This window comes from Ambystoma mexicanum, chromosome 11, assembly GCF_040938575.1.
Source record: "Ambystoma mexicanum isolate Mex_15411 chromosome 11, UKY_AmexF1_1, whole genome shotgun sequence".
NCBI lineage: Eukaryota > Metazoa > Chordata > Amphibia > Caudata > Ambystomatidae > Ambystoma > Ambystoma mexicanum.
Window position 1 is genome coordinate 1,304,452,319 of NC_090934.1, and position 72,089 is coordinate 1,304,524,407.

The window sequence follows — 72,089 nt, forward strand, 5'->3', positions numbered from 1 at the left end:
AATAACATTAGAGTAAAGCATGCCAGGCCACATCTAGACATACCTAGGCTGGTTGTACCAAAATGCCAGTCAAAGCAATATTACTCATCAAGAAGAGAGCACACATTAAAGCCTGTGTCTCCACAGCCTCTACCAACACGGCCAAACTCTTTAAAATCTGCAATAGAACTGGTCAATCCTGTTACGGTCTCTACATCTCCTGTTGCCTCCAAGGCCCTCTGTGTGGCTCTGGCCTTTCACTTCTCTGCTAAATCTCGGGACATCCTGTCCTCTATCTACTCTTCCTCTCCCTCTTCCTCTCTCGGCCCCCTTTGGCCATCTCTACCTCTCCTCCTCCTATTTCCTCTTTCTCTCTGACACCTGACAAGGTTTCTAGACAAGACTAATCTATGACAGCATTGTCCAAACAGGTGCTCCCCTGCTCCTCCAGAACCATCAAGGACTATATCGACACCCTTGCTCCAGCCTTGGACGATTTTTGTAATCACTCTTTAGACACTGGAACGTTCCCCTCTCCCCTTAAGCACTTCCTTGTGCACCCACTCCTCAAGAAGTCGTCTGCTGATCCGACCTGCCAGGCAAAATTTTGCCCAATCTCCATCACCCCTTTCTTGGGCAAACTCTTGGAAAAGCTTGCCATCTCCCAGCTTACTCTCCACACTGAATCTGTTGGTTGTCTCCATGACCATCAGTCTGGCTTCAGAGATGCCAGAGGCATGGAAACTGCTCTCCTGAACACCCATGAAGATCTGCTCTCTAACCTTGATTCCAACATTCCTTCTGTCCTCACCCTCCTTCTTTCCTCTGCTTTCGACACAGTCAACAACGCCATCCTGATCAATCGACTCTGTGAGAACCAGGGCATCAAGGATCAGGTCCCGGAGTGACTTACCTCCTTCCTCTTGGACCGCCACCCCTCATCCCCCTCCCAGGTCCAACCTGGTCCCAATCTCTCTGCCACCTGTCTACCTGTGGCGTTCCCCAGGGCTCTTTTCTCCCACCCTGATTTCTCAACCTCTACTTGGCCCCTTTGGCCCACCTGATCTCTACCTTTTCCTCTAACTTTCAGTGTTATGCGGATGACTCAGCTTTCCTTCAGGCTCCCCTCAGCCTCTTCTCCTCTCTCGCTCATTCCTGACTGTCTATCCGCGATTCAGGATTGGTGCGACTGCAATGATCTCTGCCTTAATGCCAGTAAGACAGAGATCCTTCTCATTGGGAGAAATAAAAGGGGGATAGCGAGGCACACACTCCAGTTCCCAGTCAAATTAGACCTGATTCAAAAAGTAACTGGGTTAGACCCCAAAAACAATTTAATAAGCATTAACACGGTTGAATCCCAAAACAGTGAAGAAGTATTAACAGGGTTGGATCCCATCTGCTGTTCAGTTGCTCTGTTTTTGTTCTCCTTCTAGCGCTTTCCTGTCACAAACAATCATCACAGAGACTATGCTGGTATGCAGGTGATTCCAATAAGTAGCTCTTACAGTCTCTAGGGATTCTGGTAGCTGTAGTTTTCACATGTTACCAATCAGGTGACCAGGAACTGACACCCCTCCTAGTGCACAAGTCTTTCCCAAATTTGTGGGAGGGGAGAAAACCATCAGTGTGGTTCTCTAAAGTGGGGCACAGTAACCCCGGTGCTGCTGTCTCTGGAGCCCGGGACTCAAACATTGTAAGAAACAATGAGAAACACCTTCTCATTGTGACCCTGGCACCAGCTTTCCCTCTCTCACTCTGGCTGTCTGCCAAGGGCCCTCTTCCTTCACCTTCCTGCGAGGCAAAAAACCTTGGTGTCATCTTCTATGCCACTCTCTCTTTCTCTCCTCACATCTCGGATGTCACCAAGAAGTTCCACTACCAGCTGCTCATCCTCAAAGGGACTCTTCCCGTTCTCACTTTTCACCAGATGCTCACTGTCTCCAGAGGCCTGGTTCTCTCTAGGCTGGACTACTGCAACAGCCTCTTTCTCATTCTGCCTTCCTCTACTCTTCGTCATCTGCAACTAATCCATAACAGGACTTCAAGACTTATCCTTGGCCTCAAGCCCATGGATCATATCTCTCCAGCCTTGAAATCTCTCCATTGGCTCCCAGTGGCTAAAAGGATCAAGTTCAAGACCCTTTGCATTGTCCACAAGGCTTTCTGGGGCCGGGGCCCGCACTACATCCAATGCTCTCTTCCAAAATACCTTCCCTCTCGAGCCCTTCGGTCAGCTACCTCCAACTCTCTAAGGGTGAGACGCTTTTCCAGGCAGAGAGTGGGGGGTAGATCTCTCTCCTCAGCTGGTGATTACCTCTGGAATGGCTTCCCTGCCCATTCAAACTTGAGCCGGACCATCTGAAGTTTCGGAAGCAGGTCAAAACTTTCCTTTTCTCCTCTGCTTTCTCTCTCTTCCTCCCCTGCTGACCTACCTGTCTACTGTACCGACCGGTTGCTTGGATACCCTCATAGTCTCTCTGAGTCCAGGCACTTTCTTGATCGGTCATCCTTGCACTGTCTCTGTGCCTACCATGCACTTAAGGGCTGCAACTGTAACCCTGCAGCCCCTTGTTCACCTTGCACTACCCATAGCCGCTCTTCCCTGGCTGCACTTACTCAGAGCATTGTAGCCCTGTTTTCCCCTCCCCTCTCCCTTTCACTTCCCCCCTCCCTTTCCTCTTGCACCTCTCGTTCTCACAATGACACAAGGCCTAGTGAGATCATTTGTCTTGTCCTCCCTCTATCCTCCCTCGCTTGTCTTGTCGCGCATAGAAACACTTGTGTACAGGCGCGTTATAAATGACATATCATTTTATCAGAGATGCCTAAAAAAGTATACAATGCCGCAGTAAGAAATGGCTAGACTGGCAGCACCCAAATGCCAATCTAGCCAGGTAATTACACTTAGCAGGACTGCTTTATCAGAAATTCCCAGTTAAAAGAAAGTCATACCAAACTGAGGAATGACTAGACTGGCTGCACCAAAATGCTTCTCTACCCACTAATACCACATATCATGCCTGCTTAGCCTGGACATAGACAACCATTATGATTTAATGCACAATCCCACCCCCCACACATCCCCTCTCCCTCCCACCCCCTTCCCTACCTCCAAAACCAGCTCCTTGGCCAAAAATTACCTCCACATCCCTCTTCCTTGTCGCAGAGCTTACGTATGAGGCTCCTTGCATCATAGGTAAGCACTGGGATAAGGAAGAGTGGGACTAGGAGTAATGAAGATTACAGGTAGCTAAGTCAGGCATTAGCTCCATGTACCTCTACCTTATCCCAGTACTTGTGTATGAGGCAGAGTACGTAAGTACTGCCTCATGCATAAGTACTGGCACGAGGAAGAATAGGTCCAGGAGTAATCAAGGCATTAAACACAAGTAGTGGCGCAACACCTTTGATTTGACTGGGCTTCAGCACTCCCCCCCACTGACATTTTGAGCTATGTTGACTCAACCTGGCTGACCTTCAGAGCAGTTGCCGGACAGAACAGGACACAGATGTTAAACAGCACCTGGATTTTGCTGTTAATAAGGGCCCAGCAATTACCAACGTTAAGCATTTCACTGCTAGTACCTGCATTGAAATGCCACATTTTTTAGGGAATTGAAATTGCGATGTGGGTCTAGTACTTGCATGACAGGGGAGTGATTGGAAGGGCAGAGCGGGAATACGAGACTTAAAGGAGAGAGTTAACTGCTTGTAATATTGAAGCTGCACTAGAATAGTCTCATTAAAATGCATAAAGAAGTTAGATGCCCCCACACAAATAAGTGTGCCCCTCCCCACCACCTGTGAAGTTAGCGCCTCTCCCAACATTTGAAGGGTTAGCCCCCCGAAATGTATATTTTGTTGTGCCCCTGTACACAAGCACACACACCATTCACCATATACACACCAAGACATCCATACAGTTAAGTGTGCACCCTTTCACCATACAGGCACACTTATGCAACCACCCGTACATTTAAGTGTGCGCCCTTTCACCATACAGGCACACCCAGGCAGCCACCCATACATTTAAGTGTGCACCCTTTCACCATACAGGCACACCCAGCCAGACATGCATACTTTTAAGTTTGCACCCTTTCGCCATACAGGCACACCTAGGCAGCTACCCATACATTTTGGTGTGCACCCTTTCACCGTACACGCACACGAGCACACCCAGCGACCCATACATTTGTGTGCACCCTTTTACCATAGACTCACACAGGCACACGTCATGGGGTTGAGGGGAGCCCTATTACTTCAAAAAGAAATTGGGGCTCATTACCGGTGCCGGTAAGTGCCGGTGCTACCGGCTGGTGGCTGCCAGACCCGTAAAAAATTCCTGGCACCTGACTTCCCGGTGCCACCGGGCTCTTCCAAGTCCAGCGACCGGGAAGTACGGCGCCGGTAATTTCGGTAATCCCCATACCCGTGGAGTCCCATAGGACTCCATGGGATTGGGGACACAGAAGCACCGGCACCATTGTTAACGGTGCCGATGCTTCTGTGGCGGGTCTGCCTAGCATGGCCGCTGTGCCCGGCAGGGTCAGACCTGTCGGACACAGCGGCCCCAGCAGGTAGACCTGTAATATGTCGGTCCGGAAACAGCGGTGCCGATAAGATTACCAGCACCATTGATTCCGGGCCAGCATGGTCAGAATGAGCCCCATTATTTCTTTTTGAAGTCACTCTAACTTCATTAAGAAATTATTCAGTTAAGGACCGAACCATAACGGAAATAATTTCTTTATGAAGGCAGAGTGACTTTAAAAAAATAAACTATTTATTTTTGAAGTCATAGTTCTCCCGCCCCACCCCATGACATGGAGCCCTCCAGCCTAGGGTCTTCCATGTCATGGGTTGCCGGGAGCCCTCAGCCTTCAAAAAGAAAGTTTCTTTTTGTAGTCACTCTGCCTTCATAAAGAAATGATTTCTGTTACAGAAATAATGTCTTTATTAATGCAGAGTGAATTCAAAATGAAACTTTTTTTTGTTAAGTGGGGCCCCCTCCCAGGACATGTCCTGACGGGGCCCCCCGCACCTCTGGGGGTGCAGGGGCACTTGTCACACCAGTGCTGGGTTCCCGATTTGGGAACCTAGGGTGCTAATGCCCTTCATCCCTCATTTCAGGGACTGGAATGTGGGGATAATGGTCCAGAGACCTAATTATCCACCCTCGCTTCGCTTGGGTTGATACCTTGGGCTGCTTGGCCGGTATCCACCATTCCAGTCCCTGGAACGGAGGATGAACACCACGATATTCCCATTAGCATAACACAAAATGCAAATGAAAATGTTGGAAAATCTTATTGAGTCTATGGGCCTCATTACGACCCTGGCGCTAATGGGTTAACGGCGCCATAAAAGGCTGCAGCGCCGTTAACCCATTAGCGCCTGATTACGAGGTCCCTTTGCGGGACCCGACCTTAACGGCTGGTCTACACAACTACGGTACTGCAATTTGCGGTACCGTACTTAGCGCCTTCCCCATTCCCATAGAGCCCTATGGGGCGAAAATGGGAATGGGGAAGGGCATGGTTCAATGGGCAATTACCGCCCCACCAACCTTGGAAAGGGGTGGTAATTCCCCATTGAACCATGGCGGACCCGTTACAACACCGGCACCATCCATGGTGCTAATAGCGCCATGGTTTAGCGCCAGTGTTGTAATGAGGGCCAATGTACTTTACTGAGAAATATAAAGTAGATGGAGTCTACACATTTTTCTTTGAGTTATATTTTTTAACTGTGAAAGGTGGTTCCTAAAGGAAGATATCTTTTGTTGTTTTTGGATGTATTATTTTTGGCAGGAGAGCTGAGAACGAAAGGTGGGGAGGGAAGTGAGGGAAGAGGAACCAAACACTTAGATGGAGGGGTAGTTGGACAATGGAAAATATTGCGCGTGTGTTATTTCTAGGGTAGGGGGCAGTGTTTCTCATGCTCCTGAATTACAGCAGTGGTGGTGGCTCTTGGGGAGGAGGGATGGCATTAGCTGATGCCATTTTAAGATAAATAGCAGTTTTGCTAAAAGTATGTACTGTGTACTAGATTGTTAATGGATAATGAGAAGGAATAGGTGTTGGAGCTGTGCAAGGGAAATTTTAAGGTTGAAAGTTCCTAGATCAGTAGAAAGTGCAGTTCTGAACTGTCCGCGAAGCAGAGATCTTATCGTGAAGTGCAGAGGGTTCTCGGACACGTCATCATGCCGCGCGCCATGTAGCACTGTCCAGAAGGTCTGCTATGAAATCAGATGTTCGTAGTTGTCTACGGATGCAAAACTAGATGAATTAGTTGCAAAAAGTGTATAGAAGTGTTAAATATGATTCCAGAAGTTGGGAAATGGCATAGTTTTAAGGTGACACTTAGTAAATTGGATACAAACATTGCTAGATTGGGTAAGTATGATATTAGTAAGTTGTAGGAAAATAGCATGCACTGGTAAAAACCTTTGAAATTCACTGAAAAAACCTTGTTAAAGGGACGTTACGGTTAAGTTGGACTAATAAAAACCTCTGAAATTCAATGAAAAAACTTGGTTAAAGGGACGTTATCGTTAAGTTGCACTAATAAAAACCTATGAAATTCAATGAACAATCTTGGTTAAGGGGACGTTATGGTTAAGTTGCAGTAATAAAAACCTTTGAAATTCACTGAAAAAACTTTGTTAAAGGGACGTTATGGTTATGTTGGACTAATAAAAACCTATGAAATTCAAAGAAAAAACGTTATTAAAGGGACGTTATGGTTTCAAGTAAAATCGGAAAACTCAGAAATGTGCCAGTTAGGTAAGCTAAACAACCATAGCTCGTGCCACCACCATGCACTGCTAAGACTAACACCCAGGACATCAAATATGACATCACAAATGTCATTGATGACATTACATTTCTGGGCCACTTGTTTTTGTTTATTGACATATATAGGCGAGGTGGTTTTGTTCACTGGCAGTGAGAATAATAAAATTGAAAAAGGTGCTATATATCTCGACGTTAACCTTGTCATATGTTCTTTGAGTACTTTCCTTAGGGTTTGGTCTCAGCTCATGGTGCACATACATGGGGAAATGAGCAGGCCTCAAACACACAATTCATTTGTATACATGAAGATAAACTTAAATGTCATTAACATTTTCTGATGATGCAGTTTCTTTCTTCCTTACTTTAGTTTCCTTATATGTGCCTCTGGTTTGTATGCATTGTGGTTCTTTATATGTATTGTTTGTACCAGCACAAGTGCTGTAAGTCTTGAATTGTAAGCTAGTTATTACATATTTAACATGGCTCAAAACTCTGATACGGTAGCATTTATTATTGTACTATCCAAAATTATAAGATTATAAATAGTTTACCTTTATGGTGCATGCAACAGTCATTGCCTATGTTCATATATGATTAGGTTTCTGTATTAATGACAATACTCCAATGCAATGATATTAGATCAGTACATTCTTTAATAGATTAAGTAGTTCATGATAGGTCTCCCGATCACCCCTGACATCTTGTTACCAACAATATAAACGCAACTCCTTGTAGGGACTTTTCATCAAAATGTATTTAACATGTGATGTCATCAGTGATGTCAGCAATGACATTTGTGATGTCATCTTTGATGTCCTGGGTTTTAGTCTTAGCAGTGCATGGTGGTGGCGTGAGTTATGGTTATTTAGCTTACCATAACTGACGAATGACTGAAGTTTTTCAATTTTACTTGAAACCATAACGTCCCTTTAACAAAGTTTTTTCTTTGAATTTCATAGGTTTTTATTAGTCTAACATAACCATAACGTCCATTTAACAAAGCTTTTTCAGTGAATTTCAAAGGTTTTTATTAGTGCAACTTAACCTTTACGTCCCCTTAACAACGTTTTTTCATTGAATATATATATATATATATGTATATGTTGGCGAATGCCGAAATCTTTTCACTATAAAGCTAGCCTCAGGAATACTTTGTCTGCTTGCATTTCTTTGCAGTTGTACACGTGTAAAATATCTTGATATCTTCATTGTTTCTGCGGAATAAGCTTCTTCATCTTGATCCCAAGATGTCACTTATCTTTGATACATTCTTTTTGCCTTATAGAACATCTGCATTATCTTGTCCCTGCATCTCTTCCATGTACGTCAGCTCGGCTCTGTGTGACGTCACCATTCTTCTCTTCCATTTATTGGTCCTGCTTCTTCCGGGATTTCATTCATAGCACCATCATACTGTCTCGTATGCAAGTATGGCTTTCTCTATGGGAACCTTGCCACCAGGATTCTCTTCAATATCGGTATTTTCATTGGTACCGCACAAGTCTTACACTGTGGGTTCCCAACATATAGGGCCTCATTACGACCCTGGCGGAAATCGAAAAACGATGGCGGAAATGCAATACCGCCATCGAATAGCGCTCGGTGCGACTATGACCCGTCACCGCAAAGTACGAAGCCATTAGCGACACCGTAGTGAACGCCAACGCTAACTGCACCAAGTACGCGCGCGCGCGCCATGCCAAACCGTAAATACCACCATGGCGCAAGGGTACGCGAATTCCGACCCTAGCGGACATGTACCTAACGCCATCAAGCACGGCGGAAAGTACCATTCTGCCATGGTGAGAAGTACGGCATCGCGAATCAACCGTAAACGGCCCCACTGAGTGCCTGTACACCGCTCCCTGCCCACAAAGTACAACTCCCCGTAGGTGCAATGAAGTCACAATGCAACCAGTGAAATGTACAAGTCACCCATGCATGCCAACGAACAAAAGAATCACAAGAGGGGCCAATGGGAGCTGCAGGGCACAGATGGCACGAATACAGAAGCCATTCCAATGGACATGACCACAGTCCCCCACCAAGAAACGCACGCAAACACAGGCACCTGTGACCAGCAATATTCCGAAAATCACATCATTCCACCAGTCCACCTGGCTGACCGGCATCTGTTACACAAAACCCAATCCCCCGCCCCTGAGCATGACAACATTCAAACAGTCATATTGGCAGCCCCCATCCCTGACCTCACTGGGCTTCGTAGGCAAACGCGCCCAGCACAGTACCACGCAACTAAACTCCGAAGCTGGAACCCAATGCAGATCTCCTCACAATACATCGCTCCCCAAATAGGATTATGCCACATCACTCGCAAAGAAGAACGCTACACGGCCCATATCAGAATAGAAATTTAATGCACAACAAAATCACCAAGCCCATACAGCCATTAGGCCATGAACTCCAAAACACATTTCACCATTGTGGGCTGCATCCGCAAGAAATGACCAGCTACTACTTGTGTGACGCCCTGTTCCATCATGGTACACAGAGCCACATTCACGTACGAAAAGGCAACATGGTAGCGCACAGAACCGCAGGGCCGTCCCAATGGGGAGGCACTAGTCCAGCTGAAAGGCCGAAATGTTGCTCCGAGCCACTAGTACTGCGTAAGGGCATGTGGCCCATTGGCGATCGTCCCATAAGATCGTAATGCTGCTCCACTGATTAACACGAAGCAGCAGGTGTCGGGAGTAAAAGCCATCTGCAGGAGTGGCATACAGATGGCAGTGGCAAAAGGGGAGGAGATACCTGTCAACCAAAAGAAAAGAAAAAGAACAAAATGGCCATCAGAACTACATTCGAACAACTCACTTCAATGATCACACTAAATCCGCAGCCATATGCATGCTAGCCCACTCCAAAGGATCATCACCACCCCAAAACCACTTGCGACTCATAACCATCTATATCGAGGTGTAAACACCATCACAAACGAGTGTACCTGTGCATGCGTCTGTGAAAACAGAATCCATCAGATGGGAATGTTAACGTGCATGGACACAAGTGTCTGAAGGCGCGTCGAGACAGGGAGGGCTCAACAAGGCCAGATAGACGATGGTCCCACTATGGCAGCCCTGCATCACATAGCGCAGGGGAGGCGGACAGATTCAAAGAAGCCCTGTACATGGCAAACTCTGTATCAAATCATCTACCCATGCATCCATTCATCATTCCCTCATCCCGGCATAAATACGCCTGAATATTTACTCACATAACATTAGAAATTTCCATTGAGTCTGTGCGCTATGCAGCCTGCAAAATCCACAGTGCCCCAGCCCGTAATTCCAGTGTTGTGAAGTAACATGTATTTGGGAACGTCCGGCCTCATCGCCCACGTCGCTATTGCGCATCCCAAACTATTCATATCAATCATTGCATCCTCGCCATGGCCCCTGTCTCAAGGACATTGAACAATAGAACGTTATATTTGCAGTCAGACCTGTGGGCATCTCCTCGCCGCTAGCTGAAAACCGAAAGCGCCGCCCTTCGAATTCCTCATTTGCAACATCACGTCGAAAAGGCATCTGTGGCCGTTTGAAATCACAAATTAATCCATCTAGTGCGGCTGTGTGTGAAAATGGCAACTGCCTTCACCCACGAATGGGAAGCCCCGCCCGTCGGTGCAACTCGGTACAGTGATGCATGAGGGCCCACCGGCACTCGAGTACTACGTTCCACTGACCCTTCACAAGTCTGTTCGCGACTGCAAAGATTGTATGTGAAACAATGGGACCATAGCCGAATGTACATATCAACAAATGTTACACGGCCATCGGGTACAAATACATGATTGCAATAGCAAGATGCCATTACTCGAATTGCAGCGTTGTGTGCGGGACGTGCTCGCCCAAAGGGGAGAGCAGCTTGCACAGGTGGAATGAATCACCACAGGTGGAGGCCATACAGCCTGAAAACACATAAATTGCACACCCAGTCTCCTCCCACAACCACACCCACTCCGAAATGCTACCGGCAGGACTCGCGATGTTGGCCCTGGGGGACCTGATAGCACTGCAAGTACTCCAACTCCAGGAAGAAGACGAACACCAACTACAACCGGCCGCACGGAGGAGACGCAGGAGGAGGAGGAGGCCAAGGCAGGGCCAGCAAGGGCCGCCAGCACAGCCACTACCACCACACAGGCAGCCCGCAATCCCACGCCTCCGAGCACATCCGTTCAACCTCACTGATGAGCAGATCCACACCCTCTACCGTTTGGACCGGGACACCATAGCCGCCATTGTGGACATGACACAGGCTGACCTTGTCAGCATGATAGATAGCCCAACCGCCATCCCACCCCTACTGAAGGTGGTGTCTGTACTCCACTTCCTGGCCACAGGCACCTACCAGCACACAGTCGGACAGTTGCATGGCATTTCTCAGCCACTGTTCTCACGGACACTATTGCAAGTGCTCGATGCCCTCCTGCAGCACGCAGACGACTACATCTCTCTACCACGCTCGGAGCAGGAAATTACCAACACAAAAGTGGGATTCCATGCACTTGCCGGCATACCGGGTTGCCTTGGTGCCATCGACTGCACCCATGTGGAATTGGTCGTCCCACATGCCATGGAGGCCCAGTACCGCAACCGAAAACAATTTCATTCTCTGAATGTACAAATGGTGTGTGACTCCAACAGGATAATTACACATTGTTGTGCCCGATTCCCTGGATCAACCCATGATTCTATGGTCTTGAGGAACTCTACAATACCACGCTACATGGAGCGACACGCAGGGAACAGATCCTGGCTACTCGGTGAGTCTCATTTCATGCATGATAATGTGGGGTATGTGAATCGGCAATGACCTGGCAGGAAGGGGGGGGGGTGTGCGTACGTAGCAATGGCATTCCACATCATACGTTTATCGTCCACATACAGGTGATGCTGGATATCCACTGAAGAGATGGCTCCTCACACCAGTCCGGAACCCACGGGACCAGCATGAGGAGGACTACAACCATGCCCACTCACGTACCCGTGTAGTCATTGAACAGGCATTCGGCCTACTGAAGACTCGTTTCCGCTGCCTCAGCAGGTCTGGCGGGGCACTCCTGTACCGCCATGAGAAGGTTGCAAAGATGGTCATGGCATGTGTCATGCTCCACAACATGTGCGTACATAGAAATGGGCCCATGCCCCCTGACGCAGAACTGCAAGCACCAGAAGATGGTCATGATGAGGGTGGGGATGTGGCAGCACCTCAAGGAGTCTGCGAGGCACCGGAGGGCCGTGACATTCGTCAGCATCTCATTGATGCATGCTTCTAGCACTCACGCCTGGTGGCTGATACATGGACACGGTACTCGTGGCACTGTGTGTGTCTGGTACATGCACAATATGGACTGTACGCCTATGATGGCCTAGTACACAAAGATCATTGTCCACACATCTCATTGGTTGATCGTGCACTGTTTATGGCATATGTGATATCATGTTGAACACCCTATCGACCCGCCACCCAAGTGAGCCCAAAAAACCCCCTCCACCCTCCTACCTCCACCCCGAACACCAGTGTCCAAAGATGCTCATTGTCAGTGGGCTGTCGCTATTGCAAGCCCCCTCTGCGGGTATCAGGGGCACCCCTGCCTGTGGAGCGCAGGTTCCTCACAGATCTACGTTGGGGGCTGCCCTGGACGGAACTTGCAACGGATGATGTCTCTGCCTGCTCACGTCCATGCATGTCCCTAAGGGTTTGTGAGAGCTCAGTGAGCACACGGCGCACTGCGGCAAGTTCGGCACATACGTCTTTGGACGTCGCATGCAGTTCCCCCCTCAGGCTCTCGGTGCTTCTCTCCATTTGGGCTCTCAGGCTCTCGGTGCTACTCTCCATTTGGGCTCTCAGGCTCTCGGTGCTACTCTCCATTTGGGCTCTCAGGCTCTCGGTGCTACTCTCCATTTGGACTCTCAGGCTCTCTGTGCTACTCTCCATTTGTGCCCTTAGTGTCTCTGTACTTCTCTCCATTTCTGCCCTAAGTGTCTCAGTTGATGTTTCTATGTCTGCCTTAGTGCCCACACATTCATCGGCATGGTCCTTGAGGAGCGTGGCCAGTTGCTGCTGTTGCACGATTAACTGGTCGAGGGACTGTTGCCTCTGCTGGGCCATGGCCATTTGCGGTGGTGTCACAGAGGGGCTGGTGACCTCATGTTGCCTTGCCACAGGGCTTGTGGGGGATGGCCAGTCGTCGTCTTGTGGGTGCCCCTGCGTGGTATCCTCATGTTGTACGGGATGGGACAGACAGGGGGATTGGGACAGGTCATGGATGGATCTGACTTCGACATCCCCGTCTTCTGTGTCGGAGCATGCTGCCATCAATGGGGTCTCACCTATGGTGCTGCTGCCACCAGAGGCAGTGCCTTCTGTGGCATCCATTGGGGGGACCTGTGGTGGTGGTGTTGTGGGCATGCTGGCTGCTGGGGTGCCTGTTGATGTTCCATCCTCTGTGCTGCCACCTGATTTGTGCTGCTGCCGTGTCTTGATGCGTGCAGCTGAGGTGGAGGGTCTTTGGCCGTTGGTCTTGGCCCTCTTTGCAGGTGTGCTGGTAGGGGTGTCCTGATGCTCGTCGTTTGGATCGGACCCTGTGGTGGAGTAAAGGAGGGCGAGGGTTATTAATGGGTCTGTGGGAATTGGAATGGCAATGTATCACATGCATTGGGGTGGTACCTGAGGGTGATTTGGGTCGGGGCCTTGGAGGTGCTTTCATTTGTGTGTGGAGTGAGGGTGCAGTTGTTTGGCAGCCTGCAGTTAGGGTGTGCCTGCTGCTCGTGTAGTGGGTGTTTTAGGGGTTTTTAATTATTTATGTATTTATTGTGAGTTTTAAAGTGTGCTATCAGGCCAATGTGTGTGGACGTTCTCCTGGACATGTGTTTCTGTTGCACTATGTGGACACATGGTACTTCACATGATTGGACATTGTGGATTTGGCATTGTTTTATTTGGGCCACCTACCTGATTCTCCGGATGTCTGCACTCCTTTCTCCATCCCTCCGACTCCCTCTATGGTCTCCATTCCAATGGTGGAGGCACAGATTTCTTCCCAGGGGGTCAACTTGATGGGTGATTCCGATCCTCCCCCGGTGGCTGTGGCAATGTTGCGGTTGGCAGAAAGTATGCTACGGACGCGTATCCGCAGGTCGTCCCATCGCTTTCTGCATTGCTGTGGGTTGCGGGGTGCGGTCCCCACCGCACTTAGCCGCTGTGCCACCAGAGCCCATATGGCCTTCTTGTTCGCAAGTGCCGTCCTGGTCATTTGCGTGGAGAAGACGACGGCAGCATTCTCCTGGAGGGTCTCTGTTAGCACGGTGAGTTCCTCACGGGAGAAGTGGACCTGCCGCTTGCGGTCGCACGCTTTCTTCGCTACTTTTCCCATTTTTCTTGGTTTCGCTAGGGTGGATGACGGGTTGGGGTGTGTTTCAGGGTAGTGTTTTTAGTGGTTGTGTGGATTTTGTGGTTTTATAGGTGTACGGCGGGATGTTTCCCGTTCCGGGCCCATGTTTTTACTTCCGTTTCCGTATATTTACGGTCACCGTACTTTCCGGTTGGCGCTCACTGCGGTGTCCGCTGTGATGGGTGGCGGTATTGCACCTAGGGCGCCGTACGGCGGCGGTGAGGGCCGTTTTGGGATCATTTCCGCCATCGCGGACTTTGCACTTCCGCCATGCCGTGGTGCTCGTGCCCGATGGGTCGGAATGGGCAGCACTTTGCTCCATCGTGCAATGGCGGAAACGCTATTTACGCTGTGGCGGTCCGGTCTGTCACTTTCCGCCAGGGTCGTAATGAGGGCCATAGACAATATGGGCGAAGTGGTTGAGGTGGGGGTACTTGGCTCCTTCTCTACACTCCACCCTCTGGGAAATTCATCGACCACTCTCCCATCATCCTTCATATCTAGATATCCTTGTCTGAGGAAATGCTTCTTTGGGATCCATATCTTTATGACTCCCTTCAGGGATCCAGCTGATTTCACATGCTTATCCTTGTTCCACATCATGAGAATGCATTGTCCACTTGGACTGCAATAGATCCACTTTCCCACATATTTCTTATGATTCTTCGGATACAAGAACTTTGTTCCCTCTGGTGCATGGATACTGGCCTTCACAAAGTCTCTGATTACTTCATCTGTCAAATCTCTGTCCTTCCATCCTGATTCAACATTAATCATGATTTTCATCCCTATGGCTTTCTTTGCTGTCTTCTTGCATTATGTGATTATTATTTTGATCACACAAAATCCAAGCAACACCAACACAATCAGGGCCCCATGGAAGTTGAACATGTCTGCCATCCTTTGTGGAACCCAAGAAAAGAGTGATCCAAACCAGCTGTCATCAGCAATGTCTTCTACTTCATCTATCATCTGGATGTGTAGCTCCGTTAGCATCTCTATGGCCTCTATTAAGGTGCCATTCTCGTTTTCATGAGACGGTATGAACGTGCAACATAATTCTTCGATATTTGCATAAACACCTCCATCCATAGCTGTGATAATTTCCAATAAATATTTCTTCTGAAGAGTCATCAGTCGTATTGCTCTCATCTCTTCTCTGATAGCATTGAATCCCTTTATGGTAGTGTTGATTGTCTGTAGCAATTCCCATCTGGTAATCTGCAGCCATTTGGTATTTGCTCCAACCTGGATTCTCGGCATGAAGATCAATGTGAATACTGACAAAGTTTGGCTGAACAGTCTGTGCTAACACGGAATTGAGTCAAAAGTTTCTATTGACTTAGCTGCAAAATATTTCTCCCTCTTCATTCGATTAATCAGCTCCACAGATCTCTTCTTGCTCAGGTGAGCATCTGCTTTCGGGAAACTGTCAAGGTTCAAATCGTGTTTAAGAATCACCAATGCTGGAACATGAACATTGACTGTTGAGCATACTCCTGCCCATTCCGTGGATAACTTCATATACGCTCTAGATCCCCAAGCCCAATAGTGATCCATGATCACTGCTGTCCCAATGCTCATTCCTTGTGGCTCAAAAATTTGACTACAGTTCTGATTCTCTCCAACCTTTCTTGTGCCATTGTTTCTGAAGCACAGTTTTGCACTCTCCAAAGGCACTAACTGCGAGGGTCCCCCTCTGTCTTCGACCCAAGTCAGTAATTTAACAAGTTTCGACCATAAAGATTTACACAGCATTTGTGCATTCTCAATAGTTGCCTGGTAGTGATCCATTATTACCCCGTCTCTGCAGATCACTACACCTTCTTCCCAACCATCTGGTGATATCACTAATCCCGGATCTGTATTTGGCCTCTGTTTTTCCATTTACAAATGTCTTCTGCATATTTTCCTGGACTCTCAAGTCTTTTGTTTACCTCTGATCTGTTTCCAGCACCTTTCACTCCAGTTTTTTTGTATCTGATCACATGATTCTTAGTATGATCTCTTAGCCTTGTTTTTGTATCCTGGACATGGTCATCTTCATCTGGATCTGTCCATTCAGTTGCCCATTTGAGATAGGCTGTTCGACCCATGAATTGGCCTCTTGTACAACAGAATGCCAGGTTGATATGCAATGTGCTGTCTGTACATCTATTTCAATAGCTATGAAGATTTTAGACTACCCCATGCTATAGAGTAGGAGTGCACATATAAGCATTCCTCCTTTGAGTTCCTTCCTCCCACTTCTTTCATACGCTGATACCATTTCTTATTCCCCAAGTGTGCTGTACTATCCAGGTCATCATTCAGCACATGGTCATCCTCTCTAGTGTTTCTCTTGGGTCTTGTTCTTTTCTTATGGCCTTCTATAATTATCTCATGAAACATGTCAGCATAACTCTTTCTTATTGGACCAATCATAGGAACATCCGTCAGTGGACTTGGTATTTTTACATGTACTACCTGAGCAGGGTTATTCCTAAACAATCTCTTCTTTTGTGCCTGTTTCCGGTGCTCATGAACAATCACCTCAACACTTTTTTCAAAAAAAAAATGGCCCAGGCAATTTTCTGTACAGGAGGATACACAGGAATGCTTGCTCCATTTGGATCTAAGTAGTAAGCAGTGCATACTGTGAGTGAGAGCAGTAACACTATAAACAAAATACAAGTGTAGATTATACACAAGTAAGACCATTTTTCAACAAGAGCTTCTTGCACATCGGGGACGTCTCTCGTGATCTGCCATAAAAAGGTTGCTACTGATGCTGCCCATTTTTACTTTTTTTTAAGGAAGGAGAAATAAACTTCAATTGGGCAATGCACTATTTCTGGAAGCGGCTGGGTCGGCTCCAAAAGTTCCCTCGATCAGCTTCAGCTGGCTATACGATGATGAACAAAAGTTCCCAGTGAAGACCACAAAATCACTTTTTAACAGAAGACATGAAGATTCTTTCCTTAACCAGTAGACTTTTGGATTTTCTCCCTCAAAAGTCTCATTCATTTCTTAGTGTTCTCTCAGAGTACCAATTCACCTGCACAATGATGTCTCAAATATTTCATTAAGTGCAGCATTATTCCTCGGATCCCTCAGAAACGTTCGGACATCAGTTTGTCTACCAACGAGATGCGGGCATTCCTCAATCAAATAATAGAAAACTAAACTGACCAGTCTATGTGCATAATCTGCTGATAGGGGCATTTGCGTTTTCCCCACTGTATTCAGGAAGCTGAAGGATTTGCTCAATGATAACTGCAAGCAACCTCCTCATGATTGGACCATTTTTAGGATCTGCCAGGAACAAATCAACACTAGCATTTCTCCCCATAAGCACAGGTTATGTGCGCAAAATGAACAGAAAAACTGCAAGAATGATCTGTGAAACGTTGTCATGGGGCACCACCATGGGCACCTCCAAAAAGATATTCAGTGATAAAGGAATCGGGGAACTGTTCCCTCTTCCAGTCGTCGAAAAGGAACTCCAAATCTGGCACGTTTTCATTTATGATTAAGACTTAAACATGTCTCCATCCAATGTCAACAAAATCCTGTGGTTTTAAGAGCAATTATTTTCCCTTAACTCCTTTTTTTGTGACTGAAAAGAGTGTTCCAAAATAAGCCACAGTCCAATGTGTTCTTTATTCTTATTCAACAGTTTTGGCTTCCTTCTTCCTCGTCATAGGCCCTATTCTGCACGTTCTGTGCTTCTTCCCCGATGCATGCTTCCGACAGGGGTGGGGGTGAAGAGGGTTCTCCAGCGTAGAATTTCATGTCTCCAAGGAAAATCTAAGTATTTCTGCCTTGCACTTTGACTGCAGATGGTGTCACGTCCTCTACTATGAAGGGGCCATTAAAACGAGGCTCGAGCCACCTTCTAGTAAAGTTGCGGATTAGGACTGCATCACCGGGGAAACATTTGGGAAGACATAACTCTTCAACTCCAGTTGTTGTAGCATCTTATTCTGTGTTCTGAGCTTCCCCACACCCTTTATGCTTCAGCTGATCTGAAATGACAGAGATGACAGAGATACTTGAGGTCATGCATGTAAGATAATCACGTAACTCATTTCCTAACAATTCTGCTGTTGTCTGGGCATCACTTCTAGTTCTAGACGGAGGTATGAGAGGTATCCTCATTCACCTCCCTGTCACTATTTCCTGGGGCCTAAGATGGTGGTCGGAACCTGGTTGACTTCTCAATGCGTACAATGCCAGTGGTAGACAATGCAACCATCCTTTCTTCAGGGTAAGTTTCAATATGGCTATTCTCTCTTTAAGCACACTGTTTAGTCTCTCACAGATCCCATTAGTTTGTGGGTGATACGCTGATGAGAACTTGTGCTTTATACTAAGCAACAAGCTTATATGCTCAAATACTTCATTAACAAAATGAGGGCCATTATCTGATCTCAATACTTCACATATTCCCATCTAGGAAACACTTCTCATACTAAAGTTGTTGCTGCACCAGTGGCGTCTGCATGTGTACGCAGTCCAGCTTCAGTCCACCTCGAGAAAGGACATACCACTACAGTCATATATCTATATCCATTACATACTTGCAGCATTTCAACATAGTCGATATGCAAATTCTGAAAGGGTCCATTAGATCTTGGGAGAACTCCTCTAATTGTGCGCAATGTGTGCCCAGCAGTAACTTTTTGACATATGATACAATTGACTACATAAAATGCAACGTGTTCTACTATATTTGGAACAAAGCATTCCTCTGCAATAGTTGCGGCAAGACTCTCTCTAGTGACGTGTGCAGGGTAGTGCAGCTGTTCCAGCACCACCCTAAATAAGGCTACAGGCATCACTGGTTTACCAGTACTGTCTTGTCACCACAATGCTTCAGAGGGGTTTAAAGAACACCCTCTCCGCGTCCACAAGTCTTTCTCATCTTGAGGTGCTTCCCCTTGAATCTCTGCCAATTGAGTCCTAGACAAGTTATTATAAAATTCAGACACACTCATCATCACCACCACGCTTTCATTCACATCACTCGTAACAAATGACATGATAATTTCTGTACATGCAACTTGCTTTGCTTCCTCATCTGCTTTTTCATTACCGCGTGAGATAAAGTCTGCCCTTTTAGTGTGTGCTGCACATTTAACTACTGCGATGGCTACTGGGAGTTGGAGTGCTCTAATAAGTCTATCCAATAAGGCTGAACGTTGCACTGGAGTTCTGTCCGCTCAGAGGTAGCCCCTCCTTTTCCAACGTGCTAGCCCTGTGTGCACTGTAGACATCACATAGTCTGAGTTGCTGTGCACTGTTACTTCCTGGTCTGCATGTCTCTCAAGCGTGATAATAAGCACCACTAATTCTGCATCCTGTGCCGAAAAGTGAGACGGTAGTCGTGCACTTGTCAGTACTTCAAACTCGCCATTGACCATGTGTTTCACCACAGCGGCACCTGTATATCTTTATCCATCATCCTGATTGATTCTAGAAGAATCATCAATAAATAGAATATCCCCAGCTGCCAATGCATTTTCCTTCACCCTAGGGAGTTCATCATAGAATTCTTCATAATTCAATCATGCGCGTGCTCGTTCTCTGCCAGTGGTTCTGCTACAAACATGGAGAGCATTTTCTATTATGCATCAGACTATTTTGATCGCCGGATTTGATATGACCACCTTGTAAGCAGAAGCATTTTGAGAAGTCAATGTACCTTTAGGTTTTACTAAAATGGCAAACACTGCATGTGCAACAAATAACGTCATGGAACACCCCATTACTATGCTAGCAGCCTTCTTAAAGGCGAATGAGGCAGCAGCCTAAGACTGTTAGCACGGAAAGTAAGTGACCCCGCTTACTGGATCTAAAATCCCACTGTAATATGTAAGGGGCTTGTACCCCAAAGTGGTTCTCTGCGTAAGTACAGCTGTCATAACAGTGCCAAGAATTCCTCAGCATAACTGCAAATCCCTAAAACTGGAACTGTGCAAATTGCCTTTTTCAACTCATCAAGCCCTTCTTCCATTTCCTCAGTCCAAACAATCTTCTCCCGAGTTGCCTGTGCTTTCTTCAGAGCTTGCAACAAGGGCATTATGTATGAACTGTAATCAAAGACCCATACTCTTACATAGTTACACATCCCCAAAAATCTCTGCATGTTCTTTATCATGAGTGGCTTTACTGTTTTTAAAATAGAAAACAAGGGTGACAGACCAAAGCCCAATGCGTGTGCTAGACACAAATCTACTTGGAAGTGCAGGGGATCCAGCTGAGTATTCTGGTCATAAGCTGGGCAAGTCTGTTTGCACCCGGCATATAGTAAACGAAAAAGGGATGAATGACCAGTGCATAAGCGCGCTCTCCCTTAAGATTTCAAAGTTTCAAAGCTAGCTTGATTATTTCAAAATTGAATTAGAACCGTTGAACTGAGAATTTTTTTTGTCAATGTCCAAAATCCATTGTAAATATATGATCCAATATATTGGCGAAAACATCCATTCTTGGTTAGAAGTGTTTATTATATGAAAAACGCAGCCAACACGTGTTTCGACAATGATGTCGTTTACAATGCTGGAATAATGAACCACCAAAATAAATATGAACAGTATAGTGACAAACAATATGAAAAGGATATACAGAGAAATATCAAAGTTACAAAAGAATAGCATGATAAACAGTAAAAAAGCAAAAGAAAATCATAATGTGATATTAACATACCCAATCAGATTGGGAAAATATCTCCTCGTGCGGTTTGTACGTGTTTTCAAATCCATGAATTGTACATTCATTATACCAGCCTTGAAAACGGCATCATTGTCGAAACACGTGTGGGCTGAGTTTTACATATAATAAACACTTCTAACCAAGAATGGATGTTTTCGCCAATATATTGGATCATATATTTATGATGGATTTTGGACATTGACAAAAACATTTCTCAGTTCAACGGTTCTGATTTAAATTTGGAATAATCAATCTAGCTTTGAAACTTTGAAATCTTAAGGGAGAGCACGCTTATGCACTGGTCATTCATCCCTTTTCTGTTTTTTAAATAGCCTCATCCCTCTCAGGAGTAACTTTCTTTCCTTCATTCGAAATTAGCTGACCTATGTATAACATTTCTTTTTGACAATACTGTAATTTCTCCTTTTCTAGTTCATATCCTTTGTCTGCAGTCAAACTGAATAGCGTCTGCATTCTTCCTCTGAGGTGCTAAAGACCAATATATAATCCATGTATTGCAACACAACACTTTTAAAATCTATATTGCTTAAGTCCATCTGTAAGACTCTATTGAGAATCGATGGTGACTCACAGCACCCCTGGGGTAAACGAGTACTTTTCAGACGACTTTGTCTGAACGTAATGACGTCAGATCTTGTGAGTCTTTCTGCAATGGGTTTCAGAAAAATGCATTTTTCAAATCAATCACAGTGAAATATTGTGCTTCAACAGGGATATTACATAAGATCGTCGCAGGATTAGGTACTAAAGGGAACTGGGCCTCTACAATCTGGTTAATCAAGCGTAAATCCTGAATTGAACGCCACAACCCTGTTTTCCCTTTTTTAATCAGATAAATTGTGGTATTACACAGTGACTCTGATGTCACTAAGATGCCCTGTTCCATAATAGCAGATATCATCTTAAAAATACCTTAATCTGCCTTTCGGGACATGGGATACTGTTGTGCTTGAGGTAAACTTGCTCCTGGTTTCGATTTAATCTTCCCCTCTCCAGCCCCCTTCAATAGGCCTATATCATAGGGGCCTGTTGTCCATTATGAAACTGGCACTTTCGCAAAGGCTTCATTGAAATACTCAGGGCGTTTCTGCGCTAACAACATTTTCTGAGGAACCTCACATTTAATTGCTCTTACCCAATAAATAATGCTCATCTCAAATACTACTTCATCATCTGATGGTTGGTCTCCAAGCATATCCTCATCACTGACGTCAGTCAGTCTGTAACATTCCCCAATTGCAATCACTGTGCACCATCGTCTGCCTTCATGATCATTCCCATCAAGCAAAACGATTTCTCCTCGCACTATGGCTGCTTGTAATTCTAAAGGAAAGATTCACCCTTCCTCTTCATCCATAGGTATCTTTGCCCTTAATAAGAATTCATCAGGTATTCTCATAGTCTTGCCCACTAAACCTGGCAGCCATGTCAACAGAATGCGTTCCCCATAGTGAAAGACTTCTGGTTCTAACGGTACTCCTCGCATGGCTATTTGTCCTGCAAATGTCATAATAAATACACTCACATTTAAATAATGCATTCCTGGTGTTGAACACAGTATACCTTTATCAGTGAATCGTCATGTTCAACTTGGTCATTAATATAACAATGGCACAGGCATGTCACACTCTCCCATAGAGACGGGCAATTCTTCAGTAAAAGGAACTCTACTTGCAGCTCCCGTGAAGCCTTGAGTATTAATGGCATTTCCAGACATCGAAAATGTTCCTTGTCGTATACATGAGTATGTTGCACCCGTGTCTACTAAAAATGAAAAAGATTTGCTTCCTATATTGACGTCAACCCTTGGTTCCTCTTGAGGATTGGACATCACAGATAGTATTGAACACATCAAATCTCCCAGTGAGCTGTCCTATTGTGGATACATTCTCATTCCCATACCTATGAAAGGATTTCCTCCTTCAACAGTGACACCCCCTATTCTAGGAGTCATTAACTGACCCGTGCTTGTGCTCTGTTGTATCTGCATGGGTGACTGCTGTGACTGCCCTCTGGCGGATTCAATGTTGTCTGCTGTGTTTGAAAGTCTTGTTGCATTCTCGGTGCTTGTGCTTGCTGCACTGTCTGATTCTGAGCAAACCCATCTCCATTCTGCTGTGAATATGCAGACGGGTTTACTGTCCCCCCTCTTGAAAATTGCCCATTCTGCACAAACCCTTGACTTCTACATGTCTGAGCAAAGTTCCCTGACATACCACATGTCCAACATATAGGAGGAGGTAGTCTCCTAACTTGCCCCTCCTGTATGCCATGACTATCATTCTGCATGTTTTGAAACCCACTTTGATTATTCTGGAAGTTTCCCTGATTATTCTGGAAGCCTCTGCCTCGAAAGCTTCCCCTTCATCGTGGTGCAATTCCACTATTGTTTTGTTCTAACTGTCTTGGGTTATTCACCTGCAGCATGTTTACTTTTTGCTGTGAACCTGACCCGCCTCCACTAGTCAACATTTCTCCTTCAATGGTGTACTTGGACAGTTTTTTCTGCTCTAACTTTGCCTCTTCACCTTTCCTAGTATCGTCTTTCTTTCGATTCTTCTCTTACAAAAGTCTGCAATAATGCATGATGGTCAGTTGGATCTCTGACAATGGCTTTGCTTCGGTGCCCACTAATTTCTTGAGCTGCTTTTGTACTGCTTCTAGCAACCCTTAGCACAATATGTGATAAAATACAGTTATGGATTTCCCCCAAGCCTTGTGTGTCTCCAAAGCCCATGCCTCTTGGAAATTCTAAATGTAAATAAGAGGATCCTCCACTTCCTGCATCTTTTTTGCCATTATAGCTCTCATGTCGGACGTGCCCAGATACAGTACTCTAAGTGCTTTCCAGACTGCCGCCCTACAGTTATTGAACAGTGCTCCATCATGAGCAGTGTTTACTGTGGTAACACTAGAATACCCTGCTCTTGACCATACGTCATCAGCCCTTTCCCCAAGGATAGTGATCAGGAGACCCTTAATGTCCCCTATAGCTAACGTGTTTCCTCCTGTCAATTTCTCTAACTCATGTATCCATTTCCCAGCGCAGCGCCAGAAGTTAAACTAGGGAGTTTACACCTTAAATGTTCCTTATCCATTTGTGCCCAAGGTATATACTGTTGCATAGCTCCTCCTTTCTCTAACAAGAGAAACTGTGAAACCCCAAACTCACACCCACCTCCCATCGTCTGTCTGTTCATAGCAGGGACAATGGTTCCGCTCCACCTCCTACCTGGCCTGCGGCCTTAACCTGCTCACATAAGGTGGTGAGTCCCCCTATCACCATGGGATCTCCCTTTAGGTGGGTCTAGCTGCGTCAATGATTCTGATGCCCAAGATTTGGGTAGGTCCAGATCCGACCATCTTACGTCCTTATGTATTGAAATGCACCCTTCATGGCCGCATACATTGCCTTCTTCCTCCTCATAGAAGGTTTCCCTGTCCTCGTCTGAGATATCTTGTCCCCAACTTGTGTGACTTCCCTCCTCTTCATCTCTATTTAGAGTCAGTCTATCAAAAGACAGCTCCTTTGGCTCAAAACTGCAAGAGGCTCCTTCTTTGTCATACAACTGCGTACTCTCGAGTTGATCATGTTTACCCTTCCCCTGCCGCACTATTTTTAGTCCTCATATCATAACAGACTTTATCAATAGCGTCCCCAATGCTTCTAGAGTCAAACCCATCCTCTATTTTTGCTCTAGACGGACCTGCTATTGGCTCGTTTGCTATGTCTTCCCATGCCACAACTGGATTAGGATCTATTAATTCCACTTGCACACATCCAAGATCGCATTCTCTCTGCCTCCTCTTTCTTTCTAGTTTGTCATCAAATTCTCTTTGTTTCCTTGCTTCTTCTCTTACTCTTGTTTCCTCTTTTCTTTTCATATGTCTCCTTTCATTTCATTTTCATGAGTTCCGCTTGGTTCTGCAGGGTTCGGTTTTATGTGACTGACCCACGATTTTGCACATTTGAAATTGGCTCACAGCAGAGTAAGTGTAATTTGATGGTACTTTCGCTCTACTGTGAGTGCGGTACACAGTTCCAGCACCATTTCAGACTGTTCCATCCTACGTGATGTGGTTGTATCAGATTCTGACTAATTTTTGGTGGCTGTGACTTTGATTTTACACTATTTTCCAGACCATCTATGGGATATTTTTAATTGGTTTTCACTCTATTACAATATACATTGGGCTGGAACTTTATTGATTCAGTTTATATGCCCTATAGGTCAGCTCATTTATTGTTTCTGACCGTGCGTAGGTGAATTTCTTCTCCATTAGGTTATTGGTCCTTGCTTTCACGCCCATTGATAGAGCGCTACTTAAGCATTTACTGAATCCATTGAATTAATTGATATGTGATCAGTAATTTTCTTCTCTTTTTTAGGTGACTGGCCAAGACTGTTATATAAAGTTGTGCAACTGCCTAGTACCATTTATCACTGAAGAATTCAGACCTCATGTTAACCCTCATGAATTTCCATGCAATTTATTCAATCATGAAGATGGAAAGAAACATGTTGGTTCGTTCATTGGTCTATCTCTGTTTTGATCTTACTGCCAATTAATATGACAGATTAAGGTCCTCATTTTCTGGACACTACATTTTTGAGCACTTTAGCACTCGTTTTTGACCAGAATTGATTTATGTTGCTATAACATGTTGTGCAAGTAGTTTTGCTGATGTTTATGCACTTTCAGTGTATTTTTGAGATTACTATTGTATTTGAAACATGCACTTTAGATTTGTATGAGTTTAGTATGGATGGAGTGATTGGTGATGTGAGTGGGTCTGGTTGTGTTGCACACTGTTTTGAGTAAATGATATCTGGTATTTATGTATTAGTTTTCTTTGAATTGTAATTTATCAGTCCAAAAATTTCATATTATTTTTATACTTTGTGAGATTTTATAATCCTTGTGGTACATTTTAGCTAATTAATAAAACTATTTTCTATTATGTATAGGATGTGAATTGAATTCTTTCACCTCCCGGTTTGTAATGTGCTTCGTGTATATCTAGTGACACTAGTAATTGAGTATGTTCATACTTTATTCAGTCTTGTCCTTTCACCTATACTCGATTTTATACCCAGGCCTCTTAGTTGTTCTATATATATGTGCTCTCTCCAAGCCCGGCAGTGTGTATATATTTTCTGCTTGGAGTCCCCCATCTTGTTTTTGTGCTCCTTTCATTTGCCCTTCATATCTCCTCGTCTTTTGGTCTTTCTATTCTTTTATCCCTCCATTTCTGTTCCTCCTCTTCCTCTCTCTTTTTTTCTATTATTTCTCATTCTTTTATTGCCCTGTCTATTGTCATACTTCATCTGTTCCTCTGCTCTTTCCTGCTTTCTCATTTGCTCCTCTTGATACAACTGTTCCTGTCTTTGTCTATTATTTCCTTTTAGCTCTGTATTCTTTCAATATCCTCTCTCTTTCTTTATCCTTTTTACCTTGTTCGCCTCGATCTTCCCTTTGCCTTACATCCTCGATACTCTAATTCGTTCTGTATAAGTGCTAACTCATCAGTCTTTTCTTTTTCTGCTTTCCATCTCTTTATCCTATATCTAATTATGTACTTGGTTGTTTACTTCTCTCCTTATCGCGTCGCTCCTCGTCCCTCAGGACCTTAGTGATTGCATCTCTCTCGGGTATTTTCTCTGGGCCCTCGTCGCTGCTTTGCAGAGGTGACTCATATAACGGATTACTGTACCCCGTCTCTGCCTTAAGCTCCCTCAATGGGTACAACCCATCATCTTTCTTACTATGGCCATCTACTTCAGGCGCGGCGGGTGGAGCAGAAGGCTCCTCACCCCCCTCTTTGCAAATATTCAATATCCAATCTTCTGGAGGTGGCTCTTCTCTTTCCTCTGGTACATTTTCCAAAGCTCCAAGCTCGTTAATCGCTTAACTAACTTTTTTCCCCATATATGCAGCATGTAAATATGTAGTCATATGCTGCAACTGGCTTCGATAAAGATCCCCCTTGTGTTGCTCTGGCATGAAGATTTTGTCTGCTATCCCTTTAACCCATTCGGCACTATACTGTCTAAGATTAGGGTGCGTGTTTCGGCAACTGTTTGCAAAGGTGCATAAGTGGAGTAACATCCTCCATTCTGACTCGTCACACTTGACTATCAATACTTCACCTTTACGCTTTGCAGATAAAAAAAATATGTTTCAGAAAATCAACACCATATGAGCAGACACCAATCGTCTCAGTCTCCAAACCCTCTACATCACGTTTTTTACATTAATCTACTTTTTCACTAAATACCATCAATTCAATTTCCACTAAATGAAGAATTAATTTTAAAATCTCGTGTTTTCTTTTCACGTTTATCAATTCCTCTTGTTTTTTCACCATACACAAACACATAAATGAACAGACATATGGACATACTCGACCGGTCCCATACATCTCAATCTTCTCTTCAAGACTTATCCTATCCCTAAAAAAATACCCTGATTGCGATGTGAATCGCCCTCTTTAAACTCTTCTTTAACAGAGTTCGTAGTCTATTTTACCGGTCTATAGGGCTCTACCAACAACTCCTTCTGTTATATTCTTTAAAATGCAGGAAAACTAGGTGTACTCTTTATCTTGGCCTCTCCTTACGATACCTCTTAATTGCTTGCCCTCACCTCAAGTCAATTACTCAATAACTCAATTGCTTGGCCTCTCCTCAAGTCAATTACTTAATATTCATCGCTCATCGTTCACAAGTTACTTTATCCCAACCTCCCTCCGTTACTCATTATTCCCTTATCACTTTCTTCTCCCACTGCCCATTCACACTTTTGCCACCTCACTCAGTTTTTACTCACCATTCGTATTTTCAATTTCCGACTCTCTGGATTGACCGCCTCCTTAACAGCCATTTGAACTTTCTGTCCGTTCAGCTTCCTGTAGACGCCGGGACGGGTTTCTGCTTGAAAAAAAGGGACCCGTCTGACTTGGCTTGCAAGACTTGGTTTACACTAATATTCGCTATCTACAGGCAGCTTCACATCCTTTCAGCCGAATGGCAGAGGTTGTGCGATATTTCCGGGACCCCAAAGCCTACTAGGTCAATGGATTTTAAACCATCCTCTGAGTTACTACGTGAACTGGAGGATTCCAGCCCTTTAAGATGAGGTAGCAATACCTTTGAGATGGATGGGGATGCAGAAGTTACTAAAACATCAATAATAGCAGACGACTTAGGTAGTTGGCAAAAGGATAACTGTTTTAATATCAATGATATAAAACAGGGAGTACAACAGACATCAACGGAAGTCTCAGCGTAAAAAGCATATTTTTATAGCAAAAAATTGTCATTGATCCCGTCAACCTACGTATTACTAACGTCATCCTACGTGCAAACTATAAAAACCTATTGAAGAAAGTGATAGGGCTAGAGGGAACATCTAAGTATACAATCCACACTTGTCTAAAAGAGTGAAGAAAAGCTATAGGCTTCTTAACATCAGGCGGGACAACTAAGCCCCCCCCCCTTAAACAGGTCACTAGGAACATCACTAAATACATGACGTCCCATTGGTTACACAAACTATAGGACCCTTAATCACAGATTTCATTCAAATGGCCATCATACTGTCTTGTATGCAAGTATGGCTTTCACAATTGGAACCTTGCCTCCAGGATTCTCTTTGATATCAGTATGTTCACTGGTACCGCGCTAGTCTCACACTCTGGTTCCCAACATATAGGCAATATGGGTGAAGTGGTTGAAGTGGGGGTACTTGGCTCTTTCTCTACACTTCCCACACAGAGTCTCTGCGATCGTTGCTATCCCCTTTCATGTCTAGACTACGCTAATGCACTATACGTAGGGGCCCCCACATCACAGCGAAGAAAACTCCAATAAGTACAAAACATTGTTGCGAGGCTCCTCCAAGCCGTAGGCCATAGAGAACAAACCTCCTCTACCCTTGATCTCCTTCATTGGCATCCAATTCGATGATGATCCTCCTTCAAGGCGATGTACATTACCCGTCTATAGCATACATTCACACGCAACAGGCCTAACAGAAACCTTAGATCAGGCTCAGCACTTCTTCTCGTCATTCTCTAGTGACAAAATAAACCCATATGGGGGTTCCTCCTTCTCAGTCCAAGCATCCACCATCTGGAACTTCCTTTCACCACCTGCTGCATAGAGGACCACCTCGGCTTCAGGAAGGCACTTAAAACTTCTCTCCCCGACCCGGCACCCTCGCACACTTAGTCCTGATCTCACGCTCAACTCGAGCGCTAACAGCCACCAACCCTCCCTCGCAGGGAAATCAGGCACACAAGAGGCGTCAGTTAGGTGGATCATAGCACTCAATCCCATGCATATCCGATATGCTCTGCATGACTGAAACTAATATGCTTCAGTCCTTCTTCACAGCACCCTTGTGCACTGTGTCTCACAGAATGCATCTGAGTCCAAAAAGAAATGTGGTATAGCTGTTCACACAGCCGCCGCACAACTTTGAGGAACACAATATTTCCCTTTACCTTCCACTAAACATACATCACCCTTGACTCCATGCTCTACAACCTGTAGAATACAGCTGAGTCCCACGCAGAATTTGTCCAGCAGCTCACATAGCTTGACTCTTTCACAATTTGACACATCACCTGACTTTATGCCTTTGTAATATGGGCTGCTGTTAGAGACCCAGCTATTCTCTACCAACTTTCCAACTGGCTATAAATGTGCACATGCACTTTACCACTTATTTCATTGGTTTCATCACAGACTACAGTCTTCCGAAGGGTGTTCATCCCTACAGAGCTTCGAGGTTATACCAATGGCAGCAGGTGCTATACAAATACCACCTAACATAACATATCATAGCATATGTGTGTATAAAACATATATGCAAATATACAAGATATATATGCTTTGCCAATTCTACCTATATATATATACATTATATATATATATATATATATATATATATATATGTAAAGCGTTTTGGGTGAAACACTACATAAATGACACGTCATTATATCTATGGAATCTAGGCGATATATATTTCTTATTTGAGCATCACACGTGTGATATAAACATGATGAAATGCATGCCATGCTCATTATCTGAAATGGGATTTTGCATCGTTCGTTTCGAGGTGGACGCTCTTGCTTTCCTCGTAAAAACGTGAGCACCCATGAATAAAATAAAATAAAAAGTGGAATGCTACTCTTACATTACCTTGCAGAAAAGGAAAACATATATCTATATTAAACCATGAGCATTGCGCTACAGCATCATCACCCCCCAGTGTTACATTCGCTCAGAAATACACAGCTGGAAATGGCTGCCAACCAATAGTGTCAAATGCATAAGCATATTAAGCTGAATTTTGAGCAGACATCATTTTTACCTGGCAATTTGCACTTTAAACCCATGCTGAGACTGTGATCTTCCCATTCCCAGACAGACTGCCTGCTTTTAAACATATGCTGTCTACTTCCGGCAGTTTTTTCGAATATCAATTGTAATTTTGAGTATTCACATTTAGGGTTGGCTTTTTAAAAGTAGAGACAGTATTCATTTAGCAGCTACGTGAAATTTGCAGGCATTGTTCTGGAACGTGTGAGATATAATACCAAAGTTTCGTAATTTTTGGATTAAAAGAATGAACATTACTAATCTTTTATTTGTAACACAAATCTTTGATGGCAGCCACGAGTACTGCGGAAGCTGTTCTGTGATGGGAGACAAACAACTGTATTGTCAAGGAAAGGTGAGCAAATTAATCCATTACTTTTTTGCACTTTGAGGCAAGATGCGAGGTGGGACGCGCTTCCTCTCAAGATGAGAGCACACTTTTACATAACAACTTTCGTAGCGAAATCGCCGCACTACAGGCACTATTAGGAAAGTACAATGAGCCCGTATCTATATCTTTACAACAGACGCAAGGCTTTCACTCTACAAAAGCGATAATCAAGCCTCTATCGACATAACGGGCTGTGCAATCGCAATAATCAAGTCCCTAGTGTAACAACGGATTTAGCATTTCGCTAATGGGAACTACATAATAACCCATGACAAATCAATGGGGGTATCTAGCACCCATTGTTAACCAAGTTAATTTGTCAATTTGAAAACCTGCTAATTTGTTAACTTGTTAATTTGGGAACTCATAATACAGAAAAGCAATAGAAAGGATTTGTGGGCAAGGAATCAATGAGGACTATGAGCCCCCAGTTCAGGGAACTATTTAAGATATTTCTTGGACATAACAGTAAAAATAACAATATCCTGTCTTGACGATATCATGTTACTTGCAGGCAAACGCTGAAAGTAACACGAAGTTGTAACTAAACGGAGAAGTGGATATGAAAGTCTACCACGTATGCAGGATGAACTACCTCTCATTTATTAGGGTAAGTGTCACCTTAACTACTGTGTACTATGTGACATTGAGCAAGAGTTGTAAAACCCATGCATAGGTAATTTACAGATGGGTAATTGTATTGTAGGGTTCCATCTACACATCCGTAGATACCGAAGCTAAGCCAACACCATTCAGTCTACAAGTTCCGGGTAAGAAAAATAGGGATATTTAGAATAGTATATCCAGTAGTCATGAAAATATAAGTCCAGTCCCATGATGCACATGCATTTTGCCTTGCAGGCAACAGGATACAACAAGAACACGTCCCGACTTTGGTGAGGATGCCCACACCAGCTAAAGCAATTAGAAGACAGCAACTAAGTGAACTGTTTTGTCGAATGGGATAAATGCCCAAATGTGATTTTATAATAGGTCCTGAAGAAAGCGGCAAATAGAGAATCCGGCTGAAACCTGTCAACACTGGCTGGAAAGTTGTCATTCCAACCTACCAGACACATAACGATTTTGGATGTATCTGACATATAGGACATATAGAGATTTTTAATAATTCTAGTGGAATATTTCCACAAGACGGTGGGTGTTCCATCATATTTTAGGATAAGACACACGAAAGGCCAGCAACACTATTAAAATCAACGGTTGACTGACCCCAGTGTGCAGTCTTTGTAGCATAGGAAAGTAGTGAGCCAGGATAGGGTGAGTGCTATTTATTCTCCCCTTTTTCACTTCTTCCCCGGTTAGTCGATACACCAGCGTCAGACTAGGGAGATCACAACAGAAGGGACAATTTGTCTTCTGGATAGGGACATTAAGCTAGCAATAAGGACTCAAGAGTCAGGTTTAACAAACAAAATGATGGCCAGTGGACAAGTGCTGGTGCCATGTAGTAAAACGTGCCATCTTGGCCACCTGATCGACTGCCACCTCTCTTGTGTCTGCTAATTAGCAATATTTTCTAAATCAATAAGCAAATCCATACACACTGTGGAAAGACTAACAGGCCGATTCATGGAATCAACGTGCGCCGAAAAAACGGCGCACGCGTGCGAAAACATGCGATTCGCACTGAAATAGCGAAAATCGCAGTGCAAGTGCGATTATCGCAGTGCAAGTGCGATTATCGCACAGAAAACATCGCACATCTATTCATGGAAGTCCGTGCACGTGCAAAATGTGGGATGTGCGCTGAAAAAGTGCGCGGCGCACGCTGGCGCACAGGTCATCGAACGCTGTGCGATAAGGCCACAGCGAATTCGCACATAGCGCGGCGCACATAACAAAAGTAGGCGTAACACGGGGCGTTACACGCAGAATGGGGAACAACTCGTGAAAATGTGGGCGTCACTGGGGGAGCGTATGCGTGTATTTCAGGGGTGCGCGAGAAGTTCCACACGCGATCGGGCCTGGGGGAGCGTGTGCGTGTATTTCAGGGGTGCGCGAGAAGTTTCACATGCGATTGGCCTGGGTGCGTGTATTTCAGGGGCTCGCGGGTGTTTTCACACGCGATTGTCCTGGGCGCGTGTATTTCAGGGGTGCACGAGAAGTTCCACACGCGATCGGGCCTGGGGGAGCGTGTGCGTGTATTTGCTGATCCTATTCCAGGGACCACTGCAAAACCCAGGCTTTGCTGATCCTGCTCCAGCAAGGCCTACTCTACAATATTAAAACCCACTAACCTCCCAGTAACCAGGAGAAACGGTGGTACTTGTGGCATCCTAATCCAGCTTGGCTTGCTGCCACTCATTGCATGCTGCTGCTATCCTGCTACCCATATGACCTATAGAATCCAATAACCAGAATTGCCTGTCGAGAAGAACTATCCTTTGGTATCCAGTCTCTGCCCAGTTGATCCTGTCCCGCTGATTTTGTCCGGCTGTCCTTTGTTAGAGCAGACCTGTGTGTTGACCAGACCGCTGACTGTCCAAAATCCATACTAAAAAGTGGACTGTGAGAATCAATAGGAACCATAGGAAACCATAGTATACCTTGCCTTGCTTTGTCCTTAGTTCCACTCTCTAAGTCATCCTATCCTTATCTTGATAACTTGTATTATTGTCAAAAAATCATTCTGGAAACCCTGCCTTTGATTTCTTGTGCTAGCGCTAACATCTTGAATAATTTTGTCTTGTGAAATCCTAACCCTATAGTCCTCTTTCGAGTGATCGGACTGGTTCCGCAAGTGCGGGCGCGGAGGTGCTACGGTTGAATTTGCGAGTCAACCCAGAAGCTTACTCTGTCTCAATCTGGTAGCCTAGCCTGAATACTCTAGAATAGAGTAAAACTGTTCTTGTCAAAACTGATTTCTTTTTCGCGCCTTCATTTTCTCAACATGCACCTCACTAGATCTTGCATAACACACTCAATTTACCAGCTAGAGACCTAATTTCACTTCTATGTTGTACCTATGATCCATAGCTATACCCGAACACAATTACAATATTTCACATGTTTTTTATTAAAAACCGTTTTAGGTAAATTCAGGCGGGAATTGCATAAGCTTGCTAAATTTCCAATGTGTCATTTTGATTATAAACTGTTTTAAATCTTCCATTCAATTTCAAATTGTATGCTTTTGCTCAATCCATTGCTTGTGATTGCTAGTATCTTTCCGGTGTTGCTCCAGTAAAGAATTGTTTTTGTTTCAAGAGCTTTATACATATTCATTGTTTTACTCATCCATTTCCGAGTGTCATTTTTAGCATTGCCAGGGTTTAAAATCTGTTTTTCTCTCTTGTTTGGGGAGGGAGGGGCAGATTTCAATTCTGTTGTCTATTTGTCATTCCTGATTACCTGCTGCTTTTGTTTATCCACTTAGAATTGATAATTTGCGGATTGAGGGAACATTGCAGGAGGAAATTCTAGCTCAAGTGCTATCTTACCTAAAATCAAAAAGTGCTCCTATTCCCTGGTGTTTTGTAGTTGTGTCAAAAGAAGGTTAAACTAAGTGCATTGCTTAAATTCCTATTGTTCCTATCACCCCATTGGTGATTGCTGCCCATACTAAAAATTGCATGATTTCTTTTACATTTTAAAATAAATAAATAAATATTACATTTTATTAACCATCCTGGTTCCTGGTCCATTGTGACATGGGGTATTTGAAAATGGGGTGTGATATGAGTGGTGTACCATCTCAACATTGAATCTAACATTAAAACATATGCATTTCAATTGCACGCTGCATACTGGGCTGAGACTAAGGTGTGCGTCACCTGATTGAAATCCTTAATACCACCATTCTAAGGAAAGAGGGATGGAAGTCCAACATCAGCTGAGACAGGATTGCAAATCACCTGCCCCATGTGTGCACATAGGAACACCAAGAACTTGGGATCTCATGACTAATGAAATGAAAGGGGCATGTGTTGGCGGAGATGCCTGCAGAGAAGCCACAACTCTTTGAGAGCCTGATGCAAACTTCAGATGTGAAGCTCATTGGGGGGAGAGGAATTCACTGAGTGGGTGCTGGATGAGATGAGATGCCAGCTCCCATGTGGTTTGAATGACTTACTCCTTTATTACTCCCCCATACAGGCTTTTCGATTTTCATAGAAGTTACCAGCACTAACTCTGTCTTGCTTCTGGTTACATGTGGAGTGATAAGTGTAAGAACCGAGTAAGTCGTAATTGCTACCGATAGTTTCTTTGTGAATCAAAGAGACTCTTGATAACTTATTTGTGAACAGTCCTCGCTGATTTTTCTGGGGAGTTCTTCTTAGCTTTTCACACTTTCCGCCAGTTCCCATTCTACCTGCTTAAGTGCACAATGGAGCAACCACAAGACTGCAAGTCTATCATTGCAGCCTGTGCAGAGACAACCAACACCTGGAAGAAACAACTCAACATACACACATAAAAAAGCTACCTTAGAAAACTGCACACGCATGCACAACATATCTTTATTCTCAATGGAGAAAATAAAGCTAGACCTATTTATTTTGTCAATGTTTGTCCCTTTGGAACAAGTGTGTTCATAACCAATAAGTAGTTGAAAGCCAACAGTGTCAACTCTAGTCTTATACCCTCACAAAATGTTGCACTTTTCTGTGGATGTATCTGGATAAGATCGAGAAAACACAGGGGTAAAATATTAGGGCACTGTGAGGTGTGGCATGCTACTGCCATCCCAAAGATGGCCCTACTGAAATGTGGGCATTGCATACACACAATGCAGTGCTCATGTGACTCTGAACTGGAGCTGAACCTCCAGTGATGGCTACTAGGTGGCACTGTGGCCTGTGTGACTTGGCTAAAATGTCTTATTCTTACCCTCCCTCCACCTCCAACAAAATAGCCCAGATACATTATGGACACAGACATGACCCTATCACATCAACTCTGTTTTCAAATTCTGTTACTTACACATACACATCATCTACCGCCTTTTTGCTTACTTGACTACTTGACCTTTTAAACTGGAGGCTTACAGCCCTTTTTAAGACTAGGTAGCAATACCCTTGACATGGATGGGGATGCAGAAGTTACTCAAACTTCAAAAATCGAAATGACTCAGGTAGTTGGCAAAAGGATAACTGTTTAATATCAATTATCTAAAACAGGGAGTACAATGGACATCAACTGATGTCTCAGTGTAAGATCTCTCAATGCATCTTAATAAAAGCATTCTTTTATAGCAAGAAATCGTCATTGGTGATGTTAACCTACGTATTACTAACGTCACCCTACGTGGCAAACTACAAGAACCGAGTGGCAATTGTGATAGGCTCTTAAGGAACCTCTAAGTATTCGATCCTTTCTTGTCTAAGAGAGCAAAGAAAAGTGATAGGTTTCTTAACATCAGGTGGGGCAACTAAGCCCTCCCCTTAAACAGGTCACTATGAACATCACTAAATACACAAAGTCCCATTGGCTACACAAACTATAGGAACCTTAATCAATCAGCCCTCTACCACTGGTTCACACTCTAACCTCTGTCAGTACTTTTCCACCTATGTTAGCAGCACAAAGGCTGGTCCTCTAGGTGCTGTTGAGCTAGTCTTTAACCATAGCTTCCCACCAATTAGCATATTCATCCATCATCACCTCAGTGGTGTTCTGTCAATTAAGGCTTTGAACTTGTCTTTGGGAGTGTTCTTTTGCTCTGGAGAATTCAGAGGAGTGAAGGCATGCTCTTCCGTCATGCATTGGTGTGACCATTGTGTTTGTCCAACTTCATCCTTCCACGTGACTGAAGACCACAAAATCGAGACTTAGTGTATTTAAAATACTATTTTTTAATAGACTTCTGACATTTTCCTTGTTTTTGTCCATGTCTTCTGAACAGGAGTTTCATTCTTTAACACGATTTGTATCCAATGTCTGCTCACCCCAGCCTGATAAAATCTTGGCTTCTTGGCTCATTCAGTCTCTCCTTTCAGTGATATGCTTCTGTAATTCAACTGCTTTTTTAACTACAACACACTGGAAATGAGGCCTTTTTCTTTAGTCCAGCTCTGCTATAAAACTTAGTGGAAACATCCATTCTTTACTCACTTCTATATTACATGGCCACGGTAGTGGCCGTGTAGTTATGGTTAAGTTGCTAATCCCATAGGAAGAGTGCTTTTTGGGTGGCTTATAACTTCGCTCTCCCAGGACGAATCCTCACCAAACTTTTCAAAAAAAGTACATGGCCCACTCTGACTTGTTTTGTAAAGTTTGATGAGGTTTGGTCCAGGGGGGGCAAAGTTATAGGGGTATCAAATTATTTTTTTTCTTCCCATAGACTGAATGGGGAAAAAACTTTGCTCACGCCTGCAGCCCAAACCGCTGGACGATTCTCACCAAATTTAGGGCAGGAGCAGCAGCTTGTTGCCGAAAGCATGCTTTTGTAAATTTGGTGAAAATCCATCCAGTAGTTTTTTTTTAAAACGACCAAAAAGTAGGTCACAAAAAATTAGTGATATCTATGTCCGCTCCGCGGACAGGACACCGATTGGTTAATCGGCTTGCGTCATTTCTGCGGACATCCAATGTGTTCGCTGATTGGATGGTGAAGAGCAGGAAGTGCGTCAGATTTTTGGAAATGCCCGCCATCTTGGATTCGCGGACATCGCCGGTGTCCGCGGACATCGCGATAAAAACATATTAAAAAACACAACATTGCACTTAAACTTATCAAATAATCTCTGGGGAGCTGATGGGTGATGATGATGGGATATGGCTGCAAGAAGCAAACAAATTGGTGTTTTTTGCCACGAAAATCTGCAAACAGTTCGGATATTTGCAAACAGTCCTGAAAAGTTTGCGCACACCTCAGCATTACAGGGTTGGTGAAATGCAGTTCTTGGATGGCTTATAACTTTGGCGCCACTTAATGGAACTGCATGAAATTTTGCATGTATATTTCTGACCTGATTGTGAGTACGTATGCACAGTTTGGTGGGATTCTGTCATGAGGGGGCAAAATTAGAGGGGGTGTCCCAAAATAATGTAAAGGCTTATAAATGAGGTGCCATTTGACAAATCTAAACTTAATTTGGGAAACTGATAATATATTTAGATATGAATGTTTTTACGAAGTTTGGTTTGGTGGGATTTTGTGAAGAGGGAGCTAAATTAGAGGGGGGTCCCAAAATAATATAAAGGCTTATCAATGAGGTGCCATTTGACGAATCTACACTTCATTTGGCAAACTGATAATAGATCTAGATATACATGTTTTAGCTAAATTTGGTGGGATTCTGTCAAGAGGGAGCAAAATTAGAGGGGGGGTCCCAAAATTTTGTAAAGGCTTATAATTGTGGTGCCATTTGACAAATCTACAAAAAGGTTTGCAAAAAGATTATATATCTAGATGTCTGAATGGATTTTGCCAAGTGGGGGCTAGGTTACATGACGATTGTATGTGCATACATTTGACACTTTTGAAAAAATAAAATATGGGTGGATTTCCAGCAAACTTGCGTAAGGAGCATTGGCAAGGACCTAAAAGCATGGTTTTGCAAATGTGCCAGTGTTTTATTATTTGACAAGTGTCATAATGTAGCTACAAAAAATAGCGGTATACCCTTAGTGACTGTGGTGTAGCCTGTGGCCAACGGGCAGTGACCAGATTGTCCGGGTCATGGAATAAGGTCATGATCCGGACAATCTGGCTACTGGCCATGACCACAAGGGACAAAACATAGGATTAAAGTGACCATGTCCACTTAGGACTGGCTTTGTGGTAAAGTTTTTCGAAATTAGGATAGATCTGAAAGGGAAGAAAAATGTGCTTGTTTTACTATGGTCATAAGGTTCTCTTTTTGCCTTCTGCAGGCTGCCATGGAAAGCGAAGAGGGGCCCTGTACGGAACCCTTGCCTTCCCTTTCCATGGTGGCCATCTTGGAAAAGGATTTTCCTTCCTACACCAGGACCCCGCAGGCATCCCGGTGTAAGAAGAAAAATCCACTTTTTTAGCACCCTGGGTTCCAGTGGCGTAACACAAAATGTGGGGGCCCCCCTGCGAGCCATGCTGAGGGGGCCCCCCCCAACTCAGCAACAAATCACAGGTCACGCCACACTCTTGGACGGCCTACATTGTCAGGATTGCGCAATATACACGAACGTGCTGCTGAAGGGGTATGCCGCACAATGAACTAGGAGAAAGATATAAATATGTATTTTAATGCAATATACAGCACAGTTTCTGAGAAAAAATTAGCCACAGTGTTTGCAATTCTTTTTGTAGGGTAACACCAATCCAATACATGTAAGTCACCAACAGTGCACAGGAACATTAATGCTTTGCTATTAAAAATGCCATGCCACAATGAAAACATGTCCAACTGGCTGCACAATGTAGACCAGTGTAGACACGTAATAACATTAGAGTAAAGCATGCCAGGCCACATCTAGACATACCTAGGCTGGTTGTACCAAAATGCCAGTCAAAGCAATATTACTCATCAAGAAGAGAGCACACATTAAAGCCTGTGTCTCCACAGCCTCTACCAACACGGCCAAACTCTTTAAAATCTGCAATAGAACTGGTCAATCCTGTTACGGTCTCTACATCTCCTGTTCCCTCCAAGGCCCTCTGTGTGGCTCTGGCCTTTCACTTCTCTGCTAAATCTCGGGACATCCTGTCCTCTATCTACTCTTCCTCTCCCTCTTCCTCTCTCGGCCCCCTTTGGCCATCTCTACCTCTCCTCCTCCTATTTCCTCTTTCTCTCTGACACCTGACAAGGTTTCTAGACAAGACTAATCTATGACAGCATCGTCCAAACAGGTGCTCCCCTGCTCCTCCAGAACCATCAAGGACTATATCGACACCCTTGCTCCAGCCTTGGACGATTTTTGTAATCACTCTTTAGACACTGGAACGTTCCCCTCTCCCCTTAAGCACTTCCTTGTGCACCCACTCCTCAAGAAGTCGTCTGCTGATCCGACCTGCCAGGCAAAATTTTGCCCAATCTCCATCACCCCTTTCTTGGGCAAACTCTTGGAAAAGCTTGCCATCTCCCAGCTTACTCTCCACACTGAATCTGTTGGTTGTCTCCATGACCATCAGTCTGGCTTCAGAGATGCCAGAGGCATGGAAACTGCTCTCCTGAACACCCATGAAGATCTGCTCTCTAACCTTGATTCCAACATTCCTTCTGTCCTCACCCTCCTTCTTTCCTCTGCTTTCGACACAGTCAACAACGCCATCCTGATCAATCGACTCTGTGAGAACCAGGGCATCAAGGATCAGGTCCCGGAGTGACTGACCTCCTTCCTCTTGGACCGCCACCCCTCATCCCCCTCCCAGGTCCAACCTAGTCCCAATCTCTCTGCCACCTGTCTACCTGTGGCGTTCCCCAGGGCTCTTTTCTCCCACCCTGATTTCTCAACCTCTACTTGGCCCCTTTGGCCCACCTGATCTCTACCTTTTCCTCTAACTTTCAGTGTTATGCGGATGACTCAGCTTTCCTTCAGGCTCCCCTCAGCCTCTTCTCCTCTCTCGCTCATTCCTGACTGTCTATCCGCGATTCAGGATTGGTGCGACTGCAATGATCTCTGCCTTAATGCCAGTAAGACAGAGATCCTTCTCATTGGGAGAAATAAAAGGGGGATAGCGAGGCACACACTCCAGTTCCCAGTCAAATTAGACCTGATTCAAAAAGTAACTGGGTTAGATCCCAAAAACAATTTAATAAGCATTAACACGGTTGAATCCCAAAACAGTGAAGAAGTATTAACAGGGTTGGATCCCATCTGCTGTTCAGTTGCTCTGTTTTTGTTCTCCTTCTAGCGCTTTCCTGTCACAAACAATCATCACAGAGACTATGCTGGTATGCAGGTGATTCCAATAAGTAGCTCTTACAGTCTCTAGGGATTCTGGTAGCTGTAGTTTTCACATGTTACCAATCAGGTGACCAGGAACTGACACCCCTCCTAGTGCACAAGTCTTTCCCAAATTTGTGGGAGGGGAGAAAACCATCAGTGTGGTTCTCTAAAGTGGGGCACAGTAACCCCGGTGCTGCTGTCTCTGGAGCCCGGGACTCAAACATTGTAAGAAACAATGAGAAACACCTTCTCATTGTGACCCTGGCACCAGCTTTCCCTCTCTCACTCTGGCTGTCTGCCAAGGGCCCTCTTCCTTCACCTTCCTGCGAGGCAAAAAACCTTGGTGTCATCTTCTATGCCACTCTCTCTTTCTCTCCTCACATCTCGGATGTCACCAAGAAGTTCCACTACCAGCTGCTCATCCTCAAAGGGACTCTTCCCGTTCTCACTTTTCACCAGATGCTCACTGTCTCCAGAGGCCTGGTTCTCTCTAGGCTGGACTACTGCAACAGCCTCTTTCTCATTCTGCCTTCCTCTACTCTTCGTCATCTGCAACTAATCCATAACAGGACTTCAAGACTTATCCTTGGCCTCAAGCCCATGGATCATATCTCTCCAGCCTTGAAATCTCTCCACTGGCTCCCAGTGGCTAAAAGGATCAAGTTCAAGACCCTTTGCATTGTCCACAAGGCTTTCTGGGGCCGGGGCCCGCACTACATCCAATGCTCTCTTCCAAAATACCTTCCCTCTCGAGCCCTTCGGTCAGCTACCTCCAACTCTCTAAGGGTGAGACGCTTTTCCAGGCAGAGAGTGGGGGGTAGATCTCTCTCCTCAGCTGGTGATTACCTCTGGAATGGCTTCCCTGCCCATTCAAACTTGAGCCGGACCATCTGAAGTTTCGGAAGCAGGTCAAAACTTTCCTTTTCTCCTCTGCTTTCTCTCTCTTCCTCCCCTGCTGACCTACCTGTCTACTGTACCGACCGGTTGCTTGGATACCCTCATAGTCTCTCTGAGTCCAGGCACTTTCTTGATCGGTCATCCTTGCACTGTCTCTGTGCCTACCATGCACTTAAGGGCTGCAACTGTAACCCTGCAGCCCCTTGTTCACCTTGCACTACCCATAGCCGCTCTTCCCTGGCTGCACTTACTCAGAGCATTGTAGCCCTGTTTTCCCCTCCCCTCTCCCTTTCACTTCCCCCCTCCCTTTCCTCTTGCACCTCTCGTTCTCACAATGACACAAGGCCTAGTGAGATCATTTGTCTTGTCCTCCCTCTATCCTCCCTCGCTTGTCTTGTCGCGCATAGAAACACTTGTGTACAGGCGCGTTATAAATGACATATCATTTTATCAGAGATGCCTAAAAAAGTATACAATGCCGCAGTAAGAAATGGCTAGACTGGCAGCACCCAAATGCCAATCTAGCCAGGTAATTACACTTAGCAGGACTGCTTTATCAGAAATTCCCAGTTAAAAGAAAGTCATACCAAACTGAGGAATGACTAGACTGGCTGCACCAAAATGCTTCTCTACCCACTAATACCACATATCATGCCTGCTTAGCCTGGACATAGACAACCATTATGATTTAATGCACAATCCCACCCCCCACACATCCCCTCTCCCTCCCACCCCCTTCCCTACCTCCAAAACCAGCTCCTTGGCCAAAAATTACCTCCACATCCCTCTTCCTTGTCGCAGAGCTTACGTATGAGGCTCCTTGCATCATAGGTAAGCACTGGGATAAGGAAGAGTGGGACTAGGAGTAATGAAGATTACAGGTAGCTAAGTCAGGCATTAGCTCCATGTACCTCTACCTCATCCCAGTACTTGTGTATGAGGCAGAGTACGTAAGTACTGCCTCATGCATAAGTACTGGCACGAGGAAGAATAGGTCCAGGAGTAATCAAGGCATTAAACACAAGTAGTGGCGCAACACCTTTGATTTGACTGGGCTTCAGCACTCCCCCCCACTGACATTTTGAGCTATGTTGACTCAACCTGGCTGACCTTCAGAGCAGTTGCCGGACAGAACAGGACACAGATGTTAAACAGCACCTGGATTTTGCTGTTAATAAGGGCCCAGCAATTACCAACGTTAAGCATTTCACTGCTAGTACCTGCATTGAAATGCCACATTTTTTAGGGAATTGAAATTGCGATGTGGGTCTAGTACTTGCATGCCAGGGGAGTGATTGGAAGGGCAGAGCGGGAATACAAGACTTAAAGGAGAGAGTTAACTGCTTGTAATATTGAAGCTGCACTAGAATAGTCTCATTAAAATGCATAAAGAAGTTAGATGCCCCCACACAAATAAGTGTGCCCCTCCCCACCACCTGTGAAGTTAGCGCCTCTCCCAACATTTGAAGGGTTAGCCCCCCGAAATGTATATTTTGTTGTGCCCCTGTACACAAGCACACACACCATTCACCATATACACACCAAGACATCCATACAGTTAAGTGTGCACCCTTTCACCATACAGGCACACTTATGCAACCACCCGTACATTTAAGTGTGCGCCCTTTCACCATACAGGCACACCCAGGCAGCCACCCATACATTTAAGTGTACACCCTTTCACCATACAGGCACACCCAGCCAGACATGCATACTTTTAAGTTTGCACCCTTTCGCCATACAGGCACACCTAGGCAGCTACCCATACATTTTGGTGTGCACCCTTTCACCGTACACGCACACGAGCACACCCAGCGACCCATACATTATAGACTCACACAGGCACACGTCATGGGGTTGAGGGGAGCCCTATTACTTCAAAAAGAAATTGGGGCTCATTACCGGTGCCGGTAAGTGCCGGTGCTACCGGCTGGTGGCTGCCAGACCCGTAAAAAATTCCTGGCACCTGACTTCCCGGTGCCACCGGGCTCTTCCAAGTCCAGCGACCGGGAAGTACGGCGCCGGTAATTTCGGTAATCCCCATACCCGTGGAGTCCCATAGGACTCCATGGGATTGGGGACACAGAAGCACCGGCACCATTGTTAACGGTGCCGATGCTTCTGTGGCGGGTCTGCCTAGCATGGCCGCTGTGCCCGGCAGGGTCAGACCTGTCGGACACAGCGGCCCCAGCAGGTAGACCTGTAATATGTCGGTCCGGAAACAGCGGTGCCGATAAGATTACCAGCACCATTGATTCCGGGCCAGCATGGTCAGAATGAGCCCCATTATTTCTTTTTGAAGTCACTCTAACTTCATTAAGAAATTATTCAGTTAAGGACCGAACCATAACGGAAATAATTTCTTTATGAAGGCAGAGTGACTTTAAAAAAATAAACTATTTATTTTTGAAGTCATAGTTCTCCCGCCCCACCCCATGACATGGAGCCCTCCAGCCTAGGGTCTTCCATGTCATGGGTTGCCGGGAGCCCTCAGCCTTCAAAAAGAAAGTTTCTTTTTGTAGTCACTCTGCCTTCATAAAGAAATGATTTCTGTTACAGAAATAATGTCTTTATTAATGCAGAGTGAATTCAAAATGAAACTTTTTTTTGTAAAAAAAAAATTTTTTTTTTGTTAAGTGGGGCCCCCTCCCAGGACATGTCCTGACGGGGCCCCCCGCACCTCTGGGGGTGCTGGGGCACTTGTCACACCAGTGCTGGGTTCCCGATTTGGGAACCTAGGGTGCTAATGCCCTTCATCCCTCATTTCAGGGACTGGAATGTGGGGATAATGGTCCAGAGACCTAATTATCCACCCTCGCTTCGCTTGGGTTGATACCTTGGGCTGCTTGGCCGGTATCCACCATTCCAGTCCCTGGAACGGAGGATGAACACCACGATATTCCCATTAGCATAACACAAAATGCAAATGAAAATGTTGGAAAATCTTATTGAGTCTATGGGCCTCATTACGACCCTGGCGCTAATGGGTTAACGGCGCCATAAAAGGCTGCAGCGCCGTTAACCCATTAGCGCCTGATTACGAGGTCCCTTTGCGGGACCCGACCTTAACGGCTGGTCTACACAACTACGGTACTGCAATTTGCGGTACCGTACTTAGCGCCTTCCCCATTCCCATAGAGCCCTATGGGGCGAAAATGGGAATGGGGAAGGGCATGGTTCAATGGGCAATTACCGCCCCACCAACCTTGGAAAGGGGTGGTAATTCCCCATTGAACCATGGCGGACCCGTTACAACACCGGCACCATCCATGGTGCTAATAGCGCCATGGTTTAGCGCCAGTGTTGTAATGAGGGCCAATGTACTTTACTGAGAAATATAAAGTAGATGGAGTCTACACATTTTTCTTTGAGTTATATTTTTTAACTGTGAAAGGTGGTTCCTAAAGGAAGATATCTTTTGTTGTTTTTGGATGTATTATTTTTGGCAGGAGAGCTGAGAACGAAAGGTGGGGAGGGAAGTGAGGGAAGAGGAACCAAACACTTAGATGGAGGGGTAGTTGGACAATGGAAAATATTGCGCGTGTGTTATTTCTAGGGTAGGGGGCAGTGTTTCTCATGCTCCTGAATTACAGCAGTGGTGGTGGCTCTTGGGGAGGAGGGATGGCATTAGCTGATGCCATTTTAAGATAAATAGCAGTTTTGCTAAAAGTATGTACTGTGTACTAGATTGTTAATGGATAATGAGAAGGAATAGGTGTTGGAGCTGTGCAAGGGAAATTTTAAGGTTGAAAGTTCCTAGATCAGTAGAAAGTGCAGTTCTGAACTGTCCGCGAAGCAGAGATCTTATCGTGAAGTGCAGAGGGTTCTCGGACACGTCATCATGCCGCGCGCCATGTAGCACTGTCCAGAAGGTCTGCTATGAAATCAGATGTTCGTAGTTGTCTACGGATGCAAAACTAGATGAATTAGTTGCAAAAAGTGTATAGAAGTGTTAAATATGATTCCAGAAGTTGGGAAATGGCATAGTTTTAAGGTGACACTTAGTAAATTGGATACAAACATTGCTAGATTGGGTAAGTATGATATTAGTAAGTTGTAGGAAAATAGCATGCACTGGTAAAAACCTATGAAATTCACTGAAAAAACCTTGTTAAAGGGACGTTACGGTTAAGTTGGACTAATAAAAACCTCTGAAATTCAATGAAAAAACTTGGTTAAAGGGACGTTATCGTTAAGTTGCACTAATAAAAACCTATGAAATTCAATGAACAATCTTGGTTAAGGGGACGTTATGGTTAAGTTGCAGTAATAAAAACCTTTGAAATTCACTGAAAAAACTTTGTTAAAGGGACGTTATGGTTATGTTGGACTAATAAAAACCTATGAAATTCAAAGAAAAAACGTTATTAAAGGGACGTTATGGTTTCAAGTAAAATCGGAAAACTCAGAAATGTGCCAGTTAGGTAAGCTAAACAACCATAGCTCGTGCCACCACCATGCACTGCTAAGACTAACACCCAGGACATCAAATATGACATCACAAATGTCATTGATGACATTACATTTCTGGGCCACTTGTTTTTGTTTATTGACATATATAGGCGAGGTGGTTTTGTTCACTGGCAGTGAGAATAATAAAATTGAAAAAGGTGCTATATATCTAGACGTTAACCTTGTCATATGTTCTTTGAGTACTTTCCTTAGGGTTTGGTCTCAGCTCATGGTGCACATACATGGGGAAATGAGCAGGCCTCAAACACACAATTCATTTGTATACATGAAGATAAACTTAAATGTCATTAACATTTTCTGATGATGCAGTTTCTTTCTTCCTTACTTTAGTTTCCCTATATGTGCCTCTGGTTTGTATGCATTGTGGTTCTTTATATGTATTGTTTGTACCAGCACAAGTGCTGTAAGTCTTGAATTGTAAGCTAGTTATTACATATTTAACATGACTCAAAACTCTGATACGGTAGCATTTATTATTGTACTATCCAAAATTATAAGATTATAAATAGTTTACCTTTATGGTGCATGCAACAGTCATTGCCTATGTTCATATATGATTAGGTTTCTGTATTAATGACAATACTCCAATGCAATGATATTAGATCAGTACATTCTTTAATAGATTAAGTAGTTCATGATAGGTCTCCCGATCACCCCTGACATCTTGTTACCAACAATATAAACGCAACTCCTTGTAGGGACTTTTCATCAAAATGTATTTAACATGTGATGTCATCAGTGATGTCAGCAATGACATTTGTGATGTCATCTTTGATGTCCTGGGTTTTAGTCTTAGCAGTGCATGGTGGTGGCGTGAGTTATGGTTATTTAGCTTACCATAACTGACGAATGACTGAAGTTTTTCAATTTTACTTGAAACCATAACGTCCCTTTAACAAAGTTTTTTCTTTGAATTTCATAGGTTTTTATTAGTCTAACATAACCATAACGTCCATTTAACAAAGCTTTTTCAGTGAATTTCAAAGGTTTTTATTAGTGCAACTTAACCTTTACGTCCCCTTAACAACGTTTTTTCATTGAATATATATATATATATATGTATATGTTGGCGAATGCCGAAATCTTTTCACTATAAAGCTAGCCTCAAGAATACTTTGTCTGCTTGCATTTCTTTGCAGTTGTACACGTGTAAAATATCTTGATATCTTCATTGTTTCTGCGGAATAAGCTTCTTCATCTTGATCCCAAGATGTCACTTATCTTTGATACATTCTTTTTGCCTTATAGAACATCTGCATTATCTTGTCCCTGCATCTCTTCCATGTACGTCAGCTCGGCTCTGTGTGACGTCACCATTCTTCTCTTCCATTTATTGGTCCTGCTTCTTCCGGGATTTCATTCATAGCACCATCATACTGTCTCGTATGCAAGTATGGCTTTCTCTATGGGAACCTTGCCACCAGGATTCTCTTCAATATCGGTATTTTCATTGGTACCGCACAAGTCTTACACTGTGGGTTCCCAACATATAGGGCCTCATTACGACCCTGGCGGAAATCGAAAAACGATGGCGGAAATGCAATACCGCCATCGAATAGCGCTCGGTGCGACTATGACCCGTCACCGCAAAGTACGAAGCCATTAGCGACACCGTAGTGAACGCCAACGCTAACTGCACCAAGTACGCGCGCGCGCGCCATGCCAAACCGTAAATACCACCATGGCGCAAGGGTACGCGAATTCCGACCCTAGCGGACATGTACCTAACGCCATCAAGCACGGCGGAAAGTACCATTCCGCCATGGTGAGAAGTACGGCATCGCGAATCAACCGTAAACGGCCCCACTGAGTGCCTGTACACCGCTCCCTGCCCACAAAGTACAACTCCCCGTAGGTGCAATGAAGTCACAATGCAACCAGTGAAATGTACAAGTCACCCATGCATGCCAACGAACAAAAGAATCACAAGAGGGGCCAATGGGAGCTGCAGGGCACAGATGGCACGAATACAGAAGCCATTCCAATGGACATGACCACAGTCCCCCACCAAGAAACGCACGCAAACACAGGCACCTGTGACCAGCAATATTCCGAAAATCACATCATTCCACCAGTCCACCTGGCTGACCGGCATCTGTTACACAAAACCCAATCCCCCGCCCCTGAGCATGACAACATTCAAACAGTCATATTGGCAGCCCCCATCCCTGACCTCACTGGGCTTCGTAGGCAAATGCGCCCAGCACAGTACCACGCAACTAAACTCCGAAGCTGGAACCCAATGCAGATCTCCTCACAATACATCGCTCCCCAAATAGGATTATGCCACATCACTCGCAAAGAAGAACGCTACACGGCCCATATCAGAATAGAAATTTAATGCACAACAAAATCACCAAGCCCATACAGCCATTAGGCCATGAACTCCAAAACACATTTCACCATTGTGGGCTGCATCCGCAAGAAATGACCAGCTACTACTTGTGTGACGCCCTGTTCCATCATGGTACACAGAGCCACATTCACGTACGAAAAGGCAACATGGTAGCGCACAGAACCGCAGGGCCGTCCCAATGGGGAGGCACTAGTCCAGCTGAAAGGCCGAAATGTTGCTCCGAGCCACTAGTACTGCGTAAGGGCATGTGGCCCATTGGCGATCGTCCCATAAGATCGTAATGCTGCTCCACTGATTAACACGAAGCAGCAGGTGTCGGGAGTAAAAGCCATCTGCAGGAGTGGCATACAGATGGCAGTGGCAAAAGGGGAGGAGATACCTGTCAACCAAAAGAAAAGAAAAAGAACAAAATGGCCATCAGAACTACATTCGAACAACTCACTTCAATGATCACACTAAATCCACAGCCATATGCATGCTAGCCCACTCCAAAGGATCATCACCACCCCAAAACCACTTGCGACTCATAACCATCTATATCGAGGTGTAAACACCATCACAAACGAGTGTACCTGTGCATGCGTCTGTGAAAACAGAATCCATCAGATGGGAATGTTAACGTGCATGGACACAAGTGTCTGAAGGCGCGTCGAGACAGGGAGGGCTCAACAAGGCCAGATAGACGATGGTCCCACTATGGCAGCCCTGCATCACATAGCGCAGGGGAGGCGGACAGATTCAAAGAAGCCCTGTACATGGCAAACTCTGTATCAAATCATCTGCCCATGCATCCATTCATCATTCCCTCATCCCGGCATAAATACGCCTGAATATTTACTCACATAACATTAGAAATTTCCATTGAGTCTGTGCGCTATGCAGCCTGCAAAATCCACAGTGCCCCAGCCCGTAATTCCAGTGTTGTGAAGTAACATGTATTTGGGAACGTCCGGCCTCATCGCCCACGTCGCTATTGCGCATCCCAAACTATTCATATCAATCATTGCATCCTCGCCATGGCCCCTGTCTCAAGGACATTGAACAATAGAACGTTATATTTGCAGTCAGACCTGTGGGCATCTCCTCGCCGCTAGCTGAAAACCGAAAGCGCCGCCCTTCGAATTCCTCATTTGCAACATCACGTCGAAAAGGCATCTGTGGCCGTTTGAAATCACAAATTAATCCATCTAGTGCGGCTGTGTGTGAAAATGGCAACTGCCTTCACCCACGAATGGGACGCCCCGCCCGTCGGTGCAACTCGGTACAGTGATGCATGAGGGCCCACCGGCACTCGAGTACTACGTTCCACTGACCCTTCACAAGTCTGTTCGCGACTGCAAAGATTGTATGTGAAACAATGGGACCATAGCCGAATGTACATATCAACAAATGTTACACGGCCATCGGGTACAAATACATGATTGCAATAGCAAGATGCCATTACTCGAATTGCAGCGTTGTGTGCGGGACGTGCTCGCCCAAAGGGGAGAGCAGCTTGCACAGGTGGAATGAATCACCACAGGTGGAGGCCATACAGCCTGAAAACACATAAATTGCACACCCAGTCTCCTCCCACAACCACACCCACTCCGAAATGCTACCGGCAGGACTCGCGATGTTGGCCCTGGGGGACCTGATAGCACTGCAAGTACTCCAACTCCAGGAAGAAGACGAACACCAACTACAACCGGCCGCACAGAGGAGACGCAGGAGGAGGCCAAGGCAGGGCCAGCAAGGGCCGCCAGCACAGCCACTACCACCACACAGGCAGCCCGCAATCCCACGCCTCCGAGCACATCCGTTCAACCTCACTGATGAGCAGATCCACACCCTCTACCGTTTGGACCGGGACACCATAGCCGCCATTGTGGACATGACACAGGCTGACCTTGTCAGCATGATAGATAGCCCAACCGCCATCCCACCCCTACTGAAGGTGGTGTCTGTACTCCACTTCCTGGCCACAGGCACCTACCAGCACACAGTCGGACAGTTGCATGGCATTTCTCAGCCACTGTTCTCACGGACACTATTGCAAGTGCTCGATGCCCTCCTGCAGCACGCAGACGACTACATCTCTCTACCACGCTCGGAGCAGGAAATTACCAACACAAAAGTGGGATTCCATGCACTTGCCGGCATACCGGGTTGCCTTGGTGCCATCGACTGCACCCATGTGGAATTGGTCGTCCCACATGCCATGGAGGCCCAGTACCGCAACCGAAAACAATTTCACTCTCTGAATGTACAAATGGTGTGTGACTCCAACAGGATAATTACACATTGTTGTGCCCGATTCCCTGGATCAACCCATGATTCTATGGTCTTGAGGAACTCTACAATACCACGCTACATGGAGCGACACGCAATGAACAGATCCTGGCTACTCGGTGAGTCTCATTTCATGCATGATAATGTGGGGTATGTGAATCGGCAATGACCTGGCAGGAAGGGGGGGGGGTGTGCGTACGTAGCAATGGCATTCCACATCATACGTTTATCGTCCACATACAGGTGATGCTGGATATCCACTGAAGAGATGGCTCCTCACACCAGTCCGGAACCCACGGGACCAGCATGAGGAGGACTACAACCATGCCCACTCACGTACCCGTGTAGTCATTGAACAGGCATTCGGCCTACTGAAGACTCGTTTCCGCTGCCTCAGCAGGTCTGGCGGGGCACTCCTGTACCGCCATGAGAAGGTTGCAAAGATGGTCATGGCATGTGTCATGCTCCACAACATGTGCGTACATAGAAATGTGCCCATGCCCCCTGACGCAGAACTGCAAGCACCAGAAGATGGTCATGATGAGGGTGGGGATGTGGCAGCACCTCAAGGAGTCTGCGAGGCACCGGAGGGCCGTGACATTCGTCAGCATCTCATTGATGCATGCTTCTAGCACTCACGCCTGGTGGCTGATACATGGACACGGTACTCGTGGCACTGTGTGTGTCTGGTACATGCACAATATGGACTGTACGCCTATGATGGCCTAGTACACAAAGATCATTGTCCACACATCTCATTGGTTGATCGTGCACTGTTTATGGCATATGTGATATCATGTTGAACACCCTATCGACCCGCCACCCAAGTGAGCCCAAAAAACCCCCTCCACCCTCCTACCTCCACCCCGAACACCAGTGTCCAAAGATGCTCATTGTCAGTGGGCTGTCGCTATTGCAAGCCCCCTCTGCGGGTATCAGGGGCACCCCTGCCTGTGGAGCGCAGGTTCCTCCCAGATCTACGTTGGGGGCTGCCCTGGACGGAACTTGCAATGGATGATGTCTCTGCCTGCTCACGTCCATGCATGTCCCTAAGGGTTTGTGAGAGCTCAGTGAGCACACGGCGCACTGCGGCAAGTTCGGCACATACGTCTTTGGACGTCGCATGCAGTTCCCCCCTCAGGCTCTCGGTGCTTCTCTCCATTTGGGCTCTCAGGCTCTCGGTGCTACTCTCCATTTGGGCTCTCAGGCTCTCGGTGCTACTCTCCATTTGGGCTCTCAGGCTCTCGGTGCTACTCTCCATTTGGACTCTCAGGCTCTCTGTGCTACTCTCCATTTGTGCCCTTAGTGTCTCTGTACTTCTCTCCATTTCTGCCCTAAGTGTCTCAGTTGATGTTTCTATGTCTGCCTTAGTGCCCACACATTCATCGGCATGGTCCTTGAGGAGCGTGGCCAGTTGCTGCTGTTGCACGATTAACTGGTCGAGGGACTGTTGCCTCTGCTGGGCCATGGCCATTTGCGGTGGTGTCACAGAGGGGCTGGTGACCTCATGTTGCCTTGCCACAGGGCTTGTGGGGGATGGCCAGTCGTCGTCTTGTGGGTGCCCCTGCGTGGTATCCTCATGTTGTACGGGATGGGACAGACAGGGGGATTGGGACAGGTCATGGATGGATCTGACTTCGACATCCCCGTCTTCTGTGTCGGAGCATGCTGCCATCAATGGGGTCTCACCTATGGTGCTGCTGCCACCAGAGGCAGTGCCTTCTGTGGCATCCATTGGGGGGACCTGTGGTGGTGGTGTTGTGGGCATGCTGGCTGCTGGGGTGCCTGTTGATGTTCCATCCTCTGTGCTGCCACCTGATTTGTGCTGCTGCCGTGTCTTGATGCGTGCAGCTGAGGTGGAGGGTCTTTGGCCGTTGGTCTTGGCCCTCTTTGCAGGTGTGCTGGTAGGGGTGTCCTGATGCTCGTCGTTTGGATCGGACCCTGTGGTGGAGTAAAGGAGGGCGAGGGTTATTAATGGGTCTGTGGGAATTGGAATGGCAATGTATCACATGCATTGGGGTGGTACCTGAGGGTGATTTGGGTCGGGGCCTTGGAGGTGCTTTCATTTGTGTGTGGAGTGAGGGTGCAGTTGTTTGGCAGCCTGCAGTTAGGGTGTGCCTGCTGCTCGTGTAGTGGGTGTTTTAGGGGTTTTTAATTATTTATGTATTTATTGTGAGTTTTAAAGTGCGCTATCAGGCCAATGTGTGTGGACGTTCTCCTGGACATGTGTTTCTGTTGCACTATGTGGACACATGGTACTTCACATGATTGGACATTGTGGATTTGGCATTGTTTTATTTGGGCCACCTACCTGATTCTCCGGATGTCTGCACTCCTTTCTCCATCCCTCCGACTCCCTCTATGGTCTCCATTCCAATGGTGGAGGCACAGATTTCTTCCCAGGGGGTCAACTTGATGGGTGATTCCGATCCTCCCCCGGTGGCTGTGGCAATGTTGCGGTTGGCAGAAAGTATGCTACGGACGCGTATCCGCAGGTCGTCCCATCGCTTTCTGCATTGCTGGGGGTTGCGGGGTGCGGTCCCCACCGCACTTAGCCGCTGTGCCACCAGAGCCCATATGGCCTTCTTGTTCGCAAGTGCCGTCCTGGTCATTTGCGTGGAGAAGACGACGGCAGCATTCTCCTGGAGGGTCTCTGTTAGCACGGTGAGTTCCTCACGGGAGAAGTGGACCTGCCACTTGCGGTCGCACGCTTTCTTCGCTACTTTTCCCATTTTTCTTGGTTTCGCTAGGGTGGATGACGGGTTGGGGTGTGTTTCAGGGTAGTGTTTTTAGTGGTTGTGTGGATTTTGTGGTTTTATAGGTGTACGGCGGGATGTTTCCCGTTCCGGGCCCATGTTTTTACTTCCGTTTCCGTATATTTACGGTCACCGTACTTTCCGGTTGGCGCTCACTGCGGTGTCCGCTGTGATGGGTGGCGGTATTGCACCTAGGGCGCCGTACGGCGGCGGTGTGGGCCGTTTTGGGGTCATTTCCGCCATCGCGGACTTTGCACTTCCGCCATGCCGTGGTGCTCGTGCCCGATGGGTCGGAATGGGCAGCACTTTGCTCCATCGTGCAATGGCGGAAACGCTATTTACGCTGTGGCGGTCCGGTCTGTCACTTTCCGCCAGGGTCGTAATGAGGGCCATAGACAATATGGGCGAAGTGGTTGAGGTGGGGGTACTTGGCTCCTTCTCTACACTCCACCCTCTGGGAAATTCATCGACCACTCTCCCATCATCCTTCATATCTAGATATCCTTGTCTGAGGAAATGCTTCTTTGGGATCCATATCTTTATGACTCCCTTCAGGGATCCAGCTGATTTCACATGCTTATCCTTGTTCCACATCATGAGAATGCATTGTCCACTTGGACTGCAATAGATCCACTTTCCCACATATTTCTTATGATTCTTCGGATACAAGAACTTTGTTCCCTATGGTGCATGGATACTGGCCTTCACAAAGTCTCTGATTACTTCATCTGTCAAATCTCTGTCCTTCCATCCTGATTCAACATCAATCATGATTTTCATCCCTATGGCTTTCTTTGCTGTCTTCTTGCATTATGTGATTATTATTTTGATCACACAAAATCCAAGCAACACCAACACAATCAGGGCCCCATGGAAGTTGAACATGTCTGCCATCCTTTGTGGAACCCAAGAAAAGAGTGATCCAAACCAGCTGTCATCAGCAATGTCTTCTACTTCATCTATCATCTGGATGTGTAGCTCCGTTAGCATCTCTATGGCCTCTATTAAGGTGCCATTCTCGTTTTCATGAGACGGTATGAACGTGCAACATAATTCTTCGATATTTGCATAAACACCTCCATCCATAGCTGTGATAATTTCCAATAAATATTTCTTCTGAAGAGTCATCAGTCGTATTGCTCTCATCTCTTCTCTGATAGCATTGAATCCCTTTATGGTAGTGTTGATTGTCTGTAGCAATTCCCATCTGGTAATCTGCAGCCATTTGGTATTTGCTCCAACCTGGATTCTCGGCATGAAGATCAATGTGAATACTGACAAAGTTTGGCTGAACAGTCTGTGCTTACACGGAATTGAGTCAAAAGTTTCTATTGACTTAGCTGCAAAATATTTCTCCCTCTTCATTCGATTAATCAGCTCCACAGATCTCTTCTTGCTCAGGTGAGCATCTGCTTTCGGGAAACTGTCAAGGTTCAAATCGTGTTTAAGAATCACCAATGCTGGAACATGAACATTGACTGTTGAGCATACTCCTGCCCATTCCGTGGATAACTTCATATACGCTCTAGATCCCCAAGCCCAATAGTGATCCATGATCACTGCTGTCCCAATGCTCATTCCTTGTGGCTCAAAAATTTGACTACAGTTCTGATTCTCTCCAACCTTTCTTGTGCCATTGTTTCTGAAGCACAGTTTTGCACTCTCCAAAGGCACTAACTGCGAGGGTCCCCCTCTGTCTTCGACCCAAGTCAGTAATTTAACAAGTTTCGACCATAAAGATTTACACAGCATTTGTGCATTCTCAATAGTTGCCTGGTAGTGATCCATTATTACCCCGTCTCTGCAGATCACTACACCTTCTTCCCAACCATCTGGTGATATCACTGATCCCGGATCTGTATTTGGCCTCTGTTTTTCCATTTACAAATGTCTTCTGCATATTTTCCTGGACTCTCAAGTCTTTTGTTTACCTCTGATCTGTTTCCAGCACCTTTCACTCCAGTTTTTTTGTATCTGATCACGTGATTCTTAGTATGATCTCTTAGCCTTGTTTTTGTATCCTGGACATGGTCATCTTCATCTGGATCTGTCCATTCAGTTGCCCATTTGAGATAGGCTGTTCGACCCATGAATTGGCCTCTTGTACAACAGAATGCCAGGTTGATATGCAATGTGCTGTCTGTACATCTATTTCAATAGCTATGAAGATTTTAGACTACCCCATGCTATAGAGTAGGAGTGCACATATAAGCATTCCTCCTTTGAGTTCCTTCCTCCCACTTCTTTCATACGCTGATACCATTTCTTATTCCCCAAGTGTGCTGTACTATCCAGGTCATCATTCAGCACATGGTCATCCTCTCTAGTGTTTCTCTTGGGTCTTGTTCTTTTATTATGGCCTTCTATAATTATCTCATGAAACATGTCAGCATAACTCTTTCTTATTGGACCAATCATAGGAACATCCGTCAGTGGACTTGGTATTTTTACATGTACTACCTGAGCAGGGTTATTCCTAAACAATCTCTTCTTTTGTGCCTGTTTCCGGTGCTCATGAACAATCACCTCAACACTTTTTTCAAAAAAAAAATGGCCCAGGCAATTTTCTGTACAGGAGGATACACAGGAATGCTTGCTCCATTTGGATTTAAGTAGTAAGCAGTGCATACTGTGAGTGAGAGCAGTAACACTATAAACAAAATACAAGTGTAGATTATACACAAGTAAGACCATTTTTCAACAAGAGCTTCTTGCACATCGGGGACGTCTCTCGTGATCTGCCATAAAAAGGTTGCTACTGATGCTGCCCATTTTTACTTTTTTTTAAGGAAGGAGAAATAAACTTCAATTGGGCAATGCACTATTTCTGGAAGCGGCTGGGTCGGCTCCAAAAGTTCCCTCGATCAGCTTCAGCTGGCTATACGATGATGAACAAAAGTTCCCAGTGAAGACCACAAAATCACTTTTTAACAGAAGACATGAAGATTCTTTCCTTAACCAGTAGACTTTTGGATTTTCTCCCTCAAAAGTCTCATTCATTTCTTAGTGTTCTCTCAGAGTACCAATTCACCTGCACAATGATGTCTCAAATATTTCATTAAGTGCAGCATTATTCCTCGGATCCCTCAGAAACGTTCGGACATCAGTTTGTCTACCAACGAGATGCGGGCATTCCTCAATCAAATAATAGAAAACTAAACTGACCAGTCTATGTGCATAATCTGCTGATAGGGGCATTTGCGTTTTCCCCACTGTATTCAGGAAGCTGAAGGATTTGCTCAATGATAACTGCAAGCAACCTCCTCATGATTGGACCATTTTTAGGATCTGCCAGGAACAAATCAACACTAGCATTTCTCCCCATAAGCACAGGTTATGTGCGCAAAATGAACAGAAAAACTGCAAGAATGATCTGTGAAACGTTGTCATGGGGCACCACCATGGGCACCTCCAAAAAGATATTCAGTGATAAAGGAATCGGGGAACTGTTCCCTCTTCCAGTCGTCGAAAAGGAACTCCAAATCTGGCACGTTTTCCTTTACGATTAAGACTTAAACATGTCTCCATCCAATGTCAACAAAATCCTGTGGCTTTAAGAGCAATTATTTTCCCTTAACTCCTTTTTTTGTGACTGAAAAGAGTGTTCCAAAATAAGCCACAGTCCAATGTGTTCTTTATTCTTATTCAACAGTTTTGGCTTCCTTCTTCCTCGTCATAGGCCCTATTCTGCACGTTCTGTGCTTCTTCCCCGATGCATGCTTCCGACAGGGGTGGGGGTGAAGAGGGTTCTCCAGCGTAGAATTTCATGTCTCCAAGGAAAATCTAAGTATTTCTGCCTTGCACTTTGACTGCAGATGGTGTCACGTCCTCTACTATGAAGGGGCCATTAAAACGAGGCTCGAGCCACCTTCTAGTAAAGTTGCGGATTAGGACTGCATTACCGGGGAAACATTTGGGAAGACATAACTCTTCAACTCCAGTTGTTGTAGCATCTTATTCTGTGTTCTGAGCTTCCCCACACCCTTTATGCTTCAGCTGATCTGAAATGACAGAGATGACAGAGATACTTGAGGTCATGCATGTAAGATAATCACGTAACTCATTTCCTAACAATTCTGCTGTTGTCTGGGCATCACTTCTAGTTCTAGACGGAGGTATGAGAGGTATCCTCATTCACCTCCCTGTCACTATTTCCTGGGGCCTAAGATGGTGGTCGGAACCTGGTTGACTTCTCAATGCGTACAATGCCAGTGGTAGACAATGCAACCATCCTTTCTTCAGGGTAAGTTTCAATATGGCTATTCTCTCTTTAAGCACACTGTTTAGTCTCTCACAGACCCCATTAGTTTGTGGGTGATACGCTGATGAGAACTTGTGCTTTATACTAAGCAACAAGCTTATATGCTCAAATACTTCATTAACAAAATGAGGGCCATTATCTGATCTCAATACTTCACATATTCCCATCTAGGAAACACTTCTCATACTAAAGTTGTTGCTGCACCAGTGGCGTCTGCATGTGTACGCAGTCCAGCTTCAGTCCACCTCGAGAAAGGACATACCACTACAGTCATATATCTATATCCATTACATACTTGCAGCATTTCAACATAGTCGATATGCAAATTCTGAAAGGGTCCATTAGATCTTGGGAGAACTCCTCTAATTGTGCGCAATGTGTGCCCAGCAGTAACTTTTTGACATATGATACAATTGACTACATAAAATGCAACGTGTTCTACTATATTTGGAACAAAGCATTCCTCTGCAATAGTTGCGGCAAGACTCTCTCTAGTGACGTGTGCAGGGTAGTGCAGCTGTTCCAGCACCACCCTTAATAAGGCTACAGGCATCACTGGTTTACCAGTACTGTCTTGTCACCACAATGCTTCAGAGGGGTTTAAAGAACACCCTCTCCACGTCCACAAGTCTTTCTCATCTTGAGGTGCTTCCCCTTGAATCTCTGCCAATTGAGTCCTAGACAAGTTATTATAAAATTCAGACACACTCATCATCACCACCACGCTTTCATTCACATCACTCGTAACAAATGACATGATAATTTCTGTACATGCAACTTGCTTTGCTTCCTCATCTGCTTTTTCATTACCGCGTGAGATAAAGTCTGCCCTTTTAGTGTGTGCTGCACATTTAACTACTGCGATGGCTACTGGGAGTTGGAGTGCTCTAATAAGTCTATCCAATAAGGCTGAACGTTGCACTGGAGTTCTGTCCGCTCAGAGGTAGCCCCTCCTTTTCCAACGTGCTAGCCCTGTGTGCACTGTAGACATCACATAGTCTGAGTTGCTGTGCACTGTTACTTCCTGGTCTGCATGTCTCTCAAGCGTGATAATAAGCACCACTAATTCTGCATCCTGTGCCGAAAAGTGAGACGGTAGTCGTGCACTTGTCAGTACTTCAAACTCGCCATTGACCATGTGTTTCACCACAGCGGCACCTGTATATCTTTATCCATCATCCTGATTGATTCTAGAAGAATCATCAATAAATAGAATATCCCCAGCTGCCAATGCATTTTCCTTCACCCTAGGGAGTTCATCATAGAATTCTTCATAATTCAATCATGCGCGTGCTCGTTCTCTGCCAGTGGTTCTGCTACAAACATGGAGAGCGTTTTCTATTATGCATCAGACTATTTTGATCGCCGGATTTGATATGACCACCTTGTAAGCAGAAGCATTTTGAGAAGTCAATGTACCTTTAGGTTTTACTAAAATGGCAAACACTGCATGTGCAACAAATAACGTCATGGAACACCCCATTACTATGCTAGCAGCCTTCTTAAAGGCGAATGAGGCAGCAGCCTAAGACTGTTAGCACGGAAAGTAAGTGACCCCGCTTACTGGATCTAAAATCCCACTGTAATACGTAAGGGGCTTGTACCCCAAAGTGGTTCTCTGCGTAAGTACAGCTGTCATAACAGTGCCAAGAATTCCTCAGCATAACTGCAAATCCCTAAAACTGGAACTGTGCAAATTGCCTTTTTCAACTCATCAAGCCCTTCTTCCATTTCCTCAGTCCAAACAATCTTCTCCCGAGTTGCCTGTGCTTTCTTCAGAGCTTGCAACAAGGGCATTATGTATGAACTGTAATCAAAGACCCATACTCTTACATAGTTACACATCCCCAAAAATCTCTGCATGTTCTTTATCATGAGTGGCTTTACTGTTTTTAAAATAGAAAACAAGGGTGACAGACCAAAGCCCAATGCGTGCGCTAGACACAAATCTACTTGGAAGTGCAGGGGATCCAGCTGAGTATTCTGGTCATAAGCTGGGCAAGTCTGTTTGCACCCGGCATATAGTAAACGAAAAAGGGATGAATGACCAGTGCATAAGCGCGCTCTCCCTTAAGATTTCAAAGTTTCAAAGCTAGCTTGATTATTTCAAAATTGAATTAGAACCGTTGAACTGAGAATTTTTTTTGTCAATGTCCAAAATCCATTGTAAATATATGATCCAATATATTGGCGAAAACATCCATTCTTGGTTAGAAGTGTTTATTATATGAAAAACAATGATGTCGTTTACAATGCTGGAATAATGAACCACCAAAATAAATATGAACAGTATAGTGACAAACAATATGAAAAGGATATACAGAGAAATATCAAAGTTACAAAAGAATAGCATGATAAACAGTAAAAAAGCAAAAGAAAATCATAATGTGATATTAACATACCCAATCAGATTGGGAAAATATCTCCTCGTGCGGTTTGTACGTGTTTTCAAATCCATGAATTGTACATTCATTATACCAGTCTTGAAAATGGCATCATTGTCGAAACACGTGTGGGCTGAGTTTTACATATAATAAACACTTCTAACCAAGAATGGATGTTTTCGCCAATATATTGGATCATATATTTATGATGGATTTTGGACATTGACAAAAACATTTCTCAGTTCAACGGTTCTGATTTAAATTTGGAATAATCAATCTAGCTTTGAAACTTTGAAATCTTAAGGGAGAGCACGCTTATGCACTGGTCATTCATCCCTTTTCTGTTTTTTAAATAGCCTCATCCCTCTCAGGAGTAACTTTCTTTCCTTCATTCGAAATTAGCTGACCTATGTATAACATTTCTTTTTGACAATACTGTAATTTCTCCTTTTCTAGTTCATATCCTTTGTCTGCAGTCAAACTGAATAGCGTCTGCATTCTTCCTCTGAGGTGCTAAAGACCAATATATAATCCATGTATTGCAACACAACACTTTTAAAATCTATATTGCTTAAGTCCATCTGTAAGACTCTATTGAGAATCGATGGTGACTCACAGCACCCCTGGGGTAAACGAGTACTTTTCAGACGACTTTGTCTGAACGTAATGACGTCAGTTCTTGTGAGTCTTTCTGCAATGGGTTTCAGAAAAATGCATTTTTCAAATCAATCACAGTGAAATATTGTGCTTCAACAGGGATATTACATAAGATCGTCGCAGGATTAGGTACTAAAGGGAACTGGGCCTCTACAATCTGGTTAATCAAGCGTAAATCCTGAATTGAACGCCACAACCCTGTTTTCCCTTTTTTAATCAGATAAATTGTGGTATTACACAGTGACTCTGATGTCACTAAGATGCCCTGTTCCATAATAGCAGATATCATCTTAAAAATACCTTAATCTGCCTTTCGGGACATGGGATACTGTTGTGCTTGAGGTAAACTTGCTCCTGGTTTCGATTTAATCTTCCCCTCTCCAGCCCCCTTCAATAGGCCTATATCATAGGGGCCTGTTGTCCATTATGAAACTGGCACTTTCGCAAAGGCTTCATTGAAATACTCAGGGCGTTTCTGCGCTAACAACATTTTCTGAGGAACCTCACATTTAATTGCTCTTACCCAATAAATAATGCTCATCTCAAATACTACTTCATCATCTGATGGTTGGTCTCCAAGCATATCCTCATCACTGACGTCAGTCAGTCTGTAACATTCCCCAATTGCAATCACTGTGCACCATCGTCTGCCTTCATGATCATTCCCATCAAGCAAAACGATTTCTCCTCGCACTATGGCTGCTTGTAATTCTAAAGGAAAGATTCACCCTTCCTCTTCATCCATAGGTATCTTTGCCCTTAATAAGAATTCATCAGGTATTCTCATAGTCTTGCCCACTAAACCTGGCAACCATGTCAACAGAATGCGTTCCCCATAGTGAAAGACTTCTGGTTCTAACGGTACTCCTCGCATGGCTATTTGTCCTGCAAATGTCATAATAAATACACTCACATTTAAATAATGCATTCCTGGTGTTGAACACAGTATACCTTTATCAGTGAATCGTCATGTTCAACTTGGTCATTAATATAACAATGGCACAGGCATGTCACACTCTCCCATAGAGACGGGCAATTCTTCAGTAAAAGGAACTCTACTTGCAGCTCCCGTGAAGCCTTGAGTATTAATGGCATTTCCAGACATCGAAAATGTTCCTTGTCGTATACATGAGCATGTTGCACCCGTGTCTACTAAAAATGAAAAAGATTTGCTTCCTATATTGACGTCAACCCTTGGTTCCTCTTGAGGATTGGACATCACAGATAGTATTGAACACATCAAATCTCCCAGTGAGCTGTCCTATTGTGGATACATTCTCATTCCCATACCTATGAAAGGATTTCCTCCTTCAACAGTGACACCCCCTATTCTAGGAGTCATTAACTGACCCGTGCTTGTGCTCTGTTGTATCTGCATGGGTGACTGCTGTGACTGCCCTCTGGCGGATTCAATGTTGTCTGCTGTGTTTGAAAGTCTTGTTGCATTCTCGGTGCTTGTGCTTGCTGCACTGTCTGATTCTGAGCAAACCCATCTCCATTCTGCTGTGAATATGCAGACGGGTTTACTGTCCCCCCTCTTGAAAATTGCCCATTCTGCACAAACCCTTGACTTCTACATGTCTGAGCAAAGTTCCCTGACATACCACATGTCCGACATATAGGAGGAGGTAGTCTCCTAACTTGCCCCTCCTGTATGCCATGACTATCATTCTGCATGTTTTGAAACCCACTTTGATTATTCTGGAAGTTTCCCTGATTATTCTGGAAGCCTCTGCCTCGAAAGCTTCCCCTTCATCGTGGTGCAATTCCACTATTGTTTTGTTCTAACTGTCTTGGGTTATTCACCTGCAGCATGTTTACTTTTTGCTGTGAACCTGACCCGCCTCCACTAGTCAACATTTCTCCTTCAATGGTGTACTTGGACAGTTTTTTCTGCTCTAACTTTGCCTCTTCACCTTTCCTAGTATCGTCTTTCTTTCGATTCTTCTCTTACAAAAGTCTGCAATAATGCACGATGGTCAGTTGGATCTCTGACAATGGCTTTGCTTCGGTGCCCACTAATTTCTTGAGCTGCTTTTGTACTGCTTCTAGCAACCCTTAGCACAATATGTGATAAAATACAGTTATGGATTTCCCCCAAGCCTTGTGTGTCTCCAAAGCCCATGCCTCTTGGAAATTCTAAATGTAAATAAGAGGATCCTCCACTTCCTGCATCTTTTTTGCCATTATAGCTCTCATGTCGGACGTGCCCAGATACAGTACTCTAAGTGCTTTCCAGACTGCCGCCCTACAGTTATTGAACAGTGCTCCATCATGAGCAGTGTTTACTGTGGTAACACTAGAATACCCTGCTCTTGACCATACGTCATCAGCCCTTTCCCCAAGGATAGTGATCAGGAGACCCTTAATGTCCCCTATAGCTAACGTGTTTCCTCCTGTCAATTTCTCTAACTCATGTATCCATTTCCCAGCACAGCGCCAGAAGTTAAACTAGGGAGTTTACACCTTAAATGTTCCTTATCCATTTGTGCCCAAGGTATATACTGTTGCATAGCTCCTCCTTTCTCTAACAAGAGAAACTGTGAAACCCCAAACTCACACCCACCTCCCATCGTCTGTCTGTTCATAGCAGGGACAATGGTTCCGCTCCACCTCCTACCTGGCCTGCGGCCTTAACCTGCTCACATAAGGTGGTGAGTCCCCCTATCACCATGGGATCTCCCTTTAGGTGGGTCTAGCTGCGTCAATGATTCTGATGCCCAAGATTTGGGTAGGTCCAGATCCGACCATCTTACGTCCTTATGTATTGAAATGCACCCTTCATGGCCGCATACATTGCCTTCTTCCTCCTCATGGAAGGTTTCCCTGTCCTCGTCTGAGATATCTTGTCCCCAACTTGTGTGACTTCCCTCCTCTTCATCTCTATTTAGAGTCAGTCTATCAAAAGACAGCTCCTTTGGCTCAAAACTGCAAGAGGCTCCTTCTTTGTCATACAACTGCGTACTCTCGAGTTGATCATGTTTACCCTTCCCCTGCCGCACTATTTTTAGTCCTCATATCATAACAGACTTTATCAATAGCGTCCCCAATGCTTCTAGAGTCAAACCCATCCTCTATTTTTGCTCTAGACGGACCTGCTATTGGCTCGTTTGCTATGTCTTCCCATGCCACAACTGGATTAGGATCTATTAATTCCACTTGCACACATCCAAGATCGCATTCTCTCTGCCTCCTCTTTCTTTCTAGTTTGTCATCAAATTCTCTTTGTTTCCTTGCTTCTTCTCTTACTCTTGTTTCCTCTTTTCTTTTCATATGTCTCCTTTCATTTCATTTTCATGAGTTCCTCTTGGTTCTGCAGGGTTCGGTTTTATGTGACTGACCCACGATTTTGCACATTTGAAATTGGCTCACAGCAGAGTAAGTGTAATTTGATGGTACTTTCGCTCTACTGTGAGTGCGGTACACAGTTCCAGCACCATTTCAGACTGTTCCATCCTACGTGATGTGGTTGTATCAGATTCTGACTAATTTTTGGTGGCTGTGACTTTGATTTTACACTATTTTCCAGACCATCTATGGGATATTTTTAATTGGTTTTCACTCTATTACAATATACATTGGGCTGGAACTTTATTGATTCAGTTTATATGCCCTATAGGTCAGCTCATTTATTGTTTCTGACCGTGCGTAGGTGAATTTCTTCTCCATTAGGTTATTGGTCCTTGCTTTCACGCCCATTGATAGAGCGCTACTTAAGCATTTACTGAATCCATTGAATTAATTGATATGTGATCAGTAATTTTCTTCTCTTTTTTAGGTGACTGGCCAAGACTGTTATATAAAGTTGTGCAACTGCCTAGTACCATTTATCACTGAAGAATTCAGACCTCATGTTAACCCTCATGAATTTCCATGCAATTTATTCAATCATGAAGATGGAAAGAAACATGTTGGTTCTTTCATTGGTCTATCTCTGTTTTGATCTTACTGCCAATTAATATGACAGATTAAGGTCCTCATTTTCTAGACACTACATTTTTGAGCACTTTAGCACTCGTTTTTGACCAGAATTGATTTATGTTGCTATAACATGTTGTGCAAGTAGTTTTGCTGATGTTTATGCACTTTCAGTGTATTTTTGAGATTACTATTGTATTTGAAACATGCACTTTAGATTTGTATGAGTTTAGTATGGATGGAGTGATTGGTGATGTGAGTGGGTCTGGTTGTGTTGCACACTGTTTTGAGTAAATGATATCTGGTATTTATGTATTAGTTTTCTTTGAATTGTAATTTATCAGTCCAAAAATTTCATATTATTTTTATACTTTGTGAGATTTTATAATCCTTGTGGTACATTTTAGCTAATTAATAAAACTATTTTCTATTATGTATAGGATGTGAATTGAATTCTTTCACCTCCCGGTTTGTAATGTGCTTCGTGTATATCTAGTGACACTAGTAATTGAGTATGTTCATACTTTATTCAGTCTTGTCCTTTCACCTATACTCGATTTTATACCCAGGCCTCTTAGTTGTTCTATATATATGTGCTCTCTCCAAGCCCGGCAGTGTGTATATATTTTCTGCTTGGAGTCCCCCATCTTGTTTTTGTGCTCCTTTCATTTGCCCTTCATATCTCCTCGTCTTTTGGTCTTTCTATTCTTTTATCCCTCCATTTCTGTTCCTCCTCTTCCTCTCTCTTTTTTTCTATTATTTCTCATTCTTTTATTGCCCTGTCTATTGTCATACTTCATCTGTTCCTCTGCTCTTTCCTGCTTTCTCATTTGCTCCTCTTGATACAACTGTTCCTGTCTTTGTCTATTATTTCCTTTTAGCTCTGTATTCTTTCAATATCCTCTCTCTTTCTTTATCCTTTTTACCTTGTTCGCCTCGATCTTCCCTTTGCCTTACATCCTCGATACTCTAATTCGTTCTGTATAAGTGCTAACTCATCAGTCTTTTCTTTTTCTGCTTTCCATCTCTTTATCCGATATCTAATTATGTACTTGGTTGTTTACTTCTCTCCTTATCGCGTCGCTCCTCGTCCCTCAGGACCTTAGTGATTGCATCTCTCTCGGGTATTTTCTCTGGGCCCTCGTCGCTGCTTTGCAGAGGTGACTCATATAACGGATTACTGTACCCCGTCTCTGCCTTAAGCTCCCTCAATGGGTACAACCCATCATCTTTCTTACTATGGCCATCTACTTCAGGCGCGGCGGGTGGAGCAGAAGGCTCCTCACCCCCCTCTTTGCAAATATTCAATATCCAATCTTCTGGAGGTGGCTCTTCTCTTTCCTCTGGTACATTTTCCAAAGCTCCAAGCTCGTTAATCGCTTAACTAACTTTTTTCCCCATATATGCAGCATGTAAATATGTAGTCATATGCTGCAACTGGCTTCGATAAAGATCCCCCTTGTGTTGCTCTGGCATGAAGATTTTGTCTGCTATCCATTTAACCCATTCGGCACTATACTGTCTAAGATTAGGGTGCGTGTTTCGCAACTGTTTGCAAAGGTGCATAAGTGGAGTAACATCCTCCATTCTGACTCGTCACACTTGACTATCAATACTTCACCTTTACGCTTTGCAGATAAAAAAAATATGTTTCAGAAAATCAACACCATATGAGCAGACACCAATCGTCTCAGTCTCCAAACCCTCTACATCACGTTTTTTACATTAATCTACTTTTTCACTAAATACCATCAATTCAATTTCCACTAAATGAAGAATTAATTTTAAAATCTCGTGTTTTCTTTTCACGTTTATCAATTCCTCTTGTTTTTTCACCATACACAAACACATAAATGAACAGACATATGGACATACTCGACCGGTCCCATACATCTCAATCTTCTCTTCAAGACTTATCCTATCCCTAAAAAAATACCCTGATTGCGATGTGAATCGCCCTCTTTAAACTCTTCTTTAACAGAGTTCGTAGTCTATTTCACCGGTCTATAGGGCTCTACCAACAACTCCTTCTGTTATATTCTTTAAAATGCAGGAAAACTAGGTGTACTCTTTATCTTGGCCTCTCCTTACGATACCTCTTAATTGCTTGCCCTCACCTCAAGTCAATTACTCAATAACTCAATTGCTTGGCCTCTCCTCAAGTCAATTACTTAATATTCATCGCTCATCGTTCACAAGTTACTTTATCCCAACCTCCCTCCGTTACTCATTATTCCCTTATCACTTTCTTCTCCCACTGCCCATTCACACTTTTGCCACCTCACTCAGTTTTTACTCACCATTCGTATTTTCAATTTCCGACTCTCTGGATTGACCGCCTCCTTAACAGCCATTTGAACTTTCTGTCCGTTCAGCTTCCTGTAGACGCCGGGACGGGTTTCTGCTTGAAAAAAAGGGACCCGTCTGACTTGGCTTGCAAGACTTGGTTTACACTAATATTCGCTATCTACAGGCAGCTTCACATCCTTTCAGCCGAATGGCAGAGGTTGTGCGATATTTCCGGGACCCCAAAGCCTACTAGGTCAATGGATTTTAAACCATCCTCTGAGTTACTACGTGAACTGGAGGATTCCAGCCCTTTAAGATGAGGTAGCAATACCTTTGAGATGGATGGGGATGCAGAAGTTACTAAAACATCAATAATAGCAGACGACTTAGGTAGTTGGCAAAAGGATAACTGTTTTAATATCAATGATATAAAACAGGGAGTACAACAGACATCAACGGAAGTCTCAGCGTAAAAAGCATATTTTTATAGCAAAAAATTGTCATTGATCCCGTCAACCTACGTATTACTAACGTCATCCTACGTGCAAACTATAAAAACCTATTGAAGAAAGTGATAGGGCTAGAGGGAACATCTAAGTATACAATCCACACTTGTCTAAAAGAGTGAAGAAAAGCTATAGGCTTCTTAACATCAGGCGGGACAACTAAGCCCCCCCCTTAAACAGGTCACTAGGAACATCACTAAATACATGACGTCCCATTGGTTACACAAACTATAGGACCCTTAATCACAGATTTCATTCAAATGGCCATCATACTGTCTTGTATGCAAGTATGGCTTTCACAATTGGAACCTTGCCTCCAGGATTCTCTTTGATATCAGTATGTTCACTGGTACCGCGCTAGTCTCACACTCTGGTTCCCAACATATAGGCAATATGGGTGAAGTGGTTGAAGTGGGGGTACTTGGCTCTTTCTCTACACTTCCCACACAGAGTCTCTGCGATCGTTGCTATCCCCTTTCATGTCTAGACTACGCTAATGCACTATACGTAGGGGCCCCCACATCACAGCGAAGAAAACTCCAATAAGTACAAAACATTGTTGCGAGGCTCCTCCAAGCCGTAGGCCATAGAGAACAAACCTCCTCTACCCTTGATCTCCTTCATTGGCATCCAATTCGATGATGATCCTCCTTCAAGGCGATGTACATTACCCGTCTATAGCATAAATTCACACGCAACAGGCCTAACAGAAACCTTAGATCAGGCTCAGCACTTCTTCTCGTCATTCTCTAGTGACAAAATAAACCCATATGGGGGTTCCTCCTTCTCAGTCCAAGCATCCACCATCTGGAACTTCCTTTCACCACCTGCTGCATAGAGGACCACCTCGGCTTCAGGAAGGCACTTAAAACTTCTCTCCCCGACCCGGCACCCTCGCACACTTAGTCCTGATCTCACGCTCAACTCGAGCGCTAACAGCCACCAACCCTCCCTCGCAGGGAAATCAGGCACACAAGAGGCGTCAGTTAGGTGGATCATAGCACTCCATCCCATGCCTATCCGATATGCTCTGCATGACTGAAACTAATATGCTTCAGTCCTTCTTCACAGCACCCTTGTGCACTGTGTCTCACAGAATGCATCTGAGTCCAAAAAGAAATGTGGTATAGCTGTTCACACAGCCGCCGCACAACTTTGAGGAACACAATATTTCCCTTTACCTTCCACTAAACATACATCACCCTTGACTCCATGCTCTACAACCTGTAGAATACAGCTGAGTCCCACGCAGAATTTGGTCCAGCAGCTCACATAGCTTGACTCTTTCACAATTTGACACATCACCTGACTTTATGCCTTTGTAATATGGGCTGCTGTTAGAGACCCAGCTATTCTCTACCAACTTTCCAACTGGCTATAAATGTGCACATGCACTTTACCACTTATTTCATTGGTTTCATCACAGACTACAGTCTTCCGAAGGGTGTTCATCCCTACAGAGCTTCGAGGTTATACCAATGGCAGCAGGTGCTATACAAATACCACCTAACATAACATATCATAGCATATGTGTGTGTATAAAACATATATGCAAATATACAAGATATATATGCTTTGCCAATTCTACCTATATATATATACATTATATATATATATATATATATATATATATATATATATATATATATATATATATATATATATATATATATATATATATGTAAAGCGTTTTGGGTGAAACACTACATAAATGACACGTCATTATATCTATGGAATCTAGGCGATTATATCTTATTTGAGCATCACACGTGTGATATAAACATGATGAAATGCATGCCATGCTCATTATCTGAAATGGGATTTTGCATCGTTCGTTTCGAGGTGGACGCTCTTGCTTTCCTCGTAAAAACGTGAGCACCCATGAATAAAATCAAATAAAAAGTGGAATGCTACTCTTACATTACCTTGCAGAAAAGGAAAACATATATCTATATTAAACCATGAGCATTGCGCTACAGCATCATCACCCCCCAGTGTTACATTCGCTCAGAAATACACAGCTGGAAATGGCTGCCAACCAATAGTGTCAAATGCATGAGCATATTAAGCTGAATTTTGAGCAGACATCATTTTTACCTGGCAATTTGCACTTTAAACCCATGCTGAGACTGTGATCTTCCCATTCCCAGACAGACTGCCTGCTTTTAAACATATGCTGTCTACTTCCGGCAGTTTTTTCGAATATCAATTGTAATTTTGAGTATTCACATTTAGGGTTGGCTTTTTAAAAGTAGAGACAGTATTCATTTAGCAGCTACGTGAAATTTGCAGGCATTGTTCTGGAACGTGTGAGATATAATACCAAAGTTTCGTAATTTTTGGATTAAAAGAATGAACATTACTAATCTTTTATTTGTAACACAAATCTTTGATGGCAGCCACGAGTACTGCGGAAGCTGTTCTGTGATGGGAGACAAACAACTGTATTGTCAAGGAAAGGTGAGCAAATTAATCGATTACTTTTTTGCACTTTGAGGCAAGATGCGAGGTGGGACGCGCTTCCTCTCAAGATGAGAGCACACTTTTACATAACAACTTTCGTAGCGAAATCGCCGCACTACAGGCACTATTAGGAAAGTACAATGAGCCCGTATCTATATCTTTACAACAGACGCAAGGCTTTCACTCTACAAAAGCGATAATCAAGCCTCTATCGACATAACGGGCTGTGCAATCGCAATAATCAAGTCCCTAATGTAACAACGGATTTAGCATTTCGCTAATGGGAACTACATAATAACCCATGACAAATCAATGGGAGTATCTAGCACCCATTGTTAACCAAGTTAATTTGTCAATTTGAAAACCTGCTAATTTGTTAACTTGTTAATTTGGGAACTCATAATACCGAAAAGCAATAGAAAGGATTTGTGGGCAAGGAATCAATGAGGACTATGAGCCCCCAGTTCAGGGAACTATTTAAGATATTTCTTGGACATAACAGTAAAAATAACAATATCCTGTCTTGATGATATCATGTTACTTGCAGGCAAACGCTGAAAGTAACACGAAGTTGTAACTAAACAGAGAAGTGGATATGAAAGTCTACCACGTATGCAGGATGAACTACCTCTCATTTATTAGGGTAAGTGTCACCTTAACTACTGTGTACTATGTGACTTTGAGCAAGAGTTGTAAAACCCATGCATAGGTAATTTACAGATGGGTAATTGTATTGTAGGGTTCCATCTACACATCCGTAGATACCGAAGCTAAGCCAACACCATTCAGTCTACAAGTTCCGGGTAAGAAAAATAGGGATATTTAGAATAGTATATCCAGTAGTCATGAAAATATAAGTCCAGTCCCATGATGCACATGCATTTTGCCTTGCAGGCAACAGGATACAACAAGAACACGTCCCGACTTTGGTGAGGATGCCCACACCAGCTAAAGCAATTAGAAGACAGCAACTAAGTGAACTGTTTTGTCGAATGGGATAAATGCCCAAATGTGATTTTATAATAGGTCCTGAAGAAAGCGGCAAATAGAGAATCCCGCTGAAACCGGTCAACACTGGCTGGAAAGTTGTCATTCCAACCTACCAGACACATAACGATTTTGGATGTATCTGACATATAGGACATATAGAGATTTTTAATAATTCTAGTGGAATATTTCCACGAGACGGTGGGTGTTCCATCATATTTTAGGATAAGACACACGAAAGGCCAGCAACACTATTAAAATCAACGGTTGACTGACCCCAGTGTGCAGTCTTTGTAGCATAGGAAAGTAGTGAGCCAGGCTAGGGTGAGTGCTATTTATTCTCCCCTTTTTCACTTCTTCCCCGGTTAATCGATACACCAGCGTCAGACTAGGGAGATCACAACAGAAGGGACAATTTGTCTTCTGGATAGGGACATTAAGCTAGCAATAAGGACTCAAGAGTCAGGTTTAACAAACAAAATGATGGCCAGTGGACAAGTGCTGGTGCCATGTAGTAAAACGTGCCATCTTGGCCACCTGATCGACTGCCACCTCTCTTGTGTCTGCTAATTAGCAATATTTTCTAAATCAATAAGCAAATCCATACACACTGTGGAAAGACTAACAGGCCGATTCATGGAATCAACGTGCGCCGAAAAAACGGTGCACGCGTGCGAATACGTGCGATTCGCAGTGAAATAGCGAAAATCGCAGTGCAAGTGCGATTATCGCAGTGCAAGTGCGATTATCGCACAGAAAACATTGCACATCTATTCATGGAAGTCCGTGCACGCGCAAAATGTGGGATGTGCGCTGAAAAAGTGCGCGGCGCACGCTGGCGCACGCTGGCGCACAGGTCATCGAACGCCGTGCGATAAGGCCACAGCGAATTCGCACATAGCGCAGCGCACATAACAAAAGTAGGCGTAACACGGGGCGTTACACGCAGAATGGGGAACAACTCATGAAAATGTGGGCGTCACTGGGGGAGCGTATGCGTGTATTTCAGGGGTGCGCGAGAAGTTTCACACACGATTGGCCTGGGTGCATGTATTTCAGGGGCTCGCGGGTGTTTTCACACGCGATTGTCCTGGCCGTGTGTATTTCAGGGGTGCGCGAGAAGTTCCACACGCGATCGGGCCTGGGGGAGCGTGTGCGTGTATTTCAGGGGTGCGCAAGAAGTTTCACACGCGATTGGCCTGGGTGCGTGTATTTCAGGGGCTCGCGGGTGTTTTCACACGCGATTGTCCTGGGCGCGTGTATTTCAGGGGTGCACGAGAAGTTCCACACGCGATCGGGCCTGGGGGAGCGTGTGCGTGTATTTGCTGATCCTATTCCAGG